The 56,635-nt window shown below is 40.7% G+C and overlaps 3 protein-coding genes and 2 non-coding genes across 8 annotated transcripts; 3 read left to right on the forward strand and 2 right to left on the reverse strand.

Annotated features, from left to right (window-relative positions):
* The first annotated feature begins 17,937 nt into the window (after positions 1-17,937).
* Positions 17,938-18,011, forward strand: trnai-aau (transfer RNA isoleucine (anticodon AAU)). The gene has a single exon. It is a non-coding gene; the product is annotated as a tRNA-Ile (tRNA).
* A 209-nt stretch (positions 18,012-18,220) lies between these two features.
* Positions 18,221-18,292, forward strand: trnaq-cug (transfer RNA glutamine (anticodon CUG)). The gene has a single exon. It is a non-coding gene; the product is annotated as a tRNA-Gln (tRNA).
* A 371-nt stretch (positions 18,293-18,663) lies between these two features.
* Positions 18,664-22,707, reverse strand: exosc9 (exosome component 9). Its single transcript, XM_026303499.2, has 12 exons — positions 22,556-22,707; positions 22,340-22,434; positions 22,112-22,231; positions 21,810-21,912; positions 21,586-21,723; positions 21,342-21,424; positions 20,175-20,307; positions 19,874-19,962; positions 19,627-19,773; positions 19,339-19,520; positions 19,036-19,114; positions 18,664-18,918 (listed from the first exon to the last, which is right to left on the reverse strand). The coding sequence occupies exons 1-12, from the start codon at positions 22,619-22,621 to the stop codon at positions 18,855-18,857; spliced, it is 1,299 nt and encodes a 432-aa protein (XP_026159284.1). The 5' UTR covers positions 22,622-22,707; the 3' UTR covers positions 18,664-18,854.
* Positions 22,708-25,255: 2,548 nt separating this feature from the next.
* clgn (calmegin) lies at positions 25,256-30,491 on the forward strand. The gene is made up of 14 exons (XM_026303016.1): positions 25,256-25,522; positions 25,675-25,748; positions 25,931-25,989; positions 26,357-26,498; positions 26,640-26,721; positions 27,002-27,194; positions 27,339-27,528; positions 27,633-27,746; positions 27,864-28,020; positions 28,311-28,526; positions 28,712-28,828; positions 28,938-29,082; positions 29,177-29,304; positions 30,417-30,491. Exons 1-14 carry the CDS (start codon positions 25,256-25,258, stop codon positions 30,489-30,491), a joined length of 1,959 nt encoding a protein of 652 aa, XP_026158801.1.
* A 1,435-nt stretch (positions 30,492-31,926) lies between these two features.
* scoca (short coiled-coil protein a) lies at positions 31,927-37,697 on the reverse strand. 4 transcript variants are annotated; one of them, XM_026303021.2, is made up of 5 exons: positions 37,512-37,529; positions 35,503-35,612; positions 34,435-34,506; positions 34,241-34,321; positions 31,927-33,769 (listed from the first exon to the last, which is right to left on the reverse strand). In XM_026303021.2, exons 3-5 carry the CDS (start codon positions 34,451-34,453, stop codon positions 33,627-33,629), a joined length of 243 nt encoding a protein of 80 aa, XP_026158806.1. In that variant the 5' UTR covers positions 34,454-34,506; positions 35,503-35,612; positions 37,512-37,529; the 3' UTR covers positions 31,927-33,626. The 4 variants fall into 4 exon arrangements, with proteins under 4 accessions (XP_026158806.1, XP_026158804.1, XP_026158803.1 ...); XM_026303019.1 differs by lacking the exon at positions 35,503-35,612 and having other exon boundaries at positions 34,241-34,318; positions 37,512-37,697; XM_026303018.1 differs by lacking the exon at positions 35,503-35,612 and having other exon boundaries at positions 37,512-37,695.
* Between the last annotated feature and the right edge of the window lie 18,938 nt (positions 37,698-56,635).

Raw genomic sequence — 56,635 nt, forward strand, 5'->3', positions numbered from 1 at the left:
TTTTTGCAGCGTTTCTCTTTTGCAGTTTTTCTCTTTTGCAGGTGTCGTTGCACAGCGTTTCTCTTTTGCAGGTGTTGTCGTTGTTGCAGCGTTTCTCTTTTGCAGGTGTTGTTCCAGCGTTTCTTTTTTTTGTGTGTTCTCTTTTGCAGGTGTTTGTTTGCAGCTTTTCTCTTTTGCAGCGTTTCTCTTTTGCAGGTGTTGTTGCAGCATTTGTCTTTTTTAGCGTTTCTTTTTTGCAGGTGTTCCAGCGTTTCTCTATTGCAGGTGTTGCAGCATTTCTCTTTTGCAGGTGTTGTTGCAGTGTTTCACTCTTGCAGGTGTTGTCATTTTTTCAGCGTTTTTTTTGCAGTGTTGTCGTTGTTGCAGCGTTTTTCTTGTGTAGCATTTCTCTTTTGCAGGTGGGTATTGTGCCCGCGTTTCTCTTTTGTTTGCGTTTTCTTTTGTTGCGTTTCTCTTTTGTAGGGTTTCTCGTTGCAGGTGTATTGCAGCGTTCTCTTTGGCAGGTGTTTTCGTGTTGTTGCAGCGTTTCTCTTTTGCAGGCTTTTCCTCCTTTTGCAGGTGTTGTTGCAGTGTTTCTCTTTTGCAGGTGATTTCGTTGTTGAAGCATTTTTCTTTTGTAGCATTTCTCTTTGCAGGTGATTTGTTGTTGAAGCGTTTTTCTTTTGCAGCTTTTCTCTTTTGTAGAGTTTTTCTTTTGCAGCTTTTCTCTTTTGTACGTTTTTCTTTTGCAGCATTTCTCTTTTGTAGCATCTTTTTTTGCAGCGTTTCTCTTTTGCAGGTGATTTTTATTGTTGCGCGTTTCTCTTTTGTAGCGTTCTCTTTTGCACCGTTTCTCTTTTGCAGGTGATTTCGTTGTTGAAGTGTTTTTCTTTTTCAGCGTTTCTCTTTTGCAGCATTTCTCTTTTGTAGCGTTTCTCTTTTGCAGCCTTTGTCTTTTGCAGGTGTTTTCATTCTTGCAGCGTTTTTCTTTTGCAGCTTTTCTCTTTTGTAGCATTTTTCTTTTGCAGCTTTTCTCTTTGCAGCGTTTCTCTTTTGCAGGTGATTTCGTTGTTGAAGCGTTTTTCTTTTGCAACGTTTCTCTTTTGTAGCGTTTTTCTTTTGCAGTGTTTCTCTTTTGTAGCCTTATTCTTTTGCAGCGTTTCTCTTTTGCAGGTGATTTCATTGTTGCAGCGTTTCTCTTTTACAGGTGATTTCATTGTTGCAGCGTTTTTCTTTTGCAACGTTTCTCTTTTGTAGCGTTGTTCATTTGCAGCGTTTCTCTTTTGCAGGTGATTTCTTTGTTGCAGCATTTTTCTTTTGCAGCTTTTCTCTTTTGTAGCTTTTTTCTTTTGCAGCGTTTCTCTTTTGCAGGTGATTTCGTTTTTGCAGCGTTTTTTCTTTTGCAGCGTTTCTCTTTTGCAGGTGATTTCATTCTTGCAGCGTTTTTCTTTTGCAGCTTTTCTCTTTTGTAGCGTTTTTCTATTGCAGGTGTTGCAGCGTTTCTCTTTTGCAGGTGTTGTTGCAGCCATTTCTCTTTTGCAGGTGTTTTATCAGCGTTTCTCTTTTGCAGCGTTTCTCTTTTGCACGTGTTGTTCCAGCGTTTCTCTTTTGTAGCGTTTCTCCTTTGCAAGTGTTTGTTGCAGTTTTTCTCTTTTGTAGCTTCTTCTTGCAGGTGTTGTTGCAGCGTTTCTGTTTTGAAGGTGTTTTATCATCGTTCTCTTTTGTAGCGTTTCTCTTTTGTAGCGTTTGTCTTTTGCAGGTGTTTTATCAGCGTTTCTCTTTTGTAGCGTTTCTGTTTTGCAGGTGTTGTTGCAGTATTTCTCTTTTGCATGTGTTGTTGCAGCATTTCTCTTTTGTAGCGTTTCTCTTTTGTAGCGTTTCTGTTTTGCAGGTGTTTTATCAGCGTTTCTCTTTTGTAGCGTTTCTGTTTTGCAGGTGTTTTATCAGCGTTTCTCTTTTGTAGCGTTTCTCTTTTGCAGGTGTTTTATCAGCGTTTCTCTTTTGTAGCGTTTCTCTTTTGCAGTTGTTGTTGCAGTGTTTCTCTTTTGTAGCGTTTCTCTTGCAGGTGTTTGCAGCGTTTCTCTTTTGCAGGTGTTGTTGCAGCGTTTCTGTTTTGTAGTGTTTCTCTTTTGCAGGTGTTTTATCAGCGTTTCTCTTTTGTAGCGTTTCTGTTTTGTAGTGTTTCTCTTTTGCAGGTGTTGTTGCAGCGTTTCTCTTTTGCAGTGTTTCTCTTTTGCAGGTGTTGTTGCAGCGTTTCTCTTTTGTTGTGTTTCTCTTTTGCAGGTGTTGTTGCTTCGTTTCTCTTTTGCAGATGTTGTTGTTTTTGCAGCTTTTCTCTTTTGCAGTTTTTCTCTTTTGCAGGTGTCGTTGCAGCGTTTCTCTTTTGCAATGTGTCTCTTTTGCAGGTGTTGTTGCAGTGTTTCTCTTTGTAGCATTTCTCTTTTGCAGTTGTTGTTGTTTTTGTAGCGTTTCTCTTTTGCAGGTGTTGTTGCAGCGTTTCTCTTTTGCAGGTGTTGTTGTTTTTGTAGCGTTTCTCTTTTGCAGGTGTTGTTGCAGCGTTTCTCTTTTGCAGGTGTTGTTGTTTTTGTAGCGTTTCTCTTTTGCAGGTGTTGTTGCAGCGTTTCTCTTTTGTAGTGTTTCTCTTTTGCAGGTGTTGTTGCAGTGTTTCTCTTTTGCAGCGTTTCTCTTTTGCAAGTGTTGTTGCAGTGTATCTCTTTTGTAGCGTTTCTCTTTTGCAGGTGTTGTTGCAGCGTTTCTCTTTTCCAGGTGTTATCGATTTTGCAGTTTTTCTCTTTTGTAGGTGTTGTTGCAGCGTTTCTCATTTGCAGGTGTTGTCGATTTTGCAGCGTTTCTCTTTTGTAGCGTTTCTCTTTTGCAGGTGTTGTTGCTTCGTTTCTCTTTTGCAGATGTTGTTGTTTTTGCAGCTTTTCTCTTTTGCAGTTTTTCTCTTTTGCAGGTGTCGTTGCAGCGTTTCTCTTTTGCAGGTGTTGTCGTTGTTGCAGCGTTTCTCTTTTGCAGGTGTTGTTCCAGCGTTTCTTTTTTGTAGTGTTTCTCTTTTGCAGGTGTTGTTGCAGCATTTCTCTTTTGCAGCGTTTCTCTTTTGCAGGTGTTGTTGCAGCATTTGTCTTTTGTAACGTTTCTTTTTTGCAGGTGTTCCAGCGTTTCTCTATTGCAGGTGTTGCAGCATTTCTCTTTTGCAGGTGTTGTTGCAGTGTTTCACTCTTGCAGGTGTTGTCATTTTTTCAGCGTTTCTTTTTTGCAGTGTTGTCGTTGTTGCAGCGTTTTTCTTGTGTAGCATTTCTCTTTTGCAGGTATTGTTGCAGCGTTTCTCTTTTGTTGCGTTTTCTTTTGTTGCGTTTCTCTTTTGTAGGGTTTCTCGTTTGCAGGTGTTATTGCAGCGTTTCTCTTTGGCAGGTGTTTTCGTTGTTGCAGCGTTTCTCTTTTGCAGCTTTTCCTCTTTTGCAGGTGTTGTTGCAGTGTTTCTCTTTTGCAGGTGATTTCGTTGTTGAAGCATTTTTCTTTTGTAGCATTTCTCTTTTGCAGGTGATTTTGTTGTTGAAGCGTTTTTCTTTTGCAGCTTTTCTCTTTTGTAGCGTTTTTCTTTTGCAGCTTTTCTCTTTTGTAACGTTTTTCTTTTGCAGCATTTCTCTTTTGTAGCATCTTTTTTTGCAGCGTTTCTCTTTTGCAGGTGATTTTATTGTTGCAGCGTTTCTCTTTTGTAGCGTTTCTCTTTTGCACCGTTTCTCTTTTGCAGGTGATTTCGTTGTTGAAGTGTTTTTCTTTTTCAGCGTTTCTCTTTTGCAGCATTTCTCTTTTGTAGCGTTTCTCTTTTGCAGCCTTTGTCTTTTGCAGGTGTTTTCATTCTTGCAGCGTTTTTCTTTTGCAGCTTTTCTCTTTTGTAGCATTTTTCTTTTGCAGCTTTTCTCTTTTGCAGCGTTTCTCTTTTGCAGGTGATTTCGTTGTTGAAGCGTTTTTCTTTTGCAACGTTTCTCTTTTGTAGCGTTTTTCTTTTGCAGTGTTTCTCTTTTGTAGCCTTATTCTTTTGCAGCGTTTCTCTTTTGCAGGTGATTTCATTGTTGCAGCGTTTCTCTTTTACAGGTGATTTCATTGTTGCAGCGTTTTTCTTTTGCAACGTTTCTCTTTTGTAGCGTTGTTCTTTTGCAGCGTTTCTCTTTTGCAGGTGATTTCTTTGTTGCAGCATTTTTCTTTTGCAGGTTTTCTCTTTTGTAGCTTTTTTCTTTTGCAGCGTTTCTCTTTTGCAGGTGATTTTGTTTTTGCAGCGTTTTTCTTTTGCAGCGTTTCTCTTTTGCAGGTGATTTCATTCTTGCAGCGTTTTTCTTTTGCAGCTTTTCTCTTTTGTAGCGTTTTTCTATTGCAGGTGTTGCAGCGTTTCTCTTTTGCAGGTGTTGTTGCAGCATTTCTCTTTTGCAGGTGTTTTATCAGCGTTTCTCTTTTGCAGCGTTTCTCTTTTGCACGTGTTGTTCCAGCGTTTCTCTTTTGTAGCGTTTCTCCTTTGCAAGTGTTTGTTGCAGTTTTTCTCTTTTGTAGCTTCTTGCAGGTGTTGTTGCAGCGTTTCTGTTTTGAAGGTGTTTTATCATCGTTTCTCTTTTGTAGCGTTTCTCTTTTGTAGCGTTTGTCTTTTGCAGGTGTTTTATCAGCGTTTCTCTTTTGTAGCGTTTCTGTTTTGCAGGTGTTGTTGCAGTATTTCTCTTTTGCATGTGTTGTTGCAGCATTTCTCTTTTGTAGCGTTTCTCTTTTGTAGCGTTTCTGTTTTGCAGGTGTTTTATCAGCGTTTCTCTTTTGTAGCGTTTCTGTTTTGCAGGTGTTTTATCAGCGTTTCTCTTTTGTAGCGTTTCTCTTTTGCAGGTGTTTTATCAGCGTTTCTCTTTTGTAGCGTTTCTCTTTTGCAGGTGTTGTTGCAGTGTTTCTCTTTTGTAGCGTTTCTCTTGCAGGTGTTGCAGCGTTTCTCTTTTGCAGGTGTTGTTGCAGCGTTTCTGTTTTGTAGTGTTTCTCTTTTGCAGGTGTTTTATCAGCGTTTCTCTTTTGTAGCGTTTCTGTTTTGTAGTGTTTCTCTTTTGCAGGTGTTGTTGCAGCGTTTCTCTTTTGCAGTGTTTCTCTTTTGCAGGTGTTGTTGCAGCGTTTCTCTTTTGTTGTGTTTCTCTTTTGCAGGTGTTGTTGCTTCGTTTCTCTTTTGCAGATGTTGTTGTTTTTGCAGCTTTTCTCTTTTGCAGTTTTTCTCTTTTGCAGGTGTCGTTTGCAGCGTTTCTCTTTTGCAATGTGTCTCTTTTGCAGGTGTTGTTGCAGTGTTTCTCTTTGTAGCATTTCTCTTTTGCAGTTGTTGTTGTTTTTGTAGCGTTTCTCTTTTGCAGGTGTTGTTGCAGCGTTTCTCTTTTGCAGGTGTTGTTGTTTTTGTAGCGTTTCTCTTTTGCAGGTGTTGTTGCAGCGTTTCTCTTTTGTAGTGTTTCTCTTTTGCAGGTGTTGTTGCAGTGTTTCTCTTTTGCAGCGTTTCTCTTTTGCAAGTGTTGTTGCAGTGTATCTCTTTTGTAGCGTTTCTCTTTTGCAGGTGTTGTTGCAGCGTTTCTCTTTTCCAGGTGTTATCGATTTTGCAGTTTTTCTCTTTTGTAGGTGTTGTTGCAGCGTTTCTCATTTGCAGGTGTTGTCGATTTTGCAGCGTTTTTCTTTTGCAGGCGTTGTCGTTGCAGCGTTTCTCTTTTGTAGCGTTTCTCCTTTGCAGCATTTCTCTTGTGCAGGTGTTGTTGCAGCGTTTCTCTTTTGTAGCGTTTCTCTTTTGCAGGTGTTGTTGCTTCGTTTCTCTTTTGCAGATGTTGTTGTTTTTGCAGCTTTTCTCTTTTGCAGTTTTTCTCTTTTGCAGGTGTCGTTGCAGCGTTTCTCTTTTGCAGGTGTTGTCGTTGTTGCAGCGTTTCTCTTTTGCAGGTGTTGTTCCAGCGTTTCTTTTTTGTAGTGTTTCTCTTTTGCAGGTGTTGTTGCAGCATTTCTCTTTTGCAGCGTTTCTCTTTTGCAGGTGTTGTTGCAGCATTTGTCTTTTGTAGCGTTTCTTTTTTGCAGGTGTTCCAGCGTTTCTCTATTGCAGGTGTTGCAGCATTTCTCTTTTGCAGGTGTTGTTGCAGTGTTTCACTCTTGCAGGTGTTGTCATTTTTTCAGCGTTTCTTTTTTGCAGTGTTGTCGTTGTTGCAGCGTTTTTCTTGTGTAGCATTTCTCTTTTGCAGGTATTGTTGCAGCGTTTCTCTTTTGTTGCGTTTCTCTTTTGTAGCCTTTCTCTTTTGCAGGTGTTGTTGCAGCGTTTCTCTTTTGCAGGTGTTGTTGCAGCGTTTCTCTTTTGTAGCATTTCTCTTTTGCAGCGTTTCTCTTTTGCACGTGTTGTTGCAGCATTTCTCTTTTGTAGCGTTTCTCTTTTGCAGGTGTTTTATCAGCGTTTCTCTTTTGTAGCATTTGTCTTTTGCAAGTGTTTTATCAGCGTTTCTCTTTTGTAGCGTTTGTCTTTTGTAGCGTTTCTCTTTTGCAGGTGTTGTTGCAGCGTTTTTCTTTTGTAGCGTTTCTCTTTTGCAGGTGTTCTTGCAGCGTTTCTCTTTTGCAGGTGTTGTTGTTTTTGTAGCGTTTCTCTTTTGCAGGTGTTGTTGCAGCGTTTCTCTTTTGTAGTGTTTCTCTTTTGCAGGTGTTGTTGCAGTGTTTCTCTTTTGCAGCGTTTCTCTTTTGCAGGTGTTGTTGCAGTGTTTCTCTTTTGTAGCGTTTCTCTTTTGCAGGTGTTGTTGCAGCGTTTCTCTTTTCCAGGTGTTATCGATTTTGCAGTTTTTCTCTTTTGCAGGTGTTGTTGCAGCGTTTCTCTTTTGCTGGTGTTGTCGATTTTTCAGCGTTTTTCTTTTGCAGGCGTTGTCGTTGCAGCGTTTCTCTTTTGTAGCGTTTCTCTTTTGCAGCATTTCTCTTTTGCAGGTGTTGTTGCACCTTTTCTCTTTTGCAGCGTTTCTCTTGTGCAGGTGTAGTTGCAGCGTTTCTCTTTTTTGTAGCGTTTCTCTTTTGCAGGTGTTGGTGCTTCGTTTCTCTTTTGCAGATGTTGTTTTTGCAGCTTTTCTCTTTTGCAGTTTTTCTCTTTTGCAGGTGTCGTTGCAGCGTTTCTCTTTTGCAGGTGTTGTCGACTTTGCAGCGTTTCTCTTTTGCAGGTGTTGTCGTTGTTGCAGCGTTTCTCTTTTGCAGGTGTTGTTCCAGCGTTTCTTTTTTGTAGTGTTTCTCTTTTGCAGGTGTTGTTGCAGCATTTCTCTTTTGCAGCGTTTCTCTTTTGCAGGTGTTGTTGCAGCATTTGTCTTTTTTAGCGTTTCTTTTTTGCAGGTGTTCCAGCGTTTCTCTATTGCAGGTGTTGCAGCATTTCTCTTTTGCAGGTGTTGTTGCAGCATTTCACTCTTGCAGGTGTTGTCATTTTTTCAGCGTTTCCTTTTTGCAGGTGTTGTCGTTGTTGCAGCGTTTTTCTTGTGTAGCATTTCTCTTTTGCAGGTATTGTTGCAGCGTTTCTCTTTTGTAGCGTTTCTCTATTGCAGGTGTTGTTGCAGCGTTTCTCTTTTGCAGGTGTTGTTGCAGCGTTTCTCTTTTGTATCGTTTCTCGTTTGCAGGTGTTGCAGCTTTTCTCTTTTGTTGCGTTTCTCTTTTGTAGGGTTTCTCGTTTGCAGGTGTTATTGCAGCGTTTCTCTTTGGCAGGTGTTTTCGTTGTTGCAGCGTTTCTCTTTTGCAGCTTTTCCTCTTTTGCAGGTGTTGTTGCAGCGTTTCTCTTTTGCACATGTTGTTGCAGCGTTTGTCTTTTCTAGTGTTTGTCTTTTGTAGCGTTTCTCTTTTGCAGGTGTTGGTGCAGCGTTTCTCTTTTGCACGTGCTGTTGCAGCGTTTCTCTTTTGTAGCATTTTTCTTTTGCAGGTGTTGTTGCAGTGTTTCTCTTTTGTAGCGTTTCTCTTTTGCAGGTGTTGTTGCAGCATTTCTTTTTTCCAGGTGTTGTCGATTTTGCAGTTTTTCTCTTTTGCTGGTGTTGTTGCAGCGTTTCGCTTTTGCACGTGCTGTTGCAGCGTTTCTTTTTTGTAGCGTTTCTCTTTTGCAGGTGTTGGTGCAGCGTTTCTCTTTTGCACGTGCTGTTGCAGCGTTTCTCTTTTGCAGGTGTTGCAGCGTTTCTCTTTTGTAGCGTTTCTCTATTGCAGGTGTTGCAGCCTTTCTCTTTTGTAGGTGTTGTTGCGGTGTTTCTCTTTTGCAGGTGTTTTCGTTGTTGCAGCGTTTCTCTTTTGCAGGTGTTTTGGCCGTTGAGGTGCGTTTGCCCTTGTCGGCCACCATATTGTGCCCCCCTAAAAGTCTGATCATTAAATGAATAGGAGACATGGTAAAAATCAAAATAAGGACCTTGTCATGTCACTGAAAAATATGTGGAGTGAACTTTACTTAAAAAAAGGCTAGGCAACAATTTCTACAGGGAAATTAAATTTATAAGGATATTGTCAAGTAAAGTATACTTACAGATAACACTTGATTTTATTAAAAGTATTTAAGTAAACATTACTGGAAATTTTACTGACTCCTCAATAGTAATTTTGACTTAGACTATCTTCACACTGAATTACAAAACTGTTTTAAATTTAAAACTGATGAATTTTCCTGAGAGCCTGAGTAAAAATATCTGTCTCCCACATGTTGCTGTTCAAACAGACAGAAGAAAACTGTTGCAGACAGCGACATACCTGAACTCACTCACGCATAGAGCAGAGTCAGAAAGCTACAGAAAATTACATGGTGAGTGGACTCTGCAACAATCTGCCACAAACTTAGCACAACAGCATCACATTTTTATAAGTAACAGGCTTTCAGCCTCCCCAGCTAATAGAACAGTTCTTAAAAAGGTCTAATCATTCGAAGAGAACAGCCATTAAAAACATTTAGCACTTAAAAGTCAACATATACATTTATCAACTTTAGTACATCTTGGATAAAATGTCCAAATTTCCAAAAGTACCAATTTAAAGTGAAATAACTTTTCAAGAATCATAAGGAAGTGGAAGTAAAACTCACACTTTTCATTTACATGTATCTTTGCATCATATGGTCATTATCCAACCTCTAATGTTTCCACACTCCCAAGGTGTTTGTTTCTTTGTCTGTCTCTCTCTTTGTCTCTCTCTCTCTATTTAACCTAGTTACTTGCTAAAGAAGTAAAGGAGGCTCAGCGTGATCAGCGCATGTGCAACAATTTAGCTGATGTACTGTTATGTGATACCATGCAACATTTTTTTGACCAGATTCACAGATTAACTGGCCTAGACAAGACATTAACCCCCTATTACCCTTTATCTTTTTTTAGTGTCTGTTCACTGGACATCCCATTCTGCAGTGTGTCTACTTTCACATTACATCTCCGGCGGTGTCGTTGATTTTAACCACTCATGCTTCCTGCTTTGCTTCTTTTTGTGACCTGTCACTGCAGTGCAAAAGCAGGTAATGTGTTGCGTAACTAAAATCAGTGACACTTATTAAACCCACTTTTGATGTATATGATGATTGTAACATGTTGTACAGTTAATTTCTAATAAATGTAATACACAGTTGTGCTTTCACCTGTTTTCACAGGCTGACTAGATGAATGATGAATAAACTTAACTTGGAAGTGTAAAATGTAAAACAAAGTAGAGTTCTTTCATTTCTTTCAGTTACTTGTTGAGGGGCTATTTTATTTGAGTTCAACAACTTTCTCTCCATATCTTCACAAAGGTGTGGACAGTTTTCAACAATTCCTGACCAATATTGAGGTCAAGTAATGGCATTTGATGTTCAGTGGTACATTTAAGAACTCTTTCCATCCTTGCAACATAGTATTTTTTAGGCACTAAAAACACACAGGTGATGCTTTTAACATAAATGACATAAATAGTGTTTCATTTATCAGTTAACTTCATACAAAGTGCAGTGAAGGGAACCAAATGTAAATCTAATCAATATTTGCAGCACTTTCCTTTTCCCTTAAACCAGAGGCAGGTCTCTCTGGTTTGACCTGCACACAGTTTCTCCTGGTACATTGCAGCACCTTGGAGAAGCTGCTGTAGATCTTCTGTAGATTCAAGCCGTGCCAGTGACCCCAGACTGACTCTACACTGCCCAGATCCTGGCTCTGCAGGGGTCAGACCATCTGCTGTAGGACCCATGGTTCTTCTTGCTGCTGAAAATAGTTCTTCAAGAACTGTACTGGGTACTTTATGGGCTTGTTGTCCTGCACAGTGGACTGCACTATGAATCTGGGACCAATCAGAAACCTGATGGGGTTGTGTGATAAGAATCTAGAACATCTAAACTGCCTAAATTTTTGCACAGTGTACTGTACAGTACAGTACATATAACAGTTGTGTAAATTATTCAATTATTCATTATTAATTTATTTATTCTGAAAAAGGTGTACAAGACAGTGGTGAGACCAGCAATGTTGTCTGGTTTAGAGACAGTGGCACTGAGAAAAAGACAGGAGGCAGAGCTGGAGGTAGCAGAGCTGAAGATGTTGAGGTTCTCTCTGGGAGTGACGAGGATGGACAGGATCAGGAATGAGGACATCAGAGGGACAGCTCATGTTAGATGTTTTGGAGAAAAAGCCAGAGAAGCCAGATTGAGATGGTTTGGACATGTTCAGAGGAGGGACAGTGAATACATTGGTAAAAGGATGCTGAGGTTAGAGCTGCCAGGAAGGAGGCCTAGAGGAAGACCAAAGAGGAGGTTCTTGGATGTAGTGAAGGAGGACATGAGGATAGTTGGTGTGGGTGAGGAAGATACAGAGGATAGGGTTAAATGGAGGCAGATGATTCGCTGAAGGGAGCAGCCGAAAGGTGAAGAAGATTCTGAGTAATTGACTATAAATTGATTATATGAGAATACTACTCATTATAGAAAATACTTTGGTATTTGGCAGTAAAGAGTATTTATTGCTGTATTGCTGACATAAACACATCTAGAGAACACTAGTTACATTTAATGTGCATACTAAGTGGCCTACCCTGAATTCAGGAACAGGAAAACATTGTCATCTAGTGCTACATTTTACTTATAACTTCTAGTGGAACACACCCTCCGGTCCCCCTTCTTAAAAAGAGGAACCACCACCCCGGTCTGCCAATCCAGGGGTACTGTCCCCGAACGCCATGCGATGTTGCACAGGCGTGTCAGCCATGACAGCCCAACAACATCCAGAGACTTGAGGTACTCGGGACGGATCTCATCCACCCCCGTTGCTTTGCCACCGAGGAGCTGCCGAACTACCTCAGTGACTTCAGCTTGGGTGATGGATGGATCAGCCTCCGAATCCCCAGCCCCTGCGTGTCCACTCAGCCACCATGCTGCCCGCTGCAAAAGATAAATGCTACAAAAGAGAAAAGCTGCAAAAGAAAAATGCTACAAAAGAGAAAAGCTGCAAAAGAAAAAGGCTACAAAAGAGAAAAGCTGCAAAAGAAAAACGCTGCAAGAACAAAAACACCTGCAAAAGACAAACGCTGCAAAAGAGAAACGCTACAAAAGAGAAATGCTGCAAAAGAGAAACGCTGCAAAAGAAAAACGCTGCAACAATGAAATCATCTGCAAAAGAGAAACGCTGCAAAAAAAAGACGCTACAAAAGAGAAACGCTGCAAAAGAAAAACGCTTGAACAACGAAATCACGTGCAAAAGAGAAATGCTGCAAAAGAAAAACGTTACAAAAGAGAAATGCTGCAAAAGATCCATCCATCCATCCATCTTCTACCGCTTATCCGGGGCCGGGTCGCGGTGGCAGTAGCCGAATCAGGGATACCCAGACTTCCTTCTCCCTGGACACTTCCTCCAGCTCTTCCGGGGGGACACCGAGGCGTTCCCAGGCCAACCGGGAGACATAGTCCCTCCAGCGTGTCCTGGGTCTTCCCCGGGGCCTCCTCCCGGTGGGACATTCCCGGTGGGACACCTCCCCCAGGAAGGCGCCAGGAGGCATCTGGAGATGGCAAACCACCTTTTTCCGGTTGAGTACCATGGCCTCGGACTTGGAGGTGCTGATTCTCATCCCAGCCGCTTCACACTCGGTTGCAAACCGCCCCAGCGCACGCTGGAGATCCTGGCTCGATGGAGCCAACAGGACAACAACATCTGCAAAAAGCAGAGATGAAATCCTGTGGTCCCCAAACTGGACTCCCTCCGGCCCCTGGCTGCGCCTAGAAATTCTGTCCATGAAAGTAATGAACAGAACCGGTGACAAAGGGCAGCCCTGCCGGAGTCCAACGTGCACTGGGAACAGGTCTGACTTACTACCGGCAATGCGAACCAAGCAACTACTCCGTTTGTACAGAGACCGGGTAGCCCCCAGCAAAGGGCCCCGGACCCCATACTCCTGGAGCACCTCCCACAGGATGTCACGAGGGACCCGGTCGAATGCCTTCTCCAAGTCCACAAAACACATGTGGACTGGTTGGGCAAACTCCCATGAACCCTCGAGCACCCTCGAGAGTGTGTAGAGCTGGTCCAGTGTTCCACGCCCAGGACGGAAACCGCATTGTTCCTCCTGGATCCGAGGTTCGACCACCGGCCGGATCCTCCTCTCCAGCACCCTGGCATAGAACTTCCCCGGGAGGCTGAGGAGTGTGATCCCTCTGTAGTTGGAACACACCCTCCGGTCCCCCTTCTTAAAAAGAGGAACCACCACCCCGGTCTGCCAATCCAGGGGTACTGTCCCCGAACGCCATGCGATGTTGCACAGGCGTGTCAGCCATGACAGCCCAACAACATCCAGAGACTTGAGGTACTCGGGACGGATCTCATCCACCCCCGGTGCTTTGCCACCGAGGAGCTGCCGAACTACCTCAGTGACTTCAGCTTGGGTGATGGATGGATCAGCCTCCGAATCCCCAGCCCCTGCGTGTCCACTCAGCCACCATGCTGCCCGCTGCAAAAGATAAATGCTACAAAAGAGAAAAGCTGCAAAAGAAAAATGCTACAAAAGAGAAAAGCTGCAAAAGAAAAAGGCTACAAAAGAGAAAAGCTGCAAAAGAAAAACGCTGCAAGAACGAAAACACCTGCAAAAGACAAACGCTGCAAAAGAGAAACGCTACAAAAGAGAAATGCTGCAAAGGCTGCAAAAGAGAAACGCTGCAAAAGAAAAACGCTTCAACAACGAAATTACCTGCAAAAGAGAAACGGTGCAAAAGTGAAACGCTGCAAAAGAAAAATGCTGCAACAATGAAATCACCTGCAAAAGAGAAACGCTGCAAAAAAAGACGCTACAAAAGAGAAACGCTGCAAAAGAAAAACGCTTCAACAACGAAATCACGTGCAAAAGAGAAATGCTGCAAAAGAAAAACGTTACAAAAGAGAAATGCTGCAAAAGATCCATCCATCCATCCATCTTCTACCGCTTATCCGGGGCCGGGTCGCGGTGGCAGTAGCCGAATCAGGGATACCCAGACTTCCTTCTCCCTGGACACTTCCTCCAGCTCTTCCGGGGGGACACCGAGGCATTCCCAGGCCAACCGGGAGACATAGTCCCTCCAGCGTGTCCTGGGTCTTCCCCGGGGCCTCCTCCCGGTGGGACATTCCCGGTGGGACACCTCGCCCAGGAAGGCGCCAGGAGGCATCTGGAGATGGCAAACCACCTTTTTCCGGTTGAGTACCATGGCCTCGGACTTGGAGGTGCTGATTCTCATCCCAGCCGCTTCACACTCGGTTGCAAACCGCCCCAGCGCACGCTGGAGATCCTGGCTCGATGGAGCCAACAGGACAACAACATCTGCAAAAAGCAGAGATGAAATCCTGTGGTCCCCGAACTAGACTCCCTCCGGCCCCTGGCTGCGCCTAGAAATTCTGTCCATGAAAGTAATGAACAGAACCGGTGACAAATGGCAGCCCTGCCGGAGTCCAACGTGCACTGGGAACAGGTCTGACTTACTACCGGCAATGCGAACCAAGCAACTACTCCGTTTGTACAGAGACCGGGTAGCCCCCAGCAAAGGGCCCCGGACCCCATACTCCTGGAGCACCTCCCACAGGATGTCACGAGGGACCCGGTCGAATGCCTTCTCCAAGTCCACAAAACACATGTGGACTGGTTGGGCAAACTCCCATGAACCCTCGAGCACCCTCGAGAGTGTGTAGAGCTGGTCCAGTGTTCCATGCCCAGGACGGAAACCGCATTGTTCCTCCTGGATCCGAGGTTCGACCACCGGCCGGATCCTCCTCTCCAGCACCTTGGCATAGAACTTCCCCGGGAGGCTGAGGAGTGTGATCCCTCTGTAGTTGGAACACACCCTCCGGTCCCCCTTCTTAAAAAGAGGAACCACCACCCCGGTCTGCCAATCCAGGGGTACTGTCCCCGAACGCCATGCGATGTTGCACAGGCGTGTCAGCCATGACAGCCCAACAACATCCAGAGACTTGAGGTACTCGGGACGGATCTCATCCACCCCCGGTGCTTTGCCACCGAGGAGCTGCCAAATTACCTCAGTGACTTCAGCTTGGGTGATGGATGGATCAGCCTCCGAATCCCCAGCCCCTGCGTGTCCACTCAGCCACCATGCTGCCCGCTGCAAAAGATAAATGCTACAAAAGAGAAAAGCTGCAAAAGAAAAATGCTACAAAAGAGAAAAGCTGCAAAATAAAAAAGGCTACAAAAGAGAAAAGCTGCAAAAGAAAAACGCTGCAAGGACGAAAACACCTGCAAAAGACAAACGCTGCAAAAGAGAAATGATACAAAAGAGAAACGCTGCAAAAGAAAAAGGCTGCAAAAGAGAAACGCTGCAAAAGAAAAACGCTTCAACAACGAAATTACCTGCAAAAGAGAAACGGTGCAAAAGTGAAACGCTGCAAAAGAAAAATGCTGCAACAATGAAATCATCTGCAAAAGAGAAACGCTGCAAAAAAAGACGCTACAAAAGAGAAACGCTGCAAAAGAAAAACGCTTCAACAACGAAATCACGTGCAAAAGAGAAATGCTGCAAAAGAAAAACGTTACAAAAGAGAAATGCTGCAAAAGATCCATCCATCCATCCATCTTCTACCGCTTATCCGGGGCCGGGTCACGGTGGCAGTAGCCGAATCAGGGATACCCAGACTTCCTTCTCCCTGGACACTTCCTCCAGCTCTTCCGGGGGGACACCGAGGCGTTCCCAGGCCAACTGGGAGACATTGTCCCTCCAGCGTGTCCTGGGTCTTCCCCGGGGCCTCCTCCCGGTGGGACATTCCCGGTGGGACACCTCCCCAGGAAGGCGCCAGGAGGCATCTGGAGATGGCAAACCACCTTTTTCCGGTTGAGTACCATGGCCTCGGACTTGGAGGTGCTGATTCTCATCCCAGCCGCTTCACACTCGGTTGCAAACCGCCCCAGCGCACGCTGGAGATCCTGGCTCGATGGAGCCAACAGGACAACAACATCTGCAAAAAGCAGAGATGAAATCCTGTGGTCCCCGAACTGGACTCCCTCCGGCCCCTGGCTGCGCCTAGAAATTCTGTCCATGAAAGTAATGAACAGAACCGGTGACAAAGGGCAGCCCTGCCAGAGTCCAACGTGCACTGGGAACAGGTCTGACTTACTACCGGCAATGCGAACCAAGCAACTACTCCGTTTGTACAGAGACCGGATAGCCCCCAGCAAAGGGCCCCGGACCCCATACTCCTGGAGCACCTCCCACAGGATGTCACGAGGGACCCGGTCGAATGCCTTCTCCAAGTCCACAAAACACATGTGGACTGGTTGGGCAAACTCCCATGAACCCTCGAGCACCCTCGAGAGTGTGTAGAGCTGGTCCAGTGTTCCACGCCCAGGACGGAAACCGCATTGTTCCTCCTGGATCCGAGGTTCGACCACCGGCCGGATCCTCCTCTCCAGCACCCTGGCATAGAACTTCCCCGGGAGGCTGAGGAGTGTGATCCCTCTGTAGTTGGAACACACCCTCCGGTCCCCCTTCTTAAAAAGAGGAACCACCACCCCGGTCTGCCAATCCAGGGGTACTGTCCCCGAACGCCATGCGATGTTGCACAGGCGTGTCAGCCATGACAGCCCAACAACATCCAGAGACTTGAGGTACTCGGGACGGATCTCATCCATCCCCGGTGCTTTGCCACCGAGGAGCTGCCAAACTACCTCAGTGACTTCAGCTTGGGTGATGGATGGATCAGCCTCCGAATCCCCAGCCCCTGCGTGTCCACTCAGCCACCATGCTGCCCGCTGCAAAAGATAAATGCTACAAAAGAGAAAAGCTGCAAAAGAAAAACGCTGCAAGAATGAAAACACCTGCAAAAGACAAACGCCGCAACCATGAAAACACCTGCAAAAGAGAAACGCTGCAAAAGAAAAACGCTTCAACAACGAAATCACCTGCAAAAGAGAAACGGTGCAAAAGTGAAACGCTGCAAAAGAAAAAACGCTTCAACAACGAAATCACCTGCAAAAGAGAAATGCTACAAAAGAGAAAAGCTGCAAAAGAAAAATGCTACAAAAGAGAAAAGCTGCAAAAGAAAAACGCTGCAAGAATGAAAACACCTGCAAAAGACAAACGCCGCAACCATGAAAACACCTGCAAAAGAGAAACGCTGCAAAAGAAAAACGCTTCAACAACGAAATCACCTGCAAAAGAGAAACGGTGCAAAAGTGAAACGCTGCAAAAGAAAAATGCTGCAACAATGAAATCACCTGCAAAAGAGAAACGCTGCAAAAAAAGACACTACAAAAGAGAAACGCTGCAAAAGAAAAACGCTTCAACAACGAAATCACCTGCAAAAGAGAAATGCTACAAAAGAGAAAAGCTGCAAAAGAAAAATGCTACAAAAGAGAAAAGCTGCAAAAGAAAAACGCTGCAAGAATGAAAACACCTGCAAAAGACAAACGCCGCTACCATGAAAACACCTGCAAAAGAGAAACGCTGCAAAAGAAAAACGCTTCAACAACGAAATCACCTGCAAAAGAAAAACGCTGCAAAAGAAAAACGCTTCAACAACGAAATCACCTGCAAAAGAGAAACGGTGCAAAAGAGAAACGCTACAATAGAGAAACGCTGCAACAATGAAATCACCTGCAAAAGAGAAACGCTGCAACAACGAAAACACCTGCAAAAGAGAAACTCTACAAAAGAGAAACGCTGCAAAAAAACGCTACAAACGAGAAATTCTGCAACAATGAAATCACCTGCAAAAGAGAAACGCTGCAAAAGAAAAATGCTACAAATGAGAAAAGCTGCAAAAGAGAAACGCTGCAACAACGAAAACACCTGCAAAAGAGAAACGCTGCAAAAGAAAAACGCTGCAAAAGAAAAACGCTTCAACAACGAAATCACCTGCAAAAGAAAAACGCTGCAAAAGAAAAACGCTTCAACAACAAAAACACCTGCAAAAGAGAAACGCTACAAAAGAGAAACTCTACAAAAGAGAAACGCTGCAAAAAAAAACGCTGCAACAACGAAAACACCTGCCAAAGAGAAACGCTGCAAGAACAAAAACACCTGTAAAAGAGGAAGGTGCAGGTTTTTTTATTTTTGCAACGTTTCTCTTTTGCAGGTGTTTTGGCCGTTGCAGCGCGTTTGTCCTTGTCGGACACCTTCTCAGCTTTTGGTTCTCTTAAACTCAAGCGAAGGGCGTTTATCCGTGAACAGGACCTGTCTTTTTTCATGCCGACAAAACACTTGTGTCATCTCCCACGGTTCGAAACCTTGTGATTCCTCGGCAATAAGTCAAATAAGCAGCCAATAAATTCAGCCGATTAAAAGTTGGAGTTGCCTTGGTGCTTTTACAGTCCTCAGATCAAAGTGTTTTCGGTTCCAGAACGTTACGTGATCTGGCTTTGGTGGTTGATGATTCTGATTCTGACGTAATATTTTAACTAGACAGATAAACTTTATTCGTCCCCAAATGGAAATTCCAGCAGTCTAGAGTAAATATAAAAATCTGAAGTCTACTTTCTGACTCCTATTTTAGTAGAGGAGGATTCCCTGCATGTTAAGGCCGGTTAGCTCAGTTGGTTAGAGCGTGGTGCTAATAACGCCAAGGTCGCGGGTTCGATCCCCGTACGGGCCAAATGCCAAATTTTTTTGGTTTACGCTAGTTAGCAGTGTTGGCTTTTTGTAAGCCTTTAGCCGTTAGCTAGATCGACGTTAACGTGGCTAACGATGGAAGACTACAGCCACAATTGCTGTGTCCTTACGATAATCAACGTAAGTTAAATAGCAATAGCAAAATATGAACTACTCTATATTAATTTTACTATGAGGGTAGATACTAGGTGTGGTTCCATGGTGTAATGGTTAGCACTCTGGACTCTGAATCCAGCGATCCGAGTTCAAATCTCGGTGGAACCTACTGTTTTTTTTTTTCCCTTCACTTTGTTTATATGGTGTTGTACTGGGGGATAGTGAAATATAACTCCAAAATACCATCCATGTATCATGTATACCCACTTATTCCTAGTTAGGGTCACCAGGCTGTCAAAAGCCAAACTACAAGTTGGTGAATATTTTATCTTCAGAAATCATTCTGATGGTACGGGTGGTGTTTTCAGTTTAACTATCATGTTTCTTGAAGTTTAGTGGTGAATTTTTTTTATATATGAAGACTTCAGAATAATAGTTGTCATTCAAGCTAATAGTGGTGTTTTTTGTAACCGGGCACACTACACAGAAAAAAGCAATCTCTGCATATATACACAACATTTTCTGATAAAAGGGATTCCTTTACTCAAACTTACAGACATTTATTCATTTTTCACTGAAATGTAAAAGTCTGCTAAACAGTGACTGACAATATTTTCTATGCTGATGCAGATAGGAACTTTAAGCTGGGTTTGTCTTTATCAGGAGGACGTTTCTGGCAATGTTGTAGCAACAGACCCTTGACTGCAATGAGTTCAAATGGATCCTGCTTTCACTTTTTCTGCTTTTTCTTGGACTTTTCTGCCCTCTTCTGGTGAGAAACAGGTCTTGTATTTCTGAAAGAAAAAATAAATAAATGTAATAAAAACTGATAATCTTAGTATAAAGTGGCATACCCCCTCAATCATCAACAGCAATCACCTCTGTATAGAAAAGACAGGTGGTGCACTTACTTGGGAGTTTTGTCTGGTGTCTCTGGATGAAGTATGACCACCTCTTCCTCTTCACTGTCAGATATCTCAACCACAGCAGCTGTAAAGTAAAACCCATTTATATTTTCAAGTTATTTAAAACTAGACATGCTTACAGAATAATCTTTTTATTACCTAATGTACATAACACATATGAGTGTTAAATTCCTATTGCATCTATGTTACTTCGTGTTCTATTTTTACTGTTGTGTGTTCTTACCTAGAGAACTTTTTACATTATTAAAAAAAAAAGACAAAAAAAAAGATATATAAACCATTTATAACCTCTGCTCTCCTCCTTTACATGGTGTTCCTCTTCCATCTTTGTTGCTCTTTTCGCCTGTTCTACACCACTACTGTCTTCTTCCTCCTCCTGCTCTTCATCCTCCTCCTCCAGGCCCCAGCTGTTCTTCAGCCCCTGCCCTACCTGACCCACACCTGGGACAGGTACCACTGGGGATGGTACCCTGGAATGTATCGTTAAGGAGCAGTGGAGACAATATGAAACAGTATAAAAAGGAAGGTACATTTTCTTGTCTGATGTGGGTGTTATCCTGGCTCACTTTAGGATACATCTGAGGTGGGGCCTTGGCTTTCTGGACGACGTCATTGGCTCTTTCTGACACATCTGTCATCTCCACTGGTGTCTCGTCCATTTTCAGTGCTGTGATTCGCTCCTGCGGCATGGACTCTGCATAGCCACACTTACCGCCTGCCTTCCTGGAAATTTTTAAAATACAGACTCTTATATATGTTATGACGATGACACCAGGACACCCCAAGTTTAACACTTTGGTATTAAATTATGTGTGATGCTAACCTGGCTTTCTTGTCATTCTGCAGGGCTTTGCTGATGAGCTCTGTGATTTCAGACACTTTGACACTGGCTATTTTACTGCATCTCATAACCTTTGAAACAATCAAATATGTGAAAAAAAATTATTTTTTTTAAAACTTCAGCCACATACACTGTTTCTTATTAGATCATTACACTGGCACTGCGATGAACCTGATATTTTAATGCACTAAAATTAAGTAAGCAATGTCAGCTTGACCATAATTGATCTTCATGACTGTTATTAATGCAAAGACAGTACAGTAGTAATATAGAGTCCATTCACCTGCTCTTTAAGCAGCATGATGCCTCCACTGGACTGGATGGAGCAGATTTCCCTGTGTTTGTTCATGGCGATCATCAGCAAGCCGTCCATCACACGCTCCTCCAGCTCACAGGGGTCCACCAGCAGATAGGTCCTGTGAAGGAAGAAGAGTAGGAGTGACAAGGGACCATATTCATCTTAATACTAATCAAGAGGGCTAGCTCTGTACTGGAAAGCTTCCTAGACCCAGTGCAGGTGGTGGGAAACAGGATGTTAGCTTCTTTCCTGCTGACTGTACAACCAGCACTGCTCACAGAAGACAACTCCTCATATTTTTTTTTTTTTTATTAGATTATTATTGTATATACCTTTATTGTTATTTTGCTTAAAGTACAGCTGCTACTGTATTTCTCTTCCCCTACTGGATAAAGAAAGGTTCATCTTATCTTAATACAGGTGAGCAACATGTAATGTGTTACTTACTGAGACAGTGTGTATAAGGTGAAATATGAACGTGACTGACAAGAGCTGTCTATCCCTTCAGTTTTATAGTTTGAATCTTTACATCACAGCCACTACACTACACCTTTAGTTCCTGTATTCCAATATTGAAAAAAACAAATACATTGTGAAAAAATGATTTTGATTTTATAGTAATGGTAATATAGTTGTGTGTATTTTACACTACTCGCAAACTTTGCTTAAATTCATTTTAGCTTTGTTTCTAAATATATGAAACTCTGATAATGTGATAATTTAATCTTTCACACTGCTCTAATCCCTTTATCTCTGACTGATGGGAGATTTGTTTTCACATACACACAACAAAAAAACAACAGGATATGCTATTTTTTAACTGTGCCTAATATCAGCAGATATTCCTTTTTTGGACTATTTAACAAACCCAACAACCTCCTCCAACACACAGCCTGTTAGCAGCCTAGAAGGTGAAACTTGGGACAAACAGTGTCTACAGTGCATCCTGTGTACCACACACACCACTTAGCTAACCTAAGCTTGTTGCATTGAATGCATAGTGTTAACGGAAGGTGAGTCTGATGGGTGTACTAACAACTTTCTCAACTCAGATCTTTTCTCTACTGGCCAGGTGTGGCACAGAGTGGCAGCAGAGAGAAAATTGAGTAGGTCATACGTTTATGATGCTCTTCTATTCAACTCAGGCCTTACCCTTGCTGGAAGAAGGAGAAGCTGACGCTGATTGGCATGTGGTAGATACTCAGAGGAATAGTGTCTCTCTCCTCTGGACTGTACTAATGGAGCAAAAGAATAAATAGAGATTTACACAAGGTAGAGAAAGATAATGTTTATCACACCAACAAAGTTCCACTGTAAGCGCGACCTAAATAAATGTAAAAATAATGATGGTGTTTTGACATCTCCCAGTAAACGGCACCTGCTGTTGCTGACTCACCACTGTGACTTCCTCTCCCTGAATGGCAACATCTGGCCGTCTGAAGTGGCACAGAGCAGTGATAGCGGCTATGCTGGCAGCATCCATCAGGTTCCCATCATGATTCAGCATGTGAACATCCACTCTGATCTGCCACACCTCAACACACACACACACTCACATCATCATCTTTATCAAATTGGATAAGGTTAATTTTCTCTTCTGTGTGCAAGAGTGTGTCTTACCTTCTCTCCAGACACCACACACAGGGACTCTGTATCAATACACTTGGAGTTCCTCAAGCACCTCTCCAGCTGTCTGTTCAGCTTCACTGACAATTCAGACTGTCTGGAGAAAAAAAGAACAGCAGTCATATACAGTCTTTGCACAGCTTAACTAAAAGAGACACAGTGCATGTCTAATACGTCCCTCATCAAAAACAAATCAAAAGCAAAAATTTAAAGTGTGACAAAGATGGTATCAGCGAACAGAAAGAGTCAGAGGCATACATCTTTTTGGTGTAGTAAATGCACTTAATCTTTTTCACCTGCTTTGTTCAAAGGCTGGTGAGGCCATGGGTGACAGCTCTATGTTAAAGAACATGATTCCCTCGTTTGGTCGGTTCTCTTTAGGAGCCACCAGCTCACAGGACACTTGAGCCATGACCCTGTAGTGATTGTAAGCAATAGTTTATACGTAGTCTGCAAATATTATTTAATGTCTACTTGTTTACAAAGCAAACAAACAGGGAGAAAGCAGACTTTCAAAACATCACCTGGTTTTTCCCAGATCCACAAAGCAGCATCCATAATCAGACCCAAATGTGATCTTTATCTTTCTGTAGTCATAGGTCTGCCGTCCATCCAGGCGCTGCAGGAAAGACAGGTCAGTTTCTGTATAACTTCGTTTTCATAATGGGTCTCAGATGAAAGCATCAGTGTTGGTGTTAGGTAAAAATAGAAACATGGACCGCGCAGAGGTACCAGCCCACCTTTTTCTCCTCGATGGCTTTTAGCAAGAAGTCCCGCTCACAGTTGGATAACGGTGTGTCTTTCATTGTGTAACTCCGGTTATATTCTAATCATTTCATTCACTTTCACAAGGCCATTGCTCCCGCACACGTGACCACCATCACCACTTTCTGAACTCTGCCCCGGAAATGCATTAGACATGCCTCAGTAAAAGCTGTGGACTTTTTTTTAAAATTGTCTTTATTATATTTATTATTATTTTAAACGGCAGTACTTTCAGCCTACTTTGTTTTTCTTATAGCGAACCAGATATTTGTTGGTATTGTGTCGGCGCCGCAGTTTTATTGGAGTTTACTAATCGTACGCGTTTACTTTGAAATCTTGCTTGGTGCCTTTACTTTCTTATTGTAGGCTCGTAATTTAAAACTTTACTGTATTTTGAAAGAATGTTGACATTTCGCTCATTCAAAGAGGCCTTTGTTGGAGCACTAACGAAATGGAACAATATACGGTTCAGTGTTGCTGTACAATCTACAGTTATTTTTTTAGCTAATTCATTTATTAAATCTTTATTTAACCAGGCAAATCCTAAATAAGGTATATATATATATATATATATATATATATATTGTTTTATCTTTTTCCAACCATTTCACCAGCATCAACGCTCGCTCCGGTTTTCTTTCACTTTCTTTCACATTTCGGTGCCACGTGAAGGCACCATTCCCGCTAGCAATGTGCGCATGCTCATTTTCACGGACTCGCTTGGCGCTTCCACTCATTAACCGTTATCCGGGCCGAGCTGTCGCCTCCGGTCTGTCTCCAGCTGAGCAGCCTGTTTTTCCAGTCGCACACGGGGCACTTTGCTGATACTTCCGGCAGACTGAAACGACAAGATACTGCTTGTGTTTTTTTCAAGGCGGGGTTACAGCTTTTATCTGGGACATTTTTCAGCAATTTCAAAAAAGCGCAAGGTTTGTTAGTGTGCGCTCATTCATTCTCTCCATCTCTGCCTATACGACATCACTGCTAATTTAGCTGGCTGTCTATTACTATTACTGTCTATTCATTTCTGCTGTTCAGCAGGACGGTTACCTGTTTTATTATTCTATAGTTAGTTTTTGTGGTGTAAGGTTTAAGCTCAAGGTAATGCTTAATAAGTGGGTTCCTGTAGCCCCACACCTCTGCTAGCTGCTCCTCTGTTATGCTAACGTTTGCTGTTGGTTGGCGCCCCGTGCTAACATGAGCTAGCAGCAGGTGCTGCAGCCAGAGCCGTCCATCTACAGGAGTTTGGACGGTGCAGTGTTTGGTGGCAGCCATGTTATCTCCTCAGCTCTGCCCTATGACCTGTTCTTCTTAGATGTGAGCGTTTGGTTGTTAACGCCTCTCACACAATAGTGAAGGTTTATTTTTATAGCTAGCTTGTGGCAGTGTGTAATGTCTATCTTGGGCCATATCGTTAACTGAATCAAGTCGGAGGGCTGACGCTTCAAAGGAAATTGAATTGGTCCACCTCCATCCACTCAGCCCACTCTCCCTGACATACACTACACATATGGTTGTCATTCCTGCGTAAAGTAACGGTGAAAGTCCTGCTTCATGTCAAAGCAGCTGGGACTTTCATCAAGAGCAGTGTCACAGGAGCAGAACTCAAATAACCACTGGTTTGAATTGAAAGAACTGAATATTCATTTGGGACTTGTAGGGTTGCTGGTTGAGAACCACCATTCATTGATGACTCACCACCACTTAATAGCTTGCCTTCATTCTGTGCAGTTTAAAAGGATCCTTTTAGTTTTTAGGCACTCTAGGTTGATTTTGACAATTGCATTAAGGTCTGGATTTTTCTAACATACACATTTTTTTAATATATATTATATATGGGTATGTGGATATATATTAGCCATATATTTCACCAAAATGTCTTCCAAACTATTACATTGCTTGCCTTTGTAACATAAGTGCAAATAAATGAAAACTGTCACAGTAAGTTATGCTACCTGGCAATAGTGCTCCCCATTCATCACCTCATTCTTATGTTCCTCTGAATCCTTTTGATCCTCCTGCACTCTGATGTTAACAAACAGAACACCAGTGTAGGAATGAGTATTGAGGACAGTTTGCTGCTGTGGTCTCTTCAGTGACACACTTGTTTTTCTGTTGCTCACAACTAAGGTGAGCTGGTGTGACCTGATCAATAGGAAGCCATTGTAGCTGTGCAACATATGAATTATACCATTAACAATCTTTCATGTGTATGCTAGTTGCACACAAGGATCATAATCTGTGCATGTAGTGCTGCAAATTATGGTTAGTAAAGATGTATATGTCTATATGTATTCTGGTATCTTCTCCTTAAGTAAATATTGCTAAAATCATGAGATATTGATGTGATCTGAAGACACAGGCCCCGCCCACATCAGGTAACACTGTACTAATGTAACCTACATCACTTCTGTGTTTTTGTCACACCCACCACCCTCTCATTCCTCCATTCTTTTATGCATTTGTATTGTCTATTTCTATCACCAATGCCCCACCCCCCACACACACCTCATTGCTCTTTCCATAAATAACATCTGTCTCACTCACACCTGCTTCGTCTTCCCATCCCCCTCCCTCACTGTCTCATACCATACCCTCTTCACTCCATTGGTCATTCCTTATCTCATACTCCTCTGTCATGACCACCACCTCCTCCCTTTCCCCCTCCCCTACAGATGAAGCTGGACAGGGGTTGGCTGTGGTGTGTGCTGCTCTTATCCTCCCTGGCTGTGGCACTGGTGACAGCTGAAGACAAGGAGCTGGATGCTGATGTTTCAGACGATGAAGAGATGGGCTTGGATGATGAGGAATTAAAGGTTCTGATGGCAGAAGAGGAGGATGAGGCAACAGTTACAGATGAAAATCACTCTGAGACAGACAGCAAGGGCACAGCAAGTGGGAAGTCTGACCAGGCTGGAACAGATGCAGATGTCTCCTTCCAGGTCAGGAGTGGGTCATACATCAAGTAAAGGTTTTTAAAAAGTAAAGAGCAGATTTAAGTGCATCAGACCTTAGATACTGTTGGAATACACTGTTTGTTTGTTTTTTTTTATGAGAAAAGGGTATGTCTGAAATTTTAAAATTTTATTCCCAGGTCACATACAAGACTCCAGTTCCCACTGGAGATGTCTACTTCGCTGAGACGTTTGATGATGGAACGCTGGGCAGGTATTCTCTGAGAAATTAACCAGCAAGTGCTGCTAAAAAATGCAACGTAAATATTTGATGCATATATCATAAGATCGATACATGAACCTCCAATGATACTGACGTACAGAATCGGTGGCTGGAGTGGTTTTATCTTTCCTTGTAATGAAGCTAAGTGTTTTTCCTGATGTGGATCTTCACAGATGGCAGCTGTCAAAGACTGTGAAAGGGGATGCAGATGATGACATTGCCAAATATGATGGTTTGTTACTGTTTTCCCCCCTGTGATATTCTAGACCTGGTGTATGCTCAGATTTTGTGTATGATGCAAAAAACGTTTATAAGCACAGGTCTTTTTTTATATTCCTGTTGGTTATAATAACACTTTACTTGGCAGCACAATTGCTGAGAAATGAGGTCATGGCACCTCAGATAGAGACACTAACAGTATTTACAATGTTCTGTTGACTGCACTCAAGCTGTCTCAAGCAGAGTGTCTGCAACCACACACCCCAGCATTTAAGCTGTTAAGAAAAATATTGTCATAACCCATAGCAGTGATAGCCCTGACGGTGGAAATGAAACACAGGTTTGTTGAATGTCTGTTCTTCTCTCCTCTCCCGCTCTAGGGAAGTGGGCTGTGGAGCAGCTGAAGGAGAACAAGGTTCCAGGAGACAAGGGCCTGGTGCTCAAGTCCAGAGCCAAACACCATGCCATTGCTGCAATGCTGAACAAACCTTTTGTCTTCCAGGATGAACCTTTAGTCATACAGTGAGTTTACATAATTTTTTTTGTAACTATTTAAATTTATTGTAGAGGTAATATATATATATATATATATATTATATATATTATATATATATATATATATATGCTCAATTCCTGCTGAATTGTTTGGTTTTCTGGTTGTAGATATGAGGTGAATTTCCAGGATGGTATTGACTGTGGTGGAGCATACATCAAACTGCTTTCAGACACTGGCAGTCTCAATCTGGTTGGTATATAAATCATCATTCTGCTGTACTCCATTTCTAACGTGTAGCATTTTGATATAAACAGTAAAATTGTACTTGTGTGCTGCAGGAACAGTACATGTGGGCCAAATGATGGGACGGGCATTAGCTCTGTATTGTTGGAAAGAGAATCAAAATCTTTCAGAAACATTTCTCCTGACTTGTGTATGTGCGGTAGAACTGGATAATAATCTGTCCAGGTTGAACCTAAAACCACTAAAGATTTGGTGTATAAGTCTGTCCTTCTGTTCTGCACTGTAGGAGCAATTCCATGACCGGACACCTTACACCATCATGTTTGGACCGGACAAATGTGGTGAGGACTACAAACTGCACTTGATCTTCCGCCACCAGAATCCTCTGAACAAAGACATGGAGGAGAAGCACGCCAAGAGGGCCGATGTCGATCTCAAGAAGTTCTACACAGACAAGAAGACTCACCTCTACACTCTGGGTATGAGGACAGTTTAGAAAGGAAAATTGTTTTGTCTGTGTTTAATGTCTTACAAAAGTATTAAAATGAATGTACCTTCCATTTTACATGATTGTGCATACATTTCTGTGAGTTTTAGTTCACACATGTATTCTGCATGTTCAGTTCTGAACCCAGACAACACTTATGAGATGTTCATCGACCAGTCTAGTGTGAGCCGTGGAAACCTGCTGCATGATGTGGTCCCTCCAGTCAACCCTCCCAAAGAGATAGATGACCCACATGACTCCAAGCCTGAAGACTGGGACGAGAGGGCAAAGATTCCTGACCCAGAGGCTGTGAAGCCCGATGCCTGGTGACAAGCCACACTAGTAGACTGAACAGACTTTGTTGCTGATTTGTGTTTAAATGTAAAGTCTGTGGTGACTTGGTAAATAACAGATATTGTTGTGTTTTTAGGGATGAGGATGCACCTGCTAAGATTGAGGACCCTGATGCTATGAAGCCTGAGGGCTGGCTGGATGATGAACCAGAGTTTGTCCCTGACCCCAACGCTGACAAACCTGAAGACTGGTAAAAAAAAAACAAAAAAACTTGTCCAGAACAGTTTTACCTATACAAAGCCAGAATTGGCTTTGAAAGATGATAGTGTTTAGACTAAGAAATGACATACCTCCCTTGTGTGTGCAGGGATGAGGAGATGGATGGAGAATGGGAAGCCCCTCAGATTCCTAACCCAGCCTGTGAGACCGCCCCTGGTTGTGGGGAATGGAAACGTCCTATGATGAACAACCCAAATTACAAGGGCAAGTGGAAAGCCCCTCTGGTAGACAACCCCAACTATCAGGTAACAGCTAATTTTGGCATCTGTGGAAAGCTTTAGTTATTTATTTGTACATGGGTCCAGGAAAATCTGATCTATATGGATGTATATGCTGAAGCTGATACTGCAGGTGCAGATGTTATCTTTTACATTGTAATAATCAGTTTCTCTGCTTGTATTTTTTTGTTTAAGAGTAAATAATGACATTATATACTGTACAGCATCTCTAAGGTGTCCAGTTCAGCTGCAGTCCAAAACATATCAGGCTATTTTTCTTGTGATCGTTTCTTCCCCTTCCACTGTCTTCTCCCAAGGGAGTCTGGAAGCCTCGTAAGATCGATAACCCAGAGTATTTTGAGGACCTGCAACCTTTCAGGATGACACCTTTCAAGGCCCTGGGCTTGGAGCTGTGGTCCATGACCTCAGATATCTACTTTGACAACTTCATTATCACCTCTCACAAGGAGGTGGCCGACCGCTGGGCGTCTGACAGCTGGGGGCTGAAGAAACTGGTAGCTAGTGCCAACGAGGTCAGTGTGATGAGCTGTAAGAGCAACAGGAACCTAGAACAGCACCTTTACACACTTACATCGCCTTTAAGTGCATTTAATTTACAACAGGGCTGTCAGTTTCTGTGAAGGAAAGGCTAACAAATGGTCACTGTTGGCCTGTGTTCTCTGCTCTCTTGTGTCTCCTAATCCCTCCAATACACCAGCCAGGGATTTTTGCTCAGCTGATGATGGCAGCAGAGGAGCGGCCGTGGCTTTGGGTGATCTACATCCTGACAGTAGGCTTGCCCCTGGGGCTGGCTGTGCTCTTCTGCTGGCCAAAGGTACAATAAACCTGCAGTTTTTAACTGTACGTCACTGGTCATATCTGATATATACCACCACCAGTCCTTCTGAACCTGACTGGCACTCCATCTCTTGTTTGTGTCTAAGAAATCAGAGAATGACTATGTACACAAGAAGGTGGATGTTCCACAGGCTAATGAAGAGGAAGATGAGGAGGAGGAAGAAGAGGAACCAGCAGCAGCAGATGAGGAAGACAAAGCAGCGGAGGCCACGGAAGGTGCACCAGTAGCAGGTTATACAGTCTTGTCTTCAGTGTTGAACTACTATTGCTACTTTGTTGTAGTATTTCTTATTCCTCACCATCGTTACGCTTACTCTTTAAACAGCAACAGAAGAAGCTGAAGAGGAGGATGGTGCTGATGCAGGAGGAGACATTCTACAAGGGAGTGGTGAAGAGGAGGAGGAGGGAGAAGAAGAGGAAAGCAAAGCTCCTGAGAGAACATTAGAAGATGAGGTCAGTAATGCTTTGGGTTATTCTTATCTGTGCAGCAGGATGAGCTGAGTGTTACGCATTGTTCATTATCCATCCTGCTTAGGATAGTATGTGATGTTTTAGTTTAACAGTTTAAATTTAATGAACTAAATGTAAAATGAAAATACTTTTCAATTAAAAAAAAATGTGTGTTTAAGATCCTTCACAAATTTCTTTGCTCACCTGTTTAATTAAGTAATGAAAAAACAAAATCACAGGAGCTACTAGAAATCACTCTGCCTGTCTTTTGGCCCAAAAGTGTGAATTGGTAGCCACATGCAAATTTAGGACATCGGCCACAAAGCTCACAGCTTGTTGATAATCTCTTGCCGTGTACTGTGGCAACATGTTCTTGTGACATGAGAAAAATGAAATAGTGTGGCCTCATATAGGTAAACTGGCCAGGGTCTGTGGGTCTTTTTAAAGTCACAGGCACTAATGATGCCACTAAACTATAGCAAAAACCTCAAAGGGGCATTTGTACTCTTGTATTCCAACTTTCTGCTGTGGCTTGGTACTGTGTTAGACTTTACACAGTGCAGATTTTAAGACTCTTGAAAATCTTGTTTTAAAGATGCATTTGCCCCCAAGTGTGATTTATATGACCTGTACTCAAAACTTTAAACCTGTGAAAATAAAAAAAATGCAAGCAATACATTGTGTTTAACAGGTTGCTGAAATGTTAAGTGTTTGGTGGTGTTCCGTTGCAAGGTATAAAGCACTATTAGACCCATGAGATCACACATTGTTATTCATTCATATCCACACACTCCTGGTTATGTTCCTAGTGGCCTGCAGACAATACACTGAGCAGGATCACTCATCTCCTTGTTTAGCCTACTTCATGTCCTTGACCTAGTGGTTGCATACTTTTTCAGTGACTGCACTTTTAAGAACAAATGTGTATTTCATTCCATTTGGCATTTAAAAGGTCTATTAAAAATGTCATTTGATTTCATAACATTTGCAGGCATTGCAAGATGGGGCTGTATGTATGCTTTTGTTCACATTGTGATAATGTGTAGTGTTTTATTTCTTATCCATTACATTTGCCTTTTTCTTTCTCTTTATTTCATTCAAATTCTGGTCTGCAGCCAAAGGAGGGAGGAGATGTTGCCAAAGAGAGCCACAAACAAGCTGTGAGAAAGCGGAGGGTACGGAAAGACTGAAGAGGCCACCCCCACGCCGACTATCTCCTTTCTCCCCCCGATGGGGAGGAGGTGAAAAGGCCTTCTCTGCTGTTCCCCCATCTGAGTGGAGCAGCATGTAATTCCTCCAAACTAACTGGCAGCCTGCAGTCACCCTAGCTGCCCCATCGTTCAGCTACACCCATCACAGGTCTGCAGTCTCCCCAGACCACATCCTGTATTATCCCTCATCTTGTCTCATCTCTCCCCTTCTTGTCTGCTCGTTCAGCTATCAAATGAATTTTCTGGAGATTTTGTGCATTTAGCTGTTTTCCCACCTCCATCCTGAGCTTCCCTGCATCTTTTATTCTTCTCCCCCTCTATAAGCCATTGCTGTCAAAATGCCCGTCAGTCATACACGGCCTCTTCCACCCTGTTCCTGTTTAGTCATCTCTGCTGTCAGTCCTCTTCTGAATATCCTCTATCATAGATCTGCCAGACCATCTCCTCTGAGAACAAAGGCAGCAGAGAGCATCCGCACTGCTGTCGGCTCCACTTCGTTCCATTTTACAGCTTATCATAGGGACTGCATCTCAGAAGTTATTCTTGTGTCCTTTATTTTAAAGAACATGTTCAAGGACACAGTTTGATAGAGTTCCTTCCTAGTTTGAAATTGTTGGGGTTTTAAGAACAGGCCAGGCGGAGAGGACGCCAGGCTGAAAAGAAAGGCTGTTTGAGATGTGTGTCAGCATTTCAGCTGAAATGCTCAGCTTAGGTTTAAGCTTACCTCTTCAAAAATGGGTGTTCTGTTTAGATTTTAGCTAGTTTGTAAGGAGTATCAGTTACTTTTGTGTTTTCTACTAAGTTATAGCAATTCAAGATTTAGCGTTGATAACCCTATTTATTGGTTTTGTTTGAAATGTTTTATGCCAGTATGAATAAACATGTAAAGTGTTTGATTGACTTGATGCAGTTTTCCTGAAGGATGCATTCCTGATGTGCTTTTTCTGAGTTTGTGTGTTCGAACTGGAAAAAAAATGCTAAAATGCATAACTAGGTGAACACCTTGGCTATCAAGTTAATAAATTACTTAAATCAATTTATGAATTGCAGCAAACGGCTGAACAGTAAACCTGTGAAAACATGTCTCAAAGTCAGTACACTGCAGTGCTTCCCCACAATATCTAGACTGGCTGGAGTTTGAATCCTAGATTGTTGTCTGGGGAAGATGATCCTAATTTATTTTTTGTTTTATATTATTGTCTCAAGCTTTTGTAGTTCATGTTCTTGCCAAATATTGGCAGATACCCTGTTTACATTTGTTTGCAAAATGTACATTGCTCTTACAAATAAAACTATTTAATACAAAACATATTTTGTCAAAGGCCTTATCAAATGAGACACAATCATTTTTGAATTGGATTATGCTTACTCTTCCGTTACAAATCTGACCTGTTGGTAATGAAAGATCCAATGAAGCAATTTTAGATTTTATTAAAAATGTTTAAAGGCAAATGTGCAGTTTTCCTATGCAGAAGACAAGAAGGTGTCAGGGTACATGTAGGTCAGGCATATTCAGCATGCAAGAAAAATCAATGATACTCTACTGTACAACTGTTTAAAAGTACCAAAATAAACTCAATGAACTACAGCATATATATTTTAAATCATGAAATATTAGCAGCTTCTTTCTTTCAAACACCACCATATTTCTGCTTTCTAGACATTGTACAGAACAGTTTGGTTTTAAGGAAATTAAAACTTGCTATTTGTCTGTCATTCTTATCCCTTATTGTTTTATTGAGGAAGCAGAGGTTTTGGAGGACACACCCTCCACTCTGGTGAAGTCAGGCCATCAGCACATTTTACAGTCAAACCCATCCTCCAGCAAGCCATGTATTCCACGCCTGACTGAGTGGATCAATAGCACTCAGAGCCTCTTTACTGCTTTTGTTGGTGCAGCTAAAGGGAAACATCTTTTTCTTGCCTCCTCGTGTTCCTGTCTCAGCCCTTGCTTGTCATTTGCTCTGTTCAGACCTTCCTCCCAACACTTTTACAGAATAAGGACACAAAATATGGACAGGTATTTGGAATACACACATCGGTCTTACATCAGATATTGGGCCACAGCACTCATTAATGACCTGATAAACTTGGTTTAAAGGTTGCAAATACTTTTAAGTACAGAAAGAACATTGCGATATAAAAAGCAACCACTTGCAAAAAACTCATTACTGATGCTAATTAAGAACTACATTTTTATGCTGTGCTAGTTAACACAACCTTTTGTTTCTGTGCTTTTCCCTAATATTAGTGCTGAGCTCTCTATGGTACCTATATGTATCTACCAGGTATCGTTAAAAAGTTCTCAATGGCTTCACACACTGCAATTCATTATTAATTTAATGACATTTCATTAGATATGCTAAACTGTTGAAAAAAAAAAACATATAAGGTAATTTTTTCCTACATGCCACCTAAATACATTGCTTTTTCTTTTTCATTATAAGTCCAGTTTGCCAGCTTTCAAGTAGAGAATTACAGCCATGCAATCCATATACAGGGTGACACCCAAGACCTACCAAAAACTCAGATCCAGCTGATATAGAAAATATTTTACAAAAATAAACTGTCAAATAAACCAGTGATGAACATCAGGTTCATGATTGCGATATTTACGGTTAGATTTAGCCCACTTACAGGTCTGTTTGAGACACTAACAGTGTGTAACAAAGCTGTGAAAACCACAGTAAAGCCAGAATTGTCTTCAAATGGATCAACAAGCAGATAAAACAGACCTAAGAATTATTGTACAGATAGCACATTGATGGAAAGTATTTAGAAGAATCTCAAGGTACAAAAACTCTTAACTGCTGTTGGCGGTTAAAGGGTGATCTGTAGCATGGAGAGGAAACTGCTGCAAAACAGACCTGCACCACACTAACATTAAATGCATCTATTTCTGAGACAACTGAATGGGTGGAAGTCAGTTTATGTTTTCGATGAAACTCTTAGATTTGACTGAGGTAAACAAGCTCAAACGGTTACAGAAAACACCCAGGTCTGCTGAGAACAAACTCCTCTCCATGTCTCCACACCGGCTTTCCTCTCCTAGCCACTTGCCTGGGACGTCAGGGTTTTTATGTTTTGTTTTGCTTTTTTCCCCTCAAGGGTAGCTCACTTCCGTTTGCTCTTGGTGTCGGTTGTCTGGAAGACACTAGATGCTGACATGAGGTTCTCGATGTACTGACCGAGGACCTGGTTCTCAGACTTTAACTTGAGGTTCTCCTCCTTCACTGCATCCACCCGTGCTGACAGATCTTGAACACAAATAAGAAAAGGAAGATGAAACAGTTCATCAAAGCCAAATGATCTTTCCTTCCCCTGGGTTTTCCACAGGTTATACTAGGAAAGCAGAACTTTGTATGGTGTGTTGAACAACTACGCTAGACATCACGAGTGAAAGGTGTCATTCAAAGATGGAGTAAAAGTCTATGTGAATGTTAAATGTATGTGTGTGAAGAAGCAATAGAGTGAGAGCATACAAGAAATATCGAGACAGCAACATCAATATAAATGTTTAAAATAGCATGAAAAACATGTTTTAGTGGGTTTTTAGTGTTTGTATTAGAACAAGACAAGGATGTATATGCAAAAGGAGGGTGGGTTCATTTAAGTTTGTTTATTTTCTGAGTATGGGTTTCTGTGAGTTAAAAGTCTTCAAATGTGACAATATACGAAAACAAAACCTGTAAAAACAAAGTGATACATGCAAGTGACATGGGTGTTACCTTCCAGCGTGTGCTGAAGTTCCAAAACTTGATTTATCAACTTTGTCTTGTCCTCCATATCCGCCTGATTCTCCCTGTCTCCTGATATCAACACAAACAGTGACGCTACTTACATACATACATTCATTTATCCTGATCACACAACGCAGCTCTTGCACACAAACGATTTCTCAGTTACATGGAAGCAAACGTACCATCTATGTCGCAGTTCATGATGAGAAGCTCGCTCTCCTGTTTAGTATGCAGGGCTGCAGATCCGCTGTCCACTGAAACAGATAAAGGACAGAAACTGAGCTCAAAAACTGCTGAAAACAGGATATAACAGACGAAGATCCAAATAATGAGGCTTCCAGGTTCCCCCAGGCAGCTGTATAGTTATGATGGTTGGGCACTCACTTCCTAACACATCTTGCCATCATCTTAGTCAGTCAGCTTCTATACATAATGTGTTATTTCTGTGATCCGTGTTAATGTTTGGTTTCAGTGGTCATAAACATGGCAGCTGGGTAAACAAGAGTCTCTCTGGGTTATCCCTGCCAGTGAGTGGGAGCAGTCACCCCACCCAGGCTGTGAGATGATGTGGAGATGCCGCCGACTGTCGACCTATATACCAGGAGCCAGCACTTCTTTAGATGTGCTTACACGGTGTATTTCCAACACCCCGGTCTATATCCCCACTGTATCCACGAATACACGCGTGAAATTACACCTTTGTTTATTACGGCTCCTCCCTGTTCATCATGTTGACTCTCTCGTCGGTGCGACAACGTACATGGTTCAGACTGCTGGTCCCTGATTAAACTGTACCACAATACTGAACTTACCACATCCAGGACACCCCCGTGGGTTGATCAGCTGAAACAGGCAAAAGCAAAAACCCACGCAGACGTGTCCGACAATTGACGCTTGTACATTAGCTATGCCACGTAGCTAACTAGCTTTGTGGCTGGCTACACAACCGCACGGGACAGCAACACAAATCTTTTAAAACCAAATGCGACGTTATTATTTCACCAGAAGTGACGGAAACTCTTCCGTGCTGTACAGACCGTATTTAGCAACGACCTAACGTTACCGACAAGTTAACGTCACATTTACCGTGCGTCCCGCTAACGGTTATAAATTAGCCGCCACTGCTAACTAGCTTTAGCTTCGACTGGCTGAGATTTTGCTACTCAGCGTTTTGTATTGGCCAAAATAACATATCCTGTTATTATATTTGTCAAATTTAGCTAATCATGTTAGTGATCGAACTCACCTACAGCAAGAAACGTCTTCTCCGTTTAGCGGAGGTGCCCAGCGACGATAGCGGTGACGTCACCACGCATCAACATCCGTCATCACGACCACCGCACGTAAAAAGGGGGGCCTACTGACATTATACATAGATACATAAATAAACAGGTACACACATACAGAGTTTTGGTTACATCACTTTGACTTTCATTCATTTCCTCAAGACTTTCCTATGAGGAATAATCCCCCACCCCCCAACACACACACACACACACACACACACAGTGTTGCTGCTGGTAGCAAATCATGCACATATGTAGACAGTATAGCAGCAGTTGGCAAAGAAATCGTGACCAAGAATGTCAGCAAGCTTGTGTGCGTATGTGCGTGCGTGTGCCTCAAACACTAGCTTTTTGTCTGATCATGTGTCTTTGTGCATGTATGGAGTGCTTGCTGGACGTGTAAATATGCATACATGAATGTTGTATGTGAGTATGGTGTCGTGTGGCCTCTGCACTGTCTGGCTCTGAGCAGTCCAGGCATGCTGCTTGCTCTTTAGCAAAAACCCAGGGACACTGCTCCTTCAGCTAACAGCCTTCTATGACCAGGCAGTTCAGCCTCCATGTCTTCTCAACATCTAAACAATAAAAGTAGAGGCCATCCTGGAATACACTGATCATCGCCTTCACAACAGCCTGATGGAGCAGAGAAGCAGCTGCAGTTACTGTAACTGCAAGACTACCTGAACTTCCCTTCAGGGATTAATAACGTTCATCTCATCTTATCTCATCTCAACTATCTAAAGTAGCTAGCTGACATTAACACTCAAAAGCTAGTGGACAGACCAGACCAAGGAAAGCTGTATAGGCAAAACCATCAAGTGCATGAAATTGAGCGATTGCTTATGAAATTATTGTTTTTCTTTCTTCTTTAAAATGTTATTTGGTATTGCTTTAGTAGTACAAATTAAATGTGATTCAGCAAAAATGTGGCAATTTCTCGTCCTAAACTGCCCACAGACATTTCCGCTGCAGGTATTATATTTTCCACTGTGAAATTTACAAAAGCCCAGACTCTCAGGGTCCCCAGACTGGACTATTTTAAACTTAGCTCACATGGTCCATTTTCCTAAAGAAAAAAAATCTGTTGCAGTCTCCAAAAATAAATGATGGTTATAGTTATTGTCTTTCTCTGCTTATAAATCCCAAAGTCATGCATATTATCATCAAAGTGTTTTGTGACACTTCAATAGTTTTACTGATAGTAGGTTTATATATATCTATGTCTCAGACAAGACTCAAAAAGGCCTATGTATGTGCTAATTTTAACACACCCTGTAAATGTTGCTGGATACAGTTCAAACAGGGGAGATTTAGAAATAGCCTATTCCTAAATCATGATTTCATAAGATCTAGTTCAGTGCTCATCCTCAATTTTAGTTAAAGGACAATTATTGTGTGTGTGTGTGTGTTTAGAAATGTCTGCTTGATATTCACTGAATACTAAAGACAAAGCGATGCAGCTTTGTTAGGAGCCACTCCTCAGTCCTGTCACAGCACAACACACCCACATAACCGCTTACAAGCTGTTTGCTTCACCCTCATTGACCTTTGTTCAGTCATACCCATAACACCTGATTCAACAGTCATGTTGCAACAGAAAAAACCAAGCACTGTTCAATGAAATCAGTAAAAAAAAAAAAATCATTTTACAGTTTAGACTTTATACAAATGTTCACTTTCCACCCCAATAGTGAGTACAATATTAAAATCCACAAACAATAAGCATATTAATAAGCATAGTTATCTAATATCTATGGCATCAAATTGGACATGTAAAACACAACAAATTGAAGGTAAATAAATTTGAAATGTGTAAAGTCCCTGCCTTGGTCTTGAGAGATTCAGTCTAACATGACTTTAAGTTCTAAATCTCTCCTATAAGCTGCAGACAAGAGGAACTGCTACTTCTTGTTGTGTACACATGAAACTAGCTAACTGAAAATCTATTGCTGAAGCGTCCCTTAAGGCTTTACCTGCGTCATCTGCCAGAGAGATATTAGTGAACGTCCCATCATCCTCGTCCACGTTGGCCTCCATGGCCTGACTCTCCATTCCTTCTTCCAGCTTGGTTTCCTTTGTGTTTTTATCTCACAGAGTCATTGATTAGTTTCTCAGCGTCCAGCTTTATCACTTGCTTTTCATTTAAATGTTCTTCTTTTGTCTCTGTCTTTCTTCACGCCCTTAGGCCCTCCCTCCTCAAACACACCTGCTGCCTAAATTATTCACATGTCGTGGTTACCTGCCCTACCTGACTGACAGCTCAGGTTACATTGTTGTCATGGAAATGGGTCACCGTGGCAACCACCCGACCACTGTTTTCAGAAATTAGCTGCAACATCACAAATATGTCATGTTGTCACACACAGGACCACATGAGTATCTAGCAATAAGTGTTGGTAAACTAAAGGCTCCAGTGCAATGTTAGGTAAAAATGACAAGAGGACATGAAGAGAAACTAGTTTCATTAGATCTATGGGACCAGCCTGCACTCTGGTGGTTAATGGTGAACACTGCAGACAGTGTAGGTGACAGCCAGCTGAAAGTTCACCATGCAGCTTCTGAGAGCAGCCTACAGTGACAGTGCAGTTCACTGACATACAGTAATAAAGGAGACAGGGAAGTAGCTGTATGCTGACAAACCACTGATGCCGGTAGGATGATTATGAAAAATATATTTTTAGTGATAAATAAATGTAAGATATAACGAGATATGCCTTACCACAACAAAACATCACATTAATTGAGCATAAGAGCTCAATTTGACTCTAGAAACAGTAGTTTGACTTAATACAAATCCAACACTCCCTCCTAGAAACAATGTCTGCTTATTATGATACGATCTATAGGAGCACTTTCTGAATCAGCTTCCCAACAGCAGCAGGAGTATGCCACTGCATAAAAAAATATAGATTTGGCTAGGTTTATAGAAAGATCATAGTTTGAGATAAAATACACAGAGTATTTTGTTATGGTTAGAGGAGTTTTGCCATTTTGGCTACAGTAATAAACACATGGTTAAGGTTATAGAACAATTCTAATATCTTATAAAGTCACAGTTTCTTTGTAGAACCATCTACCAAATTATGTCCTACATCACATTATCATTTTATTACATTGTCACCTGACTGTAACTGTAACTACAGATCACAGTATGGGTTTTCTTAGCCATTATGCTGTGAAAGAAACATAACACCACCCAGATTATTTTTGTTATCAACATAACAAGGAAACATTAAGAAATATACGTGTCAAACTGCTGAAATGTTTATGCTGAACACATCTAAAAATGTCCATTGATCTATTGTTTTTCTATAGTATCGGCTCTTCCGGTAGGAAATTGGCTATGAGCAACTATAGCATGCTAAAACATCAATGGTTTATCAGTTATGTTTAAGCTTCCACTGTGCAGACATTTTAGGCTCTTTAGATGTTTTAGATTCTTATCACACAATAGTCAGGTGTCTGAGCGAGCCCAGGTTTACTGTGCAGGACAACAAGCCCATAAAGAGCCTACCTCTACCTACTCTGACTATTTTCAGAGGTAAGAAGAACCAAGAGTCATGCAGAAGATGGCCTGACCCCCACAGAGCCCTAATCTCAGCAATTACAGTCAGTCTGGGGTCACATGAGGAGACAGAAGACACTCTACACAAGAACTGCTGTTGGTTTGAGGCCAATAGGGAGTGCTGCAAATACTGGTTAGATTTAGGTTTTGTTACCTTTACTGCACTTTGTATGAAATTTACTTATACATGAAATACTATTTATGTAATTTATATGAAAAGAATCCCCTGTATATTACTGCCTCAAACCTTTGCATAGTACTGTATTCTCTGCATGTCTAAATCCAGGATGTGAACCCTGATCTCTTCTGTGATTGTCCAGGTTTGTACATCGACTATCCAAAATGATGTTACAGTTATTTAGAAGTAAACATTTAGGTCTTTAAGGCTTTTAAAATTCAAGAACAGTTTTGTTCTATCACTGCCATGGGTAAAATATAGTGACTTTACAGAACACAACACCTGCTTGAGGATTTGATGCTAATAATGGTGGGAAGGACTGAAAATAATGTCTACTATTATAATAATACAAACAGGAGATGAACGCTGTAGCAGTCAAGTGAAATAAGGTATTTAAGTCTAGTCTGCTGGAAAAAAACAGCTTTTAGGCTGTGTAGATAATGTGAATTACAGCAGCATGTGTTTTCACTGTCTGAAAGACAATGTGTGTGCATTTGCATCTCTTTGTGTTTGAATGTCTGCAGTGCTGCTTGTATTTATGGTTTTATGTGTATATTTGCTCACATTTGTACTTGGATTTGAACTTTGATGCATCTATGCTTTTACTTGATTGTGCTTGAATATTTGTGGCTTTTCTTGCCTATGTTCTGTTTGTGTGTGTTTGCACGCATGTCTGCTTGAAGAGAATTCATCCGCCTCATAAAACCAGAAAGATACTGACATTTATGGGAACAATTTCATGGGAAAGAGAGAGTCGTTAACACGCACCAGTTTGCTGATAATCCAAACCTTACCTCCAGACTGCAGTCTGATCAGCTCCCTTTGCTTATCTCAGATCACTTTTATTTTCACTCACACAATATAAAGAATGACACCACCGGCTAAACTTGGCCAGTGACACCAAAGCTGTGATTCCACCCAAAACACTTTGCTCAAAAGCAAGCTGAGCACAAAGGTTCAAAGTTTACAGGCTGGTTGTTTTCACTGGTTAGAGTGAAATTTGAAGTGAAAAAGACAAATGTGGAATTTGTTAATGTGTGTGTGTGTGTGTGTGTGTATGTGTGTCCCATCATTGTGAGAATTCTATCTGAGTGAGGACATTTTGGTCAGTCCTCATTTTTTCAGACTCCATATTTAAGGCGGTATGAAGGTTAAGGTAGGTTAATGTTAAGGTAAAGTCTAGGGGTAAGGTCTAGAGAATGTATTATGTCAGTGAATGTTCTCACAAAGATAGAAGTAAGTGTAAGTGTGTGTGTGTTTGTGTGTGTGTGTGTGTGGAGAGAACAGTCCAACACTTTACCCTCTTTTCTCTGTCTCTCTCTAAAGTTGTGAATGCTACTAAACCTGCTACTTTCTCTGGTTCTACCTACACACACACACACACACACACACACACACTGTGTTACCCCTGTGATGGTCCACAGACCAGATGCCCACTTTGGCACCAGCACTCTTATGCTAAGCATGGGGCATTTTTGTACCACACACACATGCACGTGCATACACATTGTCACACACAAACAAACACACAGAGGGAGAAAAAGAGGCTGTAAAAGAGCACTCGTCCATCTGTCCATCTCCCGGCTGCTCTGGTACCAAGCACATCAGCATGTTTGTGTCTCCCTACAGTGTCCTCAGCGTTGTGTGTACAAGTGTGTGTATGTCTATGAATGAATCTAATACTAAATCTCTGCAGTGTGTAAGCTAAATTCAGTGAGATGGAAAAACAAAAATAAATTGCTTTCCCCAGTTTGACACAATTCAGGGACTGTGAAACTTGAGTCATCAAATATTACAGTTTTAGATGCAGTAACATTTACAGTTTCACCCTTTACAGATTTCTGACATTGGAATTTTAAAGCCTCACACTCACCCTTGCACCAGGTTTTGTCGATTGAACACTAGTTAATTGTATTTTGTTGTTTTTTTTTAGATTTATTTTAAATCTTTATATTTGTTTTATAGAAATAAGTACGAATAGTTAACAAATCTAGATTTACAACATTAAGCTTTGATGAGAAAATCACAAAACACCAATAGTACCAATGAACTAGTTCACAGGCAAATTGGATGATCTTTGACAGTTTGATCAGATGAAGCTCGACATGTTGTGTTGTTATGACATATAGCCTATGGACTTTTGATTTTAGCAGTTTATATTAATCAATATCAGTATTACCTAGATTTAATGTCTTTAATGTTTGATACTTTCACATTGTAATTTTTGAAACTTGATTTCTTTTTCATTTTTCTGGAAGAGGGGAGGATTTAATGGTGTGCCTTCCCCGTCCTAACCTGATGAACAGCTGTAAGAAGTGAGATTGAACTGGTCAGCAGTTAGCTTACTACTGCAACAAACATGGGTACATTTATCTTCCTGTTAGGGGCAATGAAGTTATAAGTTAATATGGACTATTTCTACTAAGTATGTGGTGTACTTTGTAATCAGCCTCATGCTCAGCCTCATGTCAGCGTCCTTTCATTTTGGGGAATGAGTTTTTAACTTTTTTAGGAGTCACACGGTTGGTAACTTTCTTTGACTTTACATTTTATACTTTTAATGTTCAAGGGCAGGCTCCAACAGATCCCCTTGACCCTAGTTAGGAATAAGTGAGTATAGATAATGGATGGACGGATGTTCAAGGGCAGTTCAGTCGGTGGGTGGTTAGCACTGTTGCCTCACAGTGTACCCCTGCCTTTCGCCTGAAGACAGCTGGGATAAGCTCCAGTAGATCCCTGTGACCCTAAACAGGAATAAGTGGGTATATATAATGGATGGATGGATGGATGGATGGACTTTTAATGTTCAGTAATTCTATTTTAAGCATATCATTGGCTCACTAGCAAAATGGCAGCAGTGCTTACAAATATTAGCTAGCAATATTCATATTCATATTATTATTATTATTATCATAATATTCATAATAAGAACAGCTTTAAAAATGTGACCCAACATTGGCTCCTTTTCAGCAAAGCCCAGCAATAGCATAGATCAGCAAGTCATACACACTGACAACCTGTCTGGCCCAATAAACTGCACCTGGTCTACTTAAACCTCATCAAACATTCAATGTTCAGCAAATGATTGTGATCTAGGTTGGCCCCCAAAGTTAATCTACAAACCTATTGTCCAAGTGAAGGAGTATTCAGCTCTGGCAAAAGGTATAAAAGTTTTTTAGGGCAAGAAATTGTAGGTTTTGTTAGTAGATGCAAGAATGTCCTGTACTGATGTTACATGTGTTATTTTAAATAGTTAATTAATATATTAGTACTCAATTATTAGTTTAAAAAAGAGTTTTCTGAACATAAATTTTAAATATTAAATCAACATACATAAACTGTGAATATTTGGGCCTTTAATGCTTTGAAATAAATTGTATTACTTCTAACCTGTTTGGCATTTAATCCAGATTAACTCAATTTTATTTATTTGATTTATACACTACTTAAACTTTTAAGGTAATTGGTTTCCTCAAAATCTTTAATTGAGCTTGTCAGGGTTAACAGTGTTGCACAGCTTTAAAATGCACTGAAATTGGCATTTTACACAGCCAGTTTGACTGTTGTCTTACTAATGAATAAGCGTTTTCAGTGTACATCAGTCCTATGCATATAGGTGAGTAGGAGCCTGCTATGCCTACTGGAGGCAATGAGAGGCAGTGGTGATAATATAATAATATCTAGAATTACATTTTGACTAGTCAAAAGTCACATTTAAGATATCTCAAATTCATTTTTGACTAGTCAGAACTCCAATTTCAGATATCTAATATATTAGTTTGGGATATCCAAAAAGATATTTAAGATATCTTACATGTGTTAAATTTCAGATATCTTTAATTGGAATTATGACTTCAGTTGTAGATATCTTAAAGTAGTTTTCCCATTCAAATCCATGAGCAGTTCTTGCTCATCAAAATGTAGTTGCAGGTGTCCGTAATTAGAATTTTGACTTGTCAAAATGCCATTGCAGATATTTTAAATGTGAATCCTGTCTGCCTATTTGATGTTAAAATGGCTTGCCATACATACACATACACAACACCAGGGTCACCAGCCTACAGCTAATAGAGGTAATCAGCTTCCCCTGTGTATTACAAATGGTGTCCATTTGTCATGCTAAATGTGTAATGTGTTTGTGTGTCACTGTTTGTCTTGCCTTGTAGCTTTATCCATTGATTAATGGAACTGCACTAAAATATTCAGCAGGTCACAGGCAAACAAGGCATCTGAACAAGATCCAGTGTTCTATCTATCTATCTATCTATCTATCTATCTATCTATCTATCTATCTATCTGTCTGTCTGTCTGTCTGTCTGTCTGTCTGTCTCTCTGTCTGTCTGTCTGTCTGTCTCTCTGTCTCTCTGTCTGTCTGTCTGTCTGTCTGTCTATCTATCTATCTATCTATCTATCTATCTATCTATCTATCTATCTATCTACCCACCCTGCTCCAGTAAAAATCCACTCCAGCCTTTGCATGCAGCCATGAAAGGCTACAGTGTGAATTTATGATCTTGCTCCATACATGTCCCCCACACCACCACCACCTCTTCGCTCCTTTCCTCTTCTCTCCCCCTTAACCCTTACTCTATTCTTCCTGCCTTAATCTTCCTATATACACACACACTCCTGTCTGAACACTTGAGTGTGTAGTTTCCTAAACTCTGAACTGCCATTTCTTTTTACTCTCTGTCTATCAGAGAGAGAGTAAAAAACACTACATTAAAAACACAAAAAACTCTACAGTAATCAGCAGTGGAGGACTGTAGCAGTGATCTGCCTCACCTGCTCCACTGTCCAACTAACATTAGCAACTCACTGACACATAGCACACTTCATAGTTCACACTTCAAGAATGTCAGCATTAAGCATGCAAATTGTTAAGAAATGCATGTTTTTGTTTGTTTGGTTAAATGGGAAAATACATAGAGCTTTGACGTGACGGAATAATAATTGCAAACCTATTTTGTACAGTGCCTGTATCATATGCATATCAGGGTTTTCAATCAGTTTACCTCTGCACAGTGTGCCTGTACATGACGCATATTATCAGGATTTCTGAACATTTTTTGTAGTTTTTGACCACTTCACCTGCTGTATAAGAAATTGCACTTCCATAAAGTTAGGAAACTTATAAAATAAACTTAAAAGATCAAAATGCAGGGGTTTATTTTATGTCAAAACAGTTCAGCGGGTCGTGATGTTTGAAGGTACTGGTAAAACATTGAAATACAATCTAGGAAGTCCATTTGGAGACAAAGATGAATGTGTTTAAAGGCTTATTGGGTGCTAAAACGCAACAGCTTGTAACAGGAATTTACAACTCTGTGACAACTATTTTGTCGTCTCTAAACAGCAAACAGTAGAGATAAGGTCCTCATGTTACGTTGTAATCCTCAAGGCTTGTGTGCTTGCATGTGATTGGCCTTACTGGTTGATGTTGTGTTGCACCCCCACTATGTCAACAACCTAGCTCCATTTAAAAAAATGAGAAGGCTGCATTTTTTTCACACAGGACAATAGTGTCAATCTGAACAAGACACCAAGCCTGAAACTTCAAAGATCCTGGATCCACGCTTCCCACAGTGCAATTTGATAATATATTTTGTCATTTGGAAGACTTGCTGGAAAATTTTGGCTGACAGTGTAAATGCATTCATTCATTTAACAGCAAAAAACAATGCTACAGAGGCAAGGATAGTCCCTCGGAGTCATGCTCCAAATATCCTGGATCCACATTTCCCACAATGCAACTTGAGATTGTCTGTTAGACACTGTATATCTAATAAATGCCTATCTCTTGCCATCTCCACATCCCACATCCAGCCTGCATTAGAGGCTTTTTGATATAAAATTGTTGTTGTCCTGAGCTGAAATACCTGTGATGATGACATCAGGTTATTTTCTCAGGGCCACAAAAGTCACGGTATTCTTCATGAGAAGTAAATGTATTCTGATTTGTGAAGTGGACTTTGCTCTGTCCTCCTGTACATGTGCATCTTTTAAAGGTTCAATGTCTAACATTTAGAGAAGAAATGGAATATAGTATTCATAAATATATTATTAGCTGGAAAATACCAATTCAGTGCATGTTGTTAATCTTAGAATTAACCTTTTATATCTACATAGGGAATGGGCGTCCTCTGACAGACACACCTCCATTTTTCTACTAGAGGCAATTGTACTCTGCAATCTCACCACTGGAAGCTACAGAATTTTTCACATTTTACACATTGCACCTTTAAATGTGGGAGAATTAACAGCTTAACAATAATATGACTAATATAAACTAATATGTCCGCTTTCCACGTTGATAGAAAGATGTACAGAGCCATCTTCTAAAGTAAACCACATTTAAATAACACTGGCTCATTAAACTCCTTCAGAAGCCAGAGGTAAACTTAATAAGTCATGTTTGATGTTTCATTACATAAAGTACAAAAGCTTTTACACACAGCACAATGGCACATTTAGGGCCCCCTGTGAGTCAGGGGCCTGGGGCTTAATCCACCCACCACCATTAGATGCGTGACTTTAGCCAAATAACAGTTTATCTCGCAGCATGACTGAACCAGTACTGATCTGCCTATAAACTTATCTGAAAGTACTTTGACTTTTAAGCAACGCAGATCCTGTTCTCTAAACAAATATGTGCTTAGACAGAGAATAAAACAAACATATTCTCATGGACATGCACTCAGACACAAATAGCCAAACAAATCCGACAATATGCATCACAGAGATACATGCATGTTCTGTAGGAGTCATATGAGTGAGTTGTTTCCTGAGTGTGTGCCAGAGATCACTTTTACCAGAAAGAGTGGATGAACAGTCTGAATAAGCACTACTAGGAAAGGACAACTAGTTCTGCAGATGACAGACTACAGTCTGCACAGGAGGGATGGATCAAATACAGATAACCCAGACACTTGGCTATAGTCCCTGTTGTATGTCATGACATTATTAGTATACACCTTGATGCATAAGTAATTCCTAACCACTGAACCACATACAAGCAGAAAAATAAAGAGCATGCAGTTCAACTCCATACAAATACAAAAGCAAGTAAAAGTGAGACAATGTCCATATATTAGCCAGCAAAATTATAATCATTAGAAATATTTTCAGTGAATTTGCCTGTTTAAATAAGGTGTGTGTTTTTTGTTTGGTTGGTTTTTTTGTCATATGGAAAATGAATAAATCAAGCTATGAAGAAGATTAAGATGCATGTTGAAACTGTATTTTACTGACTTACTCAAAGATGTAAAGCCCCTATGCATCCTCAAAATTTCTGTTGTCCTTATGGTTGAGTCAGAGGCACTCACACAAGCTATGCCAGAAGAAGAATTTACAGAATGCCATAATCACATCAAAATTATTCCCACAAAGGCTTCAAGTCTGCAATATCAGATTTTTTGCTCACTTGTGAAGGAGAAACTTGCCCTGGACACAACATTGATATATCATCAGGTTTTAAGTGGACCCAGTGAATCTGTCAGTATATAGATCTTAATTTCTTTTTTAGACACGGCAGCTAAGAGCAACAGACACATCTGTTTGGATGAATGTAAGGCCAATAGTCACTCTGTTTTTTGTTTTCATTGGCTCCTTAGCTGCTCTGTTATGTTAACCAAGCTGAATGTTTTAGCAGGTAATGTACAGTGGCTTTTAGAACTGTTTCACTGAAAACACCTCCCTGTTGCAAAAACAACCTAATGAGAGCAGTGAGACTGAAACAAACAATATAGGTGCTGTTGGAAAATTCTCATTTCATTCATTGTTATTGCTTTTAGCAGGTGGAAGCGGTTGGAAATTTGCTCCCTTTGCTACAGTTTCCTAATTTGGAAATACAGAAGTCCAGAAACACATGTGGGATGTCAAAACTAATTTTTCAAACCTAAAGACTGTGACTCAAAGATCTCCAAGTCTTTGTCAGAAGAACTTTCCAACATCTTGCAGTCCCCAAATGGTTTGTGTATTGATTTTGTGGAAAATACCTAAAACAGGTATCTTATCTTTATAAGTTGTCTTCCTAAAGCAAAAAAAAAAAAAAAGTGATTAATTACAGTATCATATTTGCTGCAGGGTCAGGGCCTTTCTGTTTTTCTGTTTTCTGTTTTTGCAAAGTCAACTGGCATTTAATTGTTCTCTTTGCCTTGCGTCACCATGACAAAGCAGGAAAGTGTGAAATAATAGTCATTAAGGGATATTTAGTGAGAATTTGGCAATTCTTTGTGTGTGTGTGTGTGTGGTGAAGTTATTGACATCACTCATCACTCACTGCTTCTCTGGTTGACCTACGTGGACACACAATGTCTCGATGGAGTCACAAAGCCATAAACGCCCCCATGAAGTCATAAACACAAATTATAATCTAAATTTAGTCAGACTGTCACATTGCTTTGTGTCAGTGTGTGTGTAATGGTGTGTGTCCTGACGCCTAGCTGTTTTGAAACTGACATAAATAATTAGATTAAAACTCTATTCAATTTCAATGAATTCAAATGTATCTTTAATTTTTCTAGTTCTGTCTTTCCCATTTGTTTTTTGTCTTGCACAGTGTATGTACAAGTGCTTTATAGATTTGTGAGAAAGGTGCATGTGTTTGTTTACCATAAAAGCCAGTGTCATAGTACTGTTTACAGTAACCATGTTATCCTATTGTTCCCACAAGTCCATCAGCAAGTCAGTCTCATATGCAAATAGAGCCTTGTGTTTGTGTCGGTGAGTGTGAATGTAAGCATTTTTGTAAGCCTGTGTATGTATACAAGGCTAAGATGTAGTCAACTATACACAGAGCTTTGTCAGTCACAATTTTGTGTGTGTGTGTGTGTCTCCTAGTATGTTTCATCGGTGTGCGCATGGTACTTAAGAAATTAACATATTTTGAAAGGAAAGACGATGTCATTTTTTTAATGAGCGAGGGCATATGCATCTCATTATGGCATCATTAGCATAATTACCCAGCATCCTTTGTGATCATGACATGCACACGTGGGAGTGCATTTAAGTGTGCATATTTGTGTGTGTTTGTACTGTTTACAGGGACGATTATTTTCCTCTCTCCTTTTGTTGTCATTAAGAGTCTACCCCCACAGAGAAAGTGAGGGTCGACTGTATCACATTCATTTTTTATTTTCTGTATATATTTATATATTTGTACATATTTTCAAATTTCAAGCAGTAACAAAAACAAGAAAAATATCTCACTGACTTTCTTTGTGTCTGGTTTCAACCTGTTTTAACGAATAATTTGTTTTGCTTCTTAAGTCTTCTGAAACAGCTGATTCTGCAGAAAGCAGTACGAGCCTCCTCTCCAGCCTTCACTGCAAGTGCGGTCACCTCTTCTTGTTTCCCAGCCAGACCGTCGTGGCACCGCGCACAGAGCATAAACACTGCGGTAATGAGTGTGTACGTCTGGGTAACAATAGCATTCCTGTATGAAAAGCTGCAGTTATTGCAGCACATCAGAGTCTAGAGTAAAGGGCTTTACACACACATAGGCTCATATAATATCAGTGGAAAAATCTTTTGTAACAAGATACTGATTAGAAAGAGTTTTGTTAAAGTTTGACAAGTGAAACTCAGCCTTACAGCCTGACTGATTTCTGAGGAGTTTATTTTTTTGTTCTCTTTAAAATCTTTTTCTCCATTTCCCATGAGACCATGTGTGGCAGAAATGAGATATCAAACTTAAAATGAAGCCTGCTAGCTTGTCATAATAGTATATACAGACAAAGAATAGTCTAGTGTGACAGCTACATGATGTTTGAGAAGTATGAGAATAAAACAAGCAAATTTATTCCACAAAAACTGATTATATACAGCAGAATGGCTTCATATATTCATTGATAACATGTAGGGTAATTATATTTAATTGCTCACTCCAGTGGAAACAGTGAATGATAAATGCCATGCGGAGTTGCAATAATGTTTGGCAAATCATTCATGTCTTTAACAAATTAAGATAAGATTTGATAGCAAATTTATCAGTCCAATTACATGCTTATCAGCTCATTTCTATCATTTATTTTTTTTTGGGAGTTCCACCTCTCACAGGGAAAAGAGCTCATCAGAAAAAGCCTGTTATTACCAGAGTACGGTGATTTCCATGTGATATATTTCCATTTTTAAAAATGTGGTCAAATCTGTTTTGAACAGAGCACATCTCTTTAAGGCAAAACAATGATTGTGAGAATTACTCTGTGTTGTGCTGAGGTGCATGGCAGCCCATTTTTACTTACACTCATATATTGTCTATTGTAGATAGTCAACCTAGACCCAACATGCTTTGACATGTCTTTCATTGCTTCACAGCCCAAAATACATAGCAAATGTAAAAACATACAACCATGTACCTGAATAGGAGTATATAGTATGTACAATAACACAGTGGGCTAAGATCAACTATGCTAAGACGCAACAAGTACTTTAAGCAGAGTGCCTTCCCTAACTTGTGTTAGGTGTACCATTTCATACTGTGTGATTCATTTTAACAAGATATCTACTCAATGTAGAAATATCAGACAAGTAAAGGTTCAGCAGGCGACTACCAGGATGTAGCTGTTTACTTGGGCTTCCTAAATCCGGGTAGGCAAACAAGTTCAAGTGACTGTACGTATTCTGTATAAAACTGTCATCAGTTGAAGCTAATATCAGGCTTCAGTAGTCCTTGATAGACAAAACTGCTGAGGCCTCATATTCAAAGACCTTGCTACCAATTTAATACTGAACTCCTCCTTGTAGAAATGAGGAGGAGAACACAGAGGCCTAGTAAGCTCATTTCTCTGTAACTCCACACCCTCTGATTTTTTAAAATTGCAATGTTCAGCCCCACCTAATGCTGACTCGCATGACATCAGTTGAGGCAATTTATCACCATTAGTGCACAAAACATTTTCATGTATATGGTATCAACCCCCAAGACCTGTAAACACTTGTAACTCCTGGTTTACAACATATATTGTTGTTCATGCAAGCAGCGTGGCTCTGATGATGGCAGTGTTGTTTGGTTGGTCACAACTAAAATATCTTCATGAGATCTTGTTGACATTTATAACTTTCCATGGATTAGTATTACATTTGTTTTAAAACATGTTCCCCAAATGGTAGTTTGCAATAACTTTGGTGCTCTCCTAATTTACCTACTAGTGTTAAATAGATGGGTAAGTTTTAGAAAACAACAAATTTTGCAGCATTTTAAACTGTGCCTGTGTTAGTGTGGAAATATTGGAACAAAAAAGAAAAAATATCTGCGTTTGCACCACAAGGAAGCCGTTTCCCCATCCTTACTAACCACCATAAGTCTGCCCTTGAGAAAGGTTGTCTCTCCCATCCTTCTGTCCTCCCTCCTCCTTTTATTCCTCATTTCTCACCCCTCCTTCTTGCTTCCATCCAATCCTCTGCCCTCCCTGTGGCTCATCAATATATCAACCAGCCTGATTCTCTCTTTATCTCGCTCTCAAAGGCAGTGCCGTGTACATTAAATATTTAGAGACAGTCGGTCTAGTGCAACAGCCCAGCAACCTCTCCACTGAGAGAGAGAGAGAGAGAGAGGCAGTATCTCTCCCTTCCTCTCTGCCACCCTAGGGAGGGGAGTCTCCGGAAGAGCCCAAAGGGTAGGAGAGCCCCATCTCCCCTCTAGAGAACCAGTGAGCGTGTGTTGGGGTCATCACAGGGTGAACAGCCCGGTCTGAATGTCAAAACCTTATGGAAGTGAATGTGGTGAGCACAGAGGAAGACAGAAAAAGGCCCAAGGAAAAACAAGAGGAGGAGGAGATACAGTATGTGGTGTAAATGTGGGAGGAAATCTTCAAATTAGGTTAAGCACATTTCCCTTTTGTTTTTCTTTGTGGATGTATGTGTTTGGTTTGCATCTGTTTGATTGCTTTACGGTGTAACAAACAGAGCAACATGCAGCTAGACAGATATATAAGCATTGTTGTTATGCCTGTCGATTTTGAAAACACTCAATACTTCCTCCCAGCGCTCGGTTCACAGCCCTGAGTGTGTCTGTGTCTGTGTGTGTCCATACCTTTTGTGTAAACTCATTCTTCTCTCCCACACTTGAATTCATGAGCAGACAAGCTGGCATGGCATTGAGAAAAGAAAAGAAATATGTCTCTCTCTTGTTTGAGAGTGAAACAACAAATTATCTTTTGTGCTTTTTGTGTGAGTGCAAAATACAGTGGCAGATGTCTGTGTAGATTCAGTGGCAGATCCAGTGAAAACAGCTATTAACATTCTCTTAATAATAATCACTTGAACTTCCAGAAAACAACTCTTCTTTAATAAGTGTTTGAATCCAACTGCAGAACTATACTTTTAGTAAAGGCATACGTTATACCAATGTATCACAGAGAACTGAAGCTGTAGCTCTTCTTTATGGTGGGAAACCAGAATTTTAACTTAACATTGGCTGTTTCAGAGTCAAAATCCAGTTGGACACTCCCCCTCTCCAAAATAGTGCAAACATCCACCACTGCCCACGCCCACAGTCAGTGCTGACAACTAAATGAATAGAAATTTAAAACATTTCACTTCAAAACAAAACGAAAAAGAAAATCTGTCCGCATAATGCAAGCAGAGTAGGAGAAACAAAGAGGTCTGAATTAAAATGAACGCAAGTGACTGAGAATGAGGTTCGTGTGTCTGTGTGTGTGTAAAACAACATTCCATTCATTCCTAACGCACAACGCAGCAGCACCAGAACACCAGCTACAGTCACACACACCTGCATACACACACACGCACACACACACATTTATGGACACCAACAGCTGAGTGTCTTCATCAAACCTGTGCTTGCAAAGCTAGCTGGTTGATGTAAAGTAGTAGTAGTAATTACGGTTTGTTATGGTTTGTGGTGCACAGGGGAATGGAAGAGGAAGTTACAGTGAAAAGGCAGAACAGGGTCAAATATTTGCAAAACATGTTTTGATTTTGTTTTCAAAGTGAACTGAGTGAAAGCAAATAAGGATCATTCAACAGGCCCTAACCCTAATATGTTCTAACACTGACTTTAAAATACTTTTCCATTGTTCTCCAAACTAGTGTAACATGACATGCAGGAACCAAATTTGGCTGTGTGTTAAACATGATGTTAGCTTCTGAAAAAGCTAAGTGATGCATTTGTTTCATGAAGGACCTGCTTAACCTCTTACGCCCTAGGCAATCTTTTTTTTTTTAATTTTGCACCTCAAAAAACAACCCAAATTCAATCAATATACCTCCACATCCGTAAGGCCAAATGAACAACCTTGGGCAACATAAGGGAGATTAGTGTAATAACGGCCAGTCTCCTGGTATCTCTTCCATGCGCTTGAGACTGTGGTGGGAGACACATCAAACCTTATTACTGCACATACAGATGTGCAATCTGTGGGCTGAAGAATCAGTCATGAAATATAAGCAGAGTGTGTTTATCTGTGACCACCACATAGAAAACTATTCCCTTTTTGGTGATTGTCTTGCTTTTCATCTCCATTTCACCTCTTGTCACTTTCATTTACATCAAAGCAGGTGAAACTGATTTCCAGTCACTTGTGCTTCCTAAGTGGACAGATTAAGTTTAATGGTGTTAGACTGTGATGATTAATTTTTTCCTTGTTAGGTTCAGTTGCTGTAATAAATTATTAATTCAGACTTAACATGTGACTGTGTGGAATCCACTGTATACATGTATCACAATTACAAATCCTGTGTTTCCAGTGTAGCTGAACAATTCATTTGTTTAATTAACTTCAATTGAAATGGCAATTAGAAAGAATAGATTTTTCACATGATGAAAGCCATTATTTAATTACATAAAACACACATTTTAACAATAAGCAACAAGCTTTAAGAGGTAAAGTTTTTACTGGTTAGAATTACAACTGTCCTGTCAAAAGGGTTATTTCATAAGCTGGGCAAACTACATGTCTTCACTGCTTTCCAGCTGTGTTATATGTAGAAGGTTTTCTTTTTCCACCTGACCTACTGTGTTACAAGACTGTAGCATCTCAGAAGAGGTGGGAATTTGGTATCTAAATCTAAATTTGGGTGGAAAATGGTGTTTGTACATTAATGTTTATGCAGCTGGTTTGTACAGCTAGTGACCTTCCTTGTTCAGCCTTACTCTGATTCACTCGTGCGTCAAACAGCTACTGTTAATAAAACACTGTCAAAAAGGGAGAAAAAAGATCTTGAACAATTCAACAATTCTTGAACCATTCAAGTTGGTGCCATGGGCGGCAACCTCGACTGTGCACTCTTGTGCTGCGCTTGTTTTTCTCTTTTTTTTCAGTTTTGACTTATGACAAAGCACATTGAGAGCCACTGTACCAGTCAAATTCCTTGTGTGTTCAACATACTTGGCAATAAATCTCGGTCTGGTTCTGAAAAAGTGGTTTTGTCAGGCAGTTTCATAAATAATCTGCAGCTAAGCCCATTATGTCCAATACTTGGAGCACTTTTTAGATGATGTCTTTCTAAGCACAAAGGATTATAGAAAATGGCAACACAAATGCTCTCTGTACATTTACATACATGTTTTATTTACTTGAAAAAAGTCTGGAAACTGATTGCCTTTTTCCATTTAAACATTGCTCATAAAATAGAATAAGATAAACATTACTAATACCCACAGGAAAATTCAGGCCTTTTTGGTAGTGAAAGTAGTAAGTAATAAAAGTAGCCAGTAATAGTCCCATTCATGTTAATTATTCATCTCCCATTGGCTTATGTTTTATAGCCTGATGGCAAGATTATGATAAAAAAAAATGCTTTTAAGAAATTGCCATTACTTAAAATCATAAGGTCATTTAAGTTTAGGTAAATCTTTCACAGAAACTTACTAGAGATTCAAGAGTAAACATATGGAATCTGGAAGTTGCTCTCAGTCAAGAGATCCATCTCCTCTGAGGTGTAGTACACAATATGCGCATAAAAAGAAACCCAGTAAGAGCTATTTGAGCCAACATTTCACCCAGGGCCAGCACAGAAGTGCTATGCTCAACTCAGAACAACAACAAGCGAACCAAAGCCTTTCCACTGTCTACAAAGCAAAGAGAAAGCCAAGATGGTCCAAGAAAATCCTCATATCTTCAGGTCTGGCAGATGGGAATGATGAAATAGTCAGAAACATTTTATTAATAATTTGCTTTTGTCACTGTTATTTTTTTTCCATGCACTTGTCATGTCAGCATCAAAAAGGAATGTGAATTTTGTTTTTTTGGTGATACACTGTATGTTTCTGCAATTGTCATTTTACATTGCATTGATGACAGTTTGATTATTATATTGTATAGTGTATTTTTTTCTTTGTCCATTCAGTTATAACTGTCCTTGGAAATGATGTTCTTCCTCGATTTACTGTAAACAAAGTGCTATGGCTGCTCTGTAAGATTCAGAAAAATACATTCACAAACAGAATGCATCATTTCCTTTTTAATTTTTTGTAAAAAAATTTTTAACTGTGGACCTTAAAATGTTGACTGTAGTTATCAGTGTTAGTGATGGTGAGAGAATTTGGAGAACACTGTGAGATGTCACTAAATATATTTACTATTGAACTTAGTATTGCACTTTAAGTTCAGTTTTGAGACACTTCCATTCATGCTACTTTATACTTTCACTCCACTACTATTCAGAGGAAAGTATTGTACCATTGAATCTACAACATTTATTTGACACAGTTACTAGTTACTTCACAAATGCATTGCTAATGATCAATCAAGGCATCAAACGTGACAAACTGGCTGCAGATATTTTAAAACACAAGGAAAAAAGTAACATCTGCTCTGTGAGGGAAGTAATCTTCATCGCTGGTGCTCATGCATGAATCACCATGAAAAACCTTTTAACATTGAAACTGGAAATAGAAAGGAATGATGTCCAATGGGGTGGAAGCAGAGACACATGCAGTTCATGTTTTAATTGCCATGTAAACTGTGTATGTGTGTGTAGGTGCTTGTCTCAGTTTGTGTTCAGTATGTAGGGGGTATTGAAACACTATGTGTGCAAGTACATGTGTGCATGTGTTGGCGGATGGTGGGTTAGCAAGAGACAAGGGTGCACATATGGCCTGAACAGTCGGGGATGGAACTCAAACTCCCACATGACATGGCAGATAAAAATAAAAATGCCTCAGACACACACACACACACACACACACACACACGCACAGAGGGAGAGAGCAAATCAGAGATTAGTGGGATATAATGTTGAAATAAATCATGATGATATGATACACAATTGTGTCTGTTTATACATGTGAATGTTCAGATCGGTCTTTGGTGTCGACCTGGAGACTGGTCAGTGGCTCACCACTAGTGCCATGTAGGGCACTCCACCATGTATCACCATGTAACGTAAAAGTGGCAGTGATTCATAGTTACAAGCAATCACCAGCCCCATGTTCACTACCCTGAAGGTCATATTTCAAGTGGAACTATTATTCAGATCCTTGATAGGATGTTTTTGGAAAGATGTGAATCACAAGGTTGTCATAGAAAAACACAACCTTACAAGTGCTTTTATTTAAAAAAAAAAAATCCTTTTCATTTTTTCTTTTTTCTTGCATGTCTCTGTTACGAGAGTATTTTCAACAGCTATTATTAAAGCACAATTGTCTGTACTTCTTCTTACTGGTGTCTTTAAATGGAACTGAAACTCATTTTCCTGCTAAACAATTTATTGGTCATGCTCAATAGAGCAATCACCTAAATGCCCTAAAATATAATCTGTGGAATTTAGCTTTATTTTTCAAATATCTGTTGTTTAAATGTTTCAAAATAAAACTCAGTTCTTCTCTTTGAGCACCTGTTGTCTCTGTGGCTCTGTCTCTTTTATCTCCCCAGATTTAGCTGCCAACCTGACATATGATTATATCTACATTTTAAACAATCATTATCTGTTCACTTTTATATTTTAAGCAGTAATTAGCTGTAAAGGTACACAAGTAGTATTGTCACTTGATCATTTGAAACTATTTGTAGATGCATTTGAACAAATAGTTTTGTTTTTCTTCTTATTCTGATTTGTCTTACAGACAAAAGTTATAGTCTGTAGATTTCCTGTGATGGAAAATGTGTAAATGACAAAAGAAATTCAATTTTAAGGGGTAGAATTTTAAGCCTTGTATGTTTTCAGGAAGTACAGTTCTCAAGTGTTGGTGTGAACTTAGATACTAACTTCACTGTATATTATTCAGTGGAATGTAAACGATACAGTCACAAAAACCACATAACCCTGGAAATCACTGAAACGGTGCATCATATGACTGGTGGGTGGGTATTCACATTAAATAAATTTGATGCATTGTTATATTCAGTTCCTGCTAAAGTTAAGCTATGATTCATCAGCCACAGAAAACA

Source organism: Mastacembelus armatus, chromosome 1 (assembly GCF_900324485.2).
Source record: "Mastacembelus armatus chromosome 1, fMasArm1.2, whole genome shotgun sequence".
Taxonomy (NCBI): Eukaryota; Metazoa; Chordata; class Actinopteri; order Synbranchiformes; family Mastacembelidae; genus Mastacembelus; species Mastacembelus armatus.

Excerpts from the sequence above, each read along its gene's own strand:
- clgn (XM_026303016.1), top strand. The coding sequence starts at position 25,256 with ATGAAGCTGGACAGGGGTTGGCTGTGGTGTGTGCTGCTCTTATCCTCC. Across the intron at positions 27,747-27,863 it reads GCTGACAAACCTGAAGACTG|GGATGAGGAGATGGATGGAG; the intron begins GTAAAAAAAAAA and ends TTGTGTGTGCAG. Across the intron at positions 29,305-30,416 it reads AGAGAACATTAGAAGATGAG|CCAAAGGAGGGAGGAGATGT; the intron begins GTCAGTAATGCT and ends TCTGGTCTGCAG.
- scoca (XM_026303018.1), bottom strand. The coding sequence starts at position 37,590 with ATGGAGAGTCAGGCCATGGAGGCCAACGTGGACGAGGATGATGGGACG. Across the intron at positions 34,322-34,434 it reads CATGAACTGCGACATAGATG|GAGACAGGGAGAATCAGGCG; the intron begins GTACGTTTGCTT and ends TGTTGATATCAG. Across the intron at positions 33,770-34,240 it reads ACTTCAGCACACGCTGGAAG|ATCTGTCAGCACGGGTGGAT; the intron begins GTAACACCCATG and ends TTTGTGTTCAAG.
- exosc9 (XM_026303499.2), bottom strand. The coding sequence starts at position 22,621 with ATGAAAGACACACCGTTATCCAACTGTGAGCGGGACTTCTTGCTAAAA. Across the intron at positions 22,435-22,555 it reads AAGCCATCGAGGAGAAAAAG|CGCCTGGATGGACGGCAGAC; the intron begins GTGGGCTGGTAC and ends TCTTTCCTGCAG. Across the intron at positions 21,913-22,111 it reads CCAGCCTTTGAACAAAGCAG|ACAGTCTGAATTGTCAGTGA; the intron begins GTGAAAAAGATT and ends TTTTTTCTCCAG.